Here is a 72,089-nt window from a genome sequence, read left to right as displayed (position 1 = left end):
GAGAAAGACAAAAAAACCCTCACGGCTCCCAACAAGGAGTCGGCTCGCGTCGTTCACTTCAAAGACTCGGCTCTAAGAGCCATTTCGTTCGCGAACGACCCATCACTAACCCTAAACCATAAACCCTAACCCTATCCAAAACCCTAACCCTAACCCTAACCCTATCCATAACCCTAACCCTAACCCTATCCATAACCCTAACCCTAACCCTAACCCCCTAACCCTAACCCCCTAACCCTAACCCTAACCCTAACCCTATCCATAACCCTAACCCTAACCCTAACCCTAACCCTATCCATAACCCTAACCCTAACCCCTGTCCAATTCATCCCTGACCCTAACCCTAACCCTATCCATAACCCTAACCCTAACCCTAACCCTAACCCTATCCATAACCCTAACCATAACCCTAACCCTAACCCTATCCATAACCCTAACCCTAACCCTAACCCTTGTCCAATTCATCCCTAACCCTAACCCTAACCCTCGTCACTAATAAAAAGTTTGTTTTGGATGATTTTTGTCCAATTCATCCCTAACCCTAACCCTAAACCATAAACCCTAACCCTATCAATAACCCTAACCCTAACCCTATCCATAACCCTAACCCTAACCCTATCCATAACCCTAACCCTAACCCTAACCCTATCCATAACCCTAACCCTAACCCTAACCCTAATTCATCCCTAACCCTAACCCTAAACCATAAACCCTAACCCTATCCATAACCCTAACCCTAACCCTAACCATAACCCTAACCCTATCCATAACCCTAACCCTAACCCTAACCCTAACCCATAAACCCTAACCCTATCCATAACCCTAACCCTAACCCTAACCATAACCCTAACCCTATCCATAACCCTAACCATAACCCTAACCCTAACCCTATCCATAACCCTAACCCTAACCCTTGTCCAATTCATCCCTAACCCTAACCCTAACCCTAACCCTCGTCACTAATAAAAAGTTTGTTTTGGATGATTTTTGTCCAATTCATCCCTAACCCTAACCCTAAACCATAAACCCTAACCCTATCCATAACCCTAACCCTAACCCTATCCATAACCCTAACCCTAACCCTAACCATATCCATAACCCTAACCCTAACCCTTGTCCAATTCATCCCTAACCCTAACCCTAACCCTCGACACTAATAAAAAGTTTGTTTTGGATGATTTTTGTCCAATTCATCCCTAACCCTAACACTAAACCATAAACCCTAACCCTATCCATAACCCTAACCCTATCCATAACCCTAACCCTAACCCTAACCCTAATTCATCCCTAACCCTAACCCTAAACCATAAACCCTAACCCTATCCATAACCCCAACCCTAACCCCAACCATAACCCTAACCCTATCCCTAACCCTAACCCTAACCCTAACCCTATCCATAACCCTAACCCTAACCCTTGTCCAATTCATCCCTAACCCTAACCCTAATCCTAACCCTAACCCTATCCCTAACCCTAACCCTAACCCTAAACCATAAACCCTAACCCTATCCATAACCCTAACCCTAACCCTATCCATAACCCTAACCCTAACCCTAACCCTAACCATAACCCTAACCCTATCCATAACCCTAACCCTAACCCTAACCCTATCCATAACCCTAACCCTAACCCTTGTCCAATTCATCCCTAACCCTAACCCTAATCCTAACCCTAACCCTATCCCTAACCCTAACCCTAACCCTAAACCATAAACCCTAACCCTATCCATAACCCTAACCCTAACCCTATCCATAACCCTAACCCTAACCCTAACCCTAACCATAACCCTAACCCTATCCATAACCCTAACCCTAACCCTAACCCTATCCATAACCCTAACCCTAACCCTTGTCCAATTCATCCCTAACCCTAACCCTAACCCTAACCCTCGACACTAATAAAAAGTTTGTTTTGGATGATTTTTGTCCAATTCATCCCTAACCCTAAACCTAAACCATAAACCCTAACCCTATCCATAACCCTAACCCTAACCCTATCCATAACCCTAACCCTAACCCTATCCATAACCCTAACCCTAACCCTTGTCCAATTCATCCCTAACCCTAACCCTAACCCTCGACACTAATAAAAAGTTTGTTTTGGATGATTTTTGTCCATTTCATCCCTAACCCTAAACATAAACCATAAACCCTAACCCTATCCATAACCCTAACCCTAACCCTATCCATAACCCTAACCCTAACCCTAACCCTAATTCATCCCTAACCCTAACCCTAAACCATAAACCCTAACCCTATCCATAACCCTAACCCTAACCCTATCCATAACCCTAACCCTAACCCTAACCCTATCCATAACCCTAATCCTAAGCCTATCCATAACCCTAAACCCTAACCCTAACCCTAACCCTAAAGCTTCAGCCAGAAGAACAACAGGCTGTGGTGTGGCAAAGATGGCAGCTTCCTCCTAAGTATAGTTACAACTCTATGCAATTGTCCTACGGAGGAAAGACTCACTGCTCACCACTCAAACAGTCGACACTGATAAAAAGTTTGTTTTGGATGATTTTTGTCCAATTCATCCCTAACCCTAACCCTAAACCATAAACCCTAACCCTATCCATAACCCTAACCCTAACCCTAACCCTATCCATAACCCTAACCCTAACCCTAATTCATACCTAACCCTAACCCTAAACCATAAACCCTAACCCTATCCATAACCCTAACCCTAACCCTAACCATAACCCTAACCCTAACCCTAACCCTAACCCTAATTCATCCCTAACCCTAACCCTAAACCATAAACCCTAACCCTATCCATAACCCCAACCCTAACCCTAACCCCAACCATAACCCTAACCCTATCCCTAACCCTAACCCTAACCCTAACCCTATCCATAACCCTAACCCTAACCCTTGTCCAATTCATCCCTAACCCTAACCCTAATCCTAACCCTAACCCTATCCCTAACCCTAACCCTAAACCATAAACCCTAACCCTATCCATAACCCTAACCCTAACCCTATCCATAACCCTAACCCTAACCCTAACCCTAACCATAACCCTAACCCTATCCATAACCCTAACCCTAACCCTAACCCTATCCATAACCCTAACCCTAACCCTTGTCCAATTCATCCCTAACCCTAACCCTAACGCTAACCCTCGACACTAATAAAAAGTTTGTTTTGGATGATTTTTGTCCAATTCATCCCTAACCCTAAACCTAAACCATAAACCCTAACCCTATCCATAACCCTAACCCTAACCCTATCCATAACCCTAACCCTAACCCTATCCATAACCCTAACCCTAACCCTTGTCCAATTCATCCCTAACCCTAACCCTAACCCTAACCCTCGACACTAATAAAAAGTTTGTTTTGGATGATTTTTGTCCATTTCATCCCTAACCCTAAACATAAACCATAAACCCTAACCCTATCCATAACCCTAACCCTAACCCTATCCATAACCCTAACCCTAACCCTTGTCCAATTCATCCCTAACCCTAACCCTAATCCTAACCCTAACCCTATCCCTATCCCTAACCCTAACCCTAAACCATAAACCCTAACCCTATCCATAACCCTAACCCTAACCCTAACCCTAACCCTAAACCATAAACCCTAACCCTATCCATAACCCTAACCCTAACCCTATCCATAACCCTAACCCTAACCCTAACCCTATCCATAACCCTAATCCTAAGCCTATCCATAACCCTAAACCCTAACCCTAACCCTAACCCTAAAGCTTCAGCCAGAAGAACAACAGGCTGTGGTGTGGCAAAGATGGCAGCTTCCTCCTGCGTATAGTTACAACTCTATGCAATTGTCCTACGGAGGAAAGACTCACTGCTCACCACTCAAACAGTCGACACTGATAAAAAGTTTGTTTTGGATGATTTTTGTCCAATTCATCCCTAACCCTAACCCTAAACCATAAACCCTAACCCTATCCATAACCCTAACCCTAACCCTAACCCTATCCATAACCCTAACCCTAACCCTAATTCATACCTAACCCTAACCCTAAACCATAAACCCTAACCCTATCCATAACCCTAACCCTAACCCTAACCCTAACCCTAACCATAACCCTAACCCTATCCATAACCCTAACCCTAACCCTAACCCTATCCATAACCCTAACCCTAACCCTTGTCCAATTCATCCCTAACCCTAACCCTAACCCTAACCCTCGACACTAATAAAAAGTTTGATTTGGATGATTTTTGTCCAATTCATCCCTAACCCTAAACCTAAACCATAAACCCTAACCCTATCCATAACCCTAACCCTAACCCTATCCATAACCCTAACCCTAACCCTATCCATAACCCTAACCCTAACCCTAACCCTAACCCTAATTCATCCCTAACCCTAACCCTAAACCATAAACCCTACCCCTATCCATAACCCTAACCCTAACCCTAACCATAACCCTAACCCTATCCATAACCCTAACCCTAACCCTAACCCTATCCATAACCCTAACCCTAACCCTTGTCCAATTCATCCCTAACCCTAACCCTAACCCTAACCCTCGACACTAATAAAAAGTTTATTTTGGATGATTTTTGTCCAATTCATCCCTAATCCTAACCCTAAACCATAAACCCTAACCCTATCCATAACCCTAACCCTAACCCTATCCATAACCCTAACCCTAACCCTATCCATAACCCTAACCCTAACCCTTGTCCAATTCATCCCTAACCCTAACCCTAACCCTCGACACTAATAAAAAGTTTGTTTTGGATGATTTTTGTCCAATTCATCCCTAACCCTAACACTAAACCATAAACCCTAACCCTATCCATAACCCTAACCCTATCCATAACCCTAACCCTAACCCTAACCCTAATTCATCCCTAACCCTAACCCTAAACCATAAACCCTAAGCCTATCCATAACCCCAACCCTAACCCTAACCCTAACCATAACCCTATCCATAACCCTAACCCTAACCCTTGTCCAATTCATCCCTAACCCTAACCCTAATCCTAACCCTAACCCTATCCCTAACCCTAACCCTAAACCATAAACCCTAACCCTATCCATAACCCTAACCCTAACCCTATCCATAACCCTAACCCTAACCCTAACCATAACCCTAACCCTATCCATAACCCTAACCCTAACCCTAACCCTATCCATAACCCTAAACCTAACCCTTGTCCAATTCATCCCTAACCCTAACCCTAACCCTAACCCTCGACACTAATAAAAAGTTTGTTTTGGATGATTTTTGTCCAATTCATCCCTAACCCTAAACCTAAACCATAAACCCTAACCCTATCCATAACCCTAACCCTAACCCTATCCATAACCCTAACCCTAACCCTTGTCCAATTCATCCCTAACCCTAACCCTAACCCTCGACACTAATAAAAAGTTTGTTTTGGATGATTTTTGTCCATTTCATCCCTAACCCTAAACATAAACCATAAACCCTAACCCTATCCATAACCCTAACCCTAACCCTATCCATAACCCTAACCCTAACCCTTGTCCAATTCATCCCTAACCCTAACCCTAATCCTAACCCTAACCCTATCCCTAACCCTAACCCTAAACCATAAACCCTAACCCTATCCATAACCCTAACCCTAACCCTAACCCTAACCCTAATTCATCCCTAACCCTAACCCTAAACCATAAACCCTAACCCTATCCATAACCCTAACCCTAACCCTATCCATAACCCTAACCCTAACCCTATCCATAACCCTAATCCTAAGCCTATCCATAACCCTAATCCCTAACCCTAACCCTAACCCTAAAGCTTCAGCCAGAAGAACAACAGGCTGTGGTGTGGCAAAGATGGCAGCTTCCTCCTGCGTATAGTTACAACTCTATGCAATTGTCCTACGGAGGAAAGACTCACTGCTCACCACTCAAACAGTCGACACTGATAAAAAGTTTGTTTTGGATGATTTTTGTCCAATTCATCCCTAACCCTAACCCTAAACCATAAACCCTAACCCTATCCATAACCCTAACCCTAACCCTATCCATAACCCTAACCCTAACCCTATCCATAACCCTAACCCTAACCCTAATTCATACCTAACCCTAAACCCTAAACCATAAACCCTAACCCTATCCATAACCCTAACCCTAACCCTAACCCTAACCATAACCCTAACCCTATCCATAACCCTAACCCTAACCCTAACCCTATCCATAACCCTAACCCTAACCCTTGTCCAATTCATCCCTAACCCTAACCCTAACCCTCGACACTGATAAAAAGTTTGTTTTGGATGATTTTTGTCCAATTCATCCCTAACCCTAAACCTAAACCATAAACCCTAACCCTATCCATAACCCTAACCCTAACCCTATCCATAACCCTAACCCTAACCCTAACCCTAATTCATCCCTAACCCTAACCCTAAACCATAAACCCTACCCCTATCCATAACCCTAACCCTAACCCTAACTCTAACCATAACCCTAACCCTATCCATAACCCTAACCCTAACCCTAACCCTATCCATAACCCTAACCCTAACCCTTGTCCAATTCATCCCTAACCCTAACCCTAACCCTCGACACTAATAAAAAGTTTGTTTTGGATGATTTTTGTCCAATTCATCCCTAACCCTAACCCTAAACCATAAACCCTAACCCTATCCATAACCCTAACCCTAACCCTATCCATAACCCTAACCCTAACCCTTGTCCAATTCATCCCTAACCCTAACCCTAACCCTCGACACTAATAAAAAGTTTGTTTTGGATGATTTTTGTCCATTTCATCCCTAACCCTAAACATAAACCATAAACCCTAACCCTATCCATAACCCTAACCCTAACCCTATCCATAACCCTAACCCTAACCCTAACCCTAACCCTAATTCATCCCTAACCCTAACCCTAAACCATAAACCCTAACCCTATCCATAACCCTAACCCTAACCCTAACCATAACCCTAACCCTATCCATAACCCTAACCCTAACCCTAACCCTATCCATAACCCTAACCCTAACCCTTGTCCAATTCATCCCTAACCCTAACCCTAACCCTAACCCTCGACACTAATAAAAAGTTTGTTTTGGATGATTTTTGTCCAATTCATCCCTAACCCTAACCCTAAACCATAAACCCTAACCCTATCCATAACCCTAACCCTAACCCTAACCCTATCCATAACCCTAACCCTAACCCTAACCCTATCCATAACCCTAACCCTAACCCTATCCATAACCCTAACCCTAACCCTTGTCCAATTCATCCCTAACCCTAACCCTAACCCTCGACACTAATAAAAAGTTTGTTTTGGATGATTTTTGTCCAATTCATCCCAAACCCTAACCCTAAACCATAAACCCTAACCCTATCCATAACCCTAACCCTAACCCTATCCATAACCCTAACCCTAACCCTTGTCCAATTTATCCCTAACCCTAACCCTAACCCTAACCCTCGACACTAATAAAAAGTTTGTTTTGGATGATTTTTGTCCAATTCATCCCTAACCCTAACCCTAAACCATAAACCCTAACCCTATCCATAACCCTAACCCTAACCCTAACCCTATCCATAACCCTAACCCTAACCCTATCCATAACCCTAACCCTAACCCTAACCCTAACCCTAATTCATCCCTAACCCTAACCCTAAACCATAAACCCTAACCCTATCTATAACCCTAACCCTAACCCTAACCCTAACCATAACCCTAACCCTATCCATAACCCTAACCCTAACCCTAACCCTATCCATAACCCTAACCCTAACCCGTGTCCAATTCATCCCTAACCCTAACCCTAACCCTAACCATAAACCATAAACCCTAACCCTAACCCTATCCATAACCCTAACCCTAACCCTATCCATAACCCTAACCCTAACCCTAACCCTAACCCTATCCATAACCCTAACCCTAACCCTTGTCCAATTCATCCCTAACCCTAACCCTAACCCTAACCCTCGACACTAATAAAAAGTTTGTTTTGGATGATTTTTGTCCAATTCATCCCTAACCCTAACCCTAAACCATAAACCCTAACCCTATCCATAACCCTAACCCTAACCCTATCCATAACCCTAACCCTAACCCTATCCATAACCCTAACCCTAATTCATCCCTAACCCTAAACCTAAACCATAAACCCTAACCCTATCCATAACCCTAACCCTAACCCTAACCATAACCCTAACCCTATCCATAACCCTAACCCTAACCCTAACCCTATCCATAAACCTAACCCTATCCATAACCCTTACCCTAACCCTTGTCCAATTCATCCCTAACCCTAACCCTAAACCATAAACCCTAACCCTATCCATAACCCTAACCCTAACCCTAACCCTAACCATAACCCTAACCCTATCCATAACCCTAACCCTAACCCTAACCCTATCCATAACCCTCGACACTAATAAAAAGTTTGTTTTGGATGATTTTTGTCCAATTCATCCCTAACCCTAACCCTAAACCATAAACCCTAACCCTATCCATAACCCTAACCCTAACCCTAACCCTATCCATAACCCTAACCCTAACCCTATCCATAACCCTAACCCTAATTCATCCCTAACCCTAACCCTAAACCATAAACCCTAACCCTATCCATAACCCTAACCCTAACCCTAACCATAACCCTAACCCTATCCATAACCCTAACCCTAACCCTAACCCTAACCCTATCCATAACCCTAACCCTAACCCTTGTCCAATTCATCCCTAACCCTAACCCTAACCCTAACCCTCGACACTAATAAAAAGTTTGTTTTGGATGATTTTTGTCCGATTCATCCCTAACCCTATCCATAACCCTAACCCTAACCCTAACCATAACCCTAACCCTAACCCTATCCATAACCCTAACCCTAAGCCTATCCATAACCCTAAACCCTAACCCTAACCCTAACCCTAAGGCTTCAGCCAGAAGAACAACAGGCTGTGGTGTGGCAAAGATGGCAGCTTCCTCCTGCGCATAGTTACAACTCTATGCAACTGTCCTACGGAGGAAAGACTCACTGCTCACCACTCAAACAGTCGACACTAATAAAAAGTTTGTTTTTGATGATTTTTGTCCAATTCATCCCTAACCCTAGACCATAAACCCTAACCCTATCCATAACCCTAACCCTAACCCTATCCATAACCCTAACCCTAACCCTAACCCGAACCCTAATTCATCCCTAACCCTAACCCTAAACCATAAACCCTAACCCTATCCATAACCCTAACCCTAACCCTAACCATAACCCTAACCCTATCCATAACCCTAACCCTAACCCTAACCCTATCCATAACCCTAACCCTAACCCTTGTCCAATTCATCCCTAACCCTAACCCTAACCCTATCCCTAACCCTAACCCTAAACCATAAACCCTAACCCTATCCATAACCCTAACCCTAACCCTATCCATAACCCTAACCCTAACCCTAACCCTAATTCATCCCTAACCCTAACCCTAAACCATAAACCCTAACCCTATCCATAACCCTAACCTTAACCCTAACCCTAACCATAACCCTAACCCTATCCATAACCCTAACCCTAACCCTAACCCTTGTCCAATTAATCCCTAACCCTAACCCTAACCCTCGACACCAATAAAAAGTTTGTTTTGGATGATCTTTGTCCAATTCATCCCTAACCCTAACACTAAACCATAAACCCTAACCCTATCCATAACCCTAACCCTATCCATAACCCTAACCCTAACCCTATCCATAACCCTAACCCTAACCCTATCCATAACCCTAACCCTAACCCTAATTCATCCCTAACCCTAACCCTAAGCCATAAACCCTAACCCTATCCATAACCCTAACCCTAACCCTAACCCTAACCATAACCCTAAACCTATCCATAACCCTAACCCTAACCCTATCCATAACCCTAACCCTAACCCTTGTCCAATTCATCCCTAACCCTAACCCTAACCCTCGACACTAATAAAAAGTTTGTTTTGGATGATTTTTGTCCAATTCATCCCTAACCCTAAACCTAAACCATAAACCCTAACCCTATCCATGACCCTAACCCTAACCCTATCCATAACCCTAACCCTAACCCTATCCATAACCCTAATTCATCCCTAACCCTAACCCTAAACCATAAACCCTAACCCTATCCATAACCCTAACCCTAACCCTATCCATAACCCTAACCGTAACCCTTGTCCAATTCATCCCTAACCCTAACCCTATCCCTCGACACTAATAAAAAGTTTGTTTTGGATGATTTTTGTCCATTTCATCCCTAACCCTAAACATAAACCATAAACCCTAACCTTATCCATAACCCTAACCCTAACCCTATCCATAACCCTAACCCTAACCCTAACCCTAACCCTAATTCATCCCTAACCCTAACCCTAAACCATAAACCCTAACCCTATCATTAACCCTAACCCTAACCCTGACCCTAACCATAACCCTAACCCTATCCATAACCCTAACCCTAACCCTAACCCTATCCATAACCCTAACCCTAACCCTTGTCCAATTCATCCCTAACCCTAACCCTAACCCTCGACACTAATAAAAAGTTTGTTTTGGATGATTTTTGTCCAATTCATCCCTAACCCTAACCCTAAACCATAAACCCTAACCCTATCCATAACCCTAACCCTAACCCTATCCATAACCTTAACCCTAACCCTAACCCTAACCCTAACCCTATCCATAACCCTAACCCTAAGCCTATCCATAACCCTAAACCCTAACCCTAACCCTAACCCTAAGGCTTCAGCCAGAAGAACAACAGGCTGTGGTGTGGCAAAGATGGCAGCTTCCTCCTGCGTATAGTTACAACTCTATGCAATTGTCCTACGGAGGAAAGACTCACTGCTCACCACTCAAACAGTCGACACTGATAAAAAATTTGTTTTGGATGATTTTTGTCCAATTCATCCCTAACCCTAACCCTAAACCATAAACCCTAACCCTATCCATAACCCTAACCCTAACCCTATCCATAACCCTAACCCTAACCCTAACCCTAACCCTAATTCTTCCCTAACCCTAACCCTAAACCATAAACCCTAACCCTATCCATAACCCTAACCCTAACCCTAACCATAACCCTAACCCTATCCATAACCCTAACCCTAACCCTAACCCTATCCATAACCCTAACCCTAACCCTTGTCCAATTCATCCCTAACCCTAACCCTAACCCTATCCCTAACCCTAACCCTAAACCATAAACCCTAACCCTATCCATAACCCTAACCCTAACCCTAACCCTAACCCTATCCATAACCCTAACCCTAACCCTAACCCTAATTCATCCCTAACCCTAAACCTAAACCATAAACCCTAACCCTATCCATAACCCTAACCCTAACCCTAACCATAACCCTAACCCTAACCGTATCCATAACCCTAACCATAACCCTAACCCTAACCCTATCCATAACCCTAACCCTAACCCTTGTCCAATTCATCCCTAACCCTAACCCTAAACCATAAACCCTAACCCTATCCATAACCCTAACCCTAACCCTATCCATAACACTAACCCTAACCCTATCCATAACCCTAACCCTAACCCTAACCCTAATTCATCCCTAACCCTAACCCTAAACCATAAACCCTAACCCTATCCATAACCCTAACCCTAACCCTAACCATAACCCTAACCCTATCCATAACCCTAACCCTAACCCTAACCCTAACCCATAAACCCTAACCCTATCCATAACCCTAACCCTAACCCTAACCATAACCCTAACCCTATCCATAACCCTAACCATAACCCTAACCCTAACCCTATCCATAACCCTAACCCTAACCCTTGTCCAATTCATCCCTAACCCTATCCATAACCCTAACCCTAACCCTAACCCTAACCCTATCCATAACCCTAACCCTAACCCTTGTCCAATTCATCCCTAACCCTAACCCTATCCCTAACCCTAACCCTAAACCATAAACCCTAACCCTATCCATAACCCTAACCCTAACCCTAACCCTATCCATAACCCTTACCCTAACCCTAACCCTAATTCATCCCTAACCCTAACCCTAAACCATAAACCCTAACCCTATCCATAACCCTAACCCTAACCCTAACCATAACCCTAACCCTATCCATAACCCTAACCCTATCCATAACCCTAACCCTAACCCTAACCATAACCCTAACCCTATCCATAACCCTAACCATAACCCTAACCCTAACCTTATCCATAACCCTAACCCTAACCCTATCCATAACCCTAACCCTAACCCTAACCCTAACCATAACCCTAACCCTATCCATAACCCTAACCCTAACCCTAACCCTAACCCTATCCATAACCCTAACCCTAACCCTTGTCCAATTCATCCCTAACCCTAACCCTAACCCTAACCCTCGACACTAATAAAAAGTTTGTTTTGGATGATTTTTGTCCAATTCATCCCTAACCCTAAACCTAAACCATAAACCCTAACCCTATCCATAACCCTAACCCTAACCCTATCCATAACCCTAACCCTAACCCTTGTCCAATTCATCCCTAACCCTAACCCTAACCCTCGACACTAATAAAAAGTTTGTTTTGGATGATTTTTGTCCATTTCATCCCTAACCCTAAACATAAACCATAAACCCTAACCCTATCCATAACCCTAACCCTAACCCTATCCATAACCCTAACCCTAACCCTTGTCCAATTCATCCCTAACCCTAACCCTAATCCTAACCCTAACCCTATCCCTAACCCTAATCCTAAACCATAAACCCTAACCCTATCCATAACCCTAACCCTAACCCTAACCCTAACCCTAATTCATCCCTAACCCTAACCCTAAACCATAAACCCTAATCCTATCCATAACCCTAACCCTAACCCTATCCATAACCCTAACCCTAACCCTAACCCTAACCCTATCCATAACCCTAATCCTAAGCCTATCCATAACCCTAATCCCTAACCCTAACCCTAACCCTAAAGCTTCAGCCAGAAGAACAACAGGCTGTGGTGTGGCAAAGATGGCAGCTTCCTCCTGCGTATAGTTACAACTCTATGCAATTGTCCTACGGAGGAAAGACTCACTGCTCACCACTCAAACAGTCGACACTGATAAAAAGTTTGTTTTAGATGATTTTTGTCCAATTCATCCCTAACCCTAACGCTAAACCATAAACCCTAACCCTATCCATAACCCTAACCCTAACCCTATCCATAACCCTAACCCTAACCCTATCCATAACCCTAACCCTAACCCTAACCCTAATTCATACCTAACCCTAACCCTAAACCATAAAACCTAACCCTATCCATAACCCTAACCCTAACCCTAACCCTAACCCTAACCATAACCCTAACCCTATCCATAACCCTAACCCTAACCCTAACCCTATCCATAACCCTAACCCTAACCCTTGTCCAATTCATCCCTAACCCTAACCCTAACCCTCGACACTGATAAAAAGTTTGTTTTGGATGATTTTTTTCCAATTCATCCCTAACCCTAAACCTAAACCATAAACCCTAACCCTATCCATAACCCTAACCCTAACCCTATCCATAACCCTAACCCTAACCCTATCCATAACCCTAACCCTAACCCTAACCCTAATTCATCCCTAACCCTAACCCTAAACCATAAACCCTACCCCTATCCATAACCCTAACCCTAACCCTAACCCTAACCATAACCCTAACCCTAACCCTGACCCTATCCATAACCCTAACCCTAACCCTTGTCCAATTCATCCCTAACCCTAACCCTAACCCTCGACACTAATAAAAAGTTTGTTTTGGATGATTTTTGTCCAATTCATCCCTAACCCTAACCCTAAACCATAAACCCTAACCCTATCCATAACCCTAACCCTAACCCTATCCATAACCCTAACCCTAACCCTTGTCCAATTCATCCCTAACCCTAACCCTAACCCTCGACACTAATAAAAAGTTTGTTTTGGATGATTTTTGTCCATTTCATCCCTAACCCTAAACATAAACCATAAACCCTATCCATAACCCTAACCCTAACCCTATCCATAACCCTAACCCTAACCCTAACCCTAACCCTAATTCATCCCTAACCCTAACCCTAAACCATAAACCCTAACCCTATCCATAACCCTAACCCTAACCCTAACCATAACCCTAACCCTATCCATAACCCTAACCCTAACCCTAACCCTATCCATAACCCTAACCCTAACCCTTGTCCAATTCATCCCTAACCCTAACCCTAACCCTAACCCTCGACACTAATAAAAAGTTTGTTTTGGATGATTTTTGTCCAATTCATCCCTAACCCTAACCCTAAACCATAAACCCTAACCCTATCCATAACCCTAACCCTAACCCTATCCATAACCCTAACCCTAACCCTTGTCCAATTCATCCCTAACCCTAACCCTAACCCTAACCCTCGACACTAATAAAAAGTTTGTTTTGGATGATTTTTGTCCAATTCATCCCTAACCCTAACCCTAAACCATAAACCCTAACCCTATCCATAACCCTAACCCTAACCCTATCTATAACCCTAACCCTAACCCTTGTCCAATTTATCCCTAACCCTAACCCTAACCCTAACCCTCGACACTAATAAAAAGTTTGTTTTGGATGATTTTTGTCCAATTCATCCCTAACCCTAACCCTAAACCATAAACCCTAACCCTATCCATAACCCTAACCCTAACCCTATCCATAACCCTAACCCTAACCCTAACCCTAATTCATACCTAACCCTAACCCTAAACCATAAACCCTAACCTATCCATAACCCTAACCCTAACCCTAACCCTAACCATAACCCTAACCCTATCCATAACCCTAACCCTAACCCTAACCCTAACCCTATCCATAACCCTAACCCTAACCCGTGTCCAATTCATCCCTAACCCTAACCCTAACCCTACTAATAAAAAGTTTGTTTTGGATGATTTTTGTCCAATTCATCCCTAACCCTAACCCTAAACCATAAACCCTAACCCTATCCATAACCCTAACCCTATCCATAACCCTAACCCTAACCCTTGTCCAATTCATCCCTAACCCTAACCCTAACCCTAACCCTCGACACTAATAAAAAGTTTGTTTTGGATGATTTTTGTCCATTTCATCCCTAACCCTAAACATAAACCATAAACCCTAACCCTATCCATAACCCTAACCCTAACCCTATCCATAACCCTAACCCTAACCCTAATTCATCCCTAACCCTAACCCTAAACCATAAACCCTAACCCTATCCATAACCCTAACCCTAACCCTAACCATAACCCTAACCCTATCCATAACCCTAACCCTAACCCTAACCCTAACCCTATCCATAACCCTAACCCTAACCCTTGTCCAATTCATCCCTAACCCTAACCCTAACCCTAACCCTAACCCTCGACACTAATAAAAAGTTTGTTTTGGATGATTTTTGTCCAATTCATCCCTAACCCTAACCCTAAACCATAAACCCTAACCCTATCCATAACCCTAACCCTAACCCTAACCCTATCCATAACCCTAACCCTAACCCTAACCCTATCCATAACCCTAACCCTAACCCTATCCATAACCCTAACCCTAACCCTTGTCCAATTCATCCCTAACCCTAACCCTAACCCTAACCCTCGACACTAATAAAAAGTTTGTTTTGGATGATTTTTGTCCAATTCATCCCTAACCCTAACCCTAAACCATAAACCCTAACCCTATCCATAACCCTAACCCTAACCCTAACCCTATCCATAACCCTAACCCTAACCCTTGTCCAATTTATCCCTAACCCTAACCCTAACCCTAACCCTCGACACTAATAAAAAGTTTGTTTTGGATGATTTTTGTCCAATTCATCCCTAACCCTAACCCTAAACCATAAACCCTAACCCTATCCATAACCCTAACCCTAACCCTAACCCTATCCATAACCCTAACCCTAACCCTATCCATAACCCTAACCCTAACCCTAACCTTAACCCTAATTCATACCTAACCCTAACCCTAAACCATAAACCCTAACCCTATCCATAACCCTAACCCTAACCCTAACCATAACCCTAACCCTATCCATAACCCTAACCCTAACCCTAACCCTAACCCTATCCATAACCCTAACCCTAACCCGTGTCCAATTCATCCCTAACCCTAACCCTAACCCTAACCATAAACCATAAACCCTAACCCTATCCATAACCCTAACCCTAACCCTATCCATAACCCTAACCCTAACCCTAACCCTATCCATAACCCTAACCCTAACCCTTGTCCAATTCATCCCTAACCCTAACCCTAACCCTAACCCTCGACACTAATAAAAAGTTTGTTTTGGATGATTTTTGTCCAATTCATCCCTAACCCTAACCCTAAACCATAAACCCTAACCCTATCCATAACCCTAACCCTAACCCTATCCATAACCCTAACCCTAACCCTATCCATAACCCTAACCCTAATTCATCCATAACCCTAACCCTAAACCATAAACCCTAACCCTATCCATAACCCTAACCCTAACCCTAACCATAACCCTAACCCTATCCATAACCCTAACCCTAACCCTAACCCTATCCATAAACCTAACCCTATCCATAACCCTAACCCTAACCCTTGTCCATTTCATCCCTAACCCTAACCCTAACCCTCGACACTAATAAAAAGTTTGTTTTGGATGATTTTTGTCCGATTCATCCCTAACCCTAACCCTAAACCATAAACCCTAACCCTATCCATAACCCTAACCCTAACCCTATCCATAACCCTAACCCTAACCCTAACCCTATCCATAACCTTAACCCTAACCCTTGTCAAATTCATCCCTAACCCTAACCCTAACCCTAACCCTCGACACTAAGAAAAAGTTTGTTTTGGATGATTTTTGTCCAATTCATCCCTAACCCTAACCCTAAACCATAAACCCTAACCCTATCCATAACCCTAACCCTAACCCTATCCATAACCCTAACCCTAACCCTAACCATAACCCTAACCCTAACCCTATCCATAACCCTAACCCTAAGCCTATCCATAACCCTAAACCCTAACCCTAACCCTAACCCTAAGGCTTCAGCCAGAAGAACAACAGGCTGTGGTGTTGCAAAGATGGCAGCTTCCTCCTGCGCATAGTTACAACTCTATGCAACTGTCCTACGGAGGAAAGAGTCACTGCTCACCACTCAAACAGTCGACACTAATAAAAAGTTTGTTTTGGATGATTTTTGTCCAATTCATCCCTAACCCTAAACCATAAACCCTAACCCTATCCATAACCCTAACCCTAACCCTATCCATAACCCTAACCCTAACCCTAACCCTAACCCGAACCCTAATTCATCCCTAACCCTAACCCTAAACCATAAACTCTAACCCTATCCATAACCCTAACCCTAACCCTAACCATAACCCTAACCCTATCCATAACCCTAACCCTAACCCTAACCCTAACCCTAACCCTATCCATAACCCTAACCCTAACCCTTGTCCAATTCATCCCTAACCCTAACCCTAACCCTATCCCTAACCCTAACCCTAAACCATAAACCCTAACCCTATCCATAACCCTAACCCTAACCCTATCCATAACCCTAACCCTAACCCTAACCCTAATTCATCCCTAACCCTAACCATAAACCATAAACCCTAACCCTATCCATAACCCTAACCCTAACCCTAACCATAACCCTAACCCTATCCATAACCCTAACCCTAACCCTAACCCTTGTCCAATTCATCCCTAACCCTAACCCTAACCCTCGACACCAATAAAAAGTTTGTTTTGGATGATCTTTGTCCAATTCATCCCTAACCCTAACACTAAACCATAAACCCTAACCCTATCCATAACCCTAACCCTAACCCTATCCATAACCCTAACCCTAACCCTATCCATAACCCTAACCCTAACCCTAACCCTAATTCATCCCTAACCCTAACCCTAAACCATAAACCCTAACCCTATCCATAACCCTAACCCTAACCCTAACCCTAACCCTAACCCTAACCATAACCCTAACCCTATCCATAACCCTAACCCTAACCCTAACCCTATCCATAACCCTAACCCTAACCCTTGTCCAATTCATCCCTAACCCTAACCCTAACCCTCGACACTAATAAAAAGTTTGTTTTGGATGATTTTTGTCCAATTCATCCCTAACCCTAAACCTAAACCATAAACCCTAACCCTATCCATAACCCTAACCCTAACTCTATCCATAACCCTAACCCTAACCCTATCCATAACCCTAATTCATCCCTAACCCTAACCCTAAACCATAAACCCTAACCCTATCCATAACCCTAACCCTAACCCTATCCATAACCCTAACCCTAACCCTATCCATAACCCTAACCCTAACCCTTGTCCAATTCATCCCTAACCCTAACCCTAACCCTAACCCTCGACACTAATAAAAAGTTTGTTTTGGATGATTTTTGTCCAATTCATCCCTAACCCTAACCCTAAACCATAAACCCTAACCCTATCCATAACCCTAACCCTAACCCTATCCATAACCCTAACCCTAACCCTATCCATAACCCTAACCCTAACCCTTGTCCAATTCATCCCTAACCCTAACCCTATCCCTCGACACTAATAAAAAGTTTGTTTTGGATGATTTTTGTCCATTTCATCCCTAACCCTAAACATAAACCATAAACCCTAACCTTATCCATAACCCTAACCCTAACCCTATCCATAACCCTAACCCTAACCCTAACCCTAACCCTAATTCATCCCTAACCCTAACCCTAAACCATAAACCCTAACCCTATCATTAACCCTAACCCTAACCCTAACCATAACCCTAACCCTATCCATAACCCTAACCCTAACCCTAACCCTATCCATAACCCTAACCCTAACCCTTGTCCAATTCATCCCTAACCCTAAACCTAACCCTAACCCTCGAAACTAATAAAAAGTTTGTTTTGGATGATTTTTGTCCAATTCATCCCTAACCCTAACCCTAACCCTAAACCATAAACCCTAACCCTATCCATAACCCTAACCCTAACCCTATCCATAACCCTAACCCTAACCCTAACCCTAACCCTATCCATAACCCTAACCCTAAGCCTATCCATAACCCTAAACCCTAACCCTAACCCTAACCCTAAGGCTTCAGCCAGAAGAACAACAGGCTGTGGTGTGGCAAAGATGGCAGCTTCCTCCTGCGTATAGTTACAACTCTATGCAATGATCCTACGGAGGAAAGACTCACTGCTCACCACTCAAACAGTCGACACTGATAAAAAATTTGTTTTGGATGATTTTTGTCCAATTCATCCCTAACCCTAACCCTAAACCATAAACCCTAACCCTATCCATAACCCTAACCCTAACCCTATCCATAACCCTAACCCTAACCCTAACCCTAATTCTTCCCTAACCCTAACCCTAAACCATAAACCCTAACCCTATCCATAACCCTAACCCTAACCCTAACCATAACCCTAACCCTATCCATAACCCTAACCCTAACCCTAACCCTATCCATAACCCTAACCCTAACCCTTGTCCAATTCATCCCTAACCCTAACCCTAACCCTATCCCTAACCCTAACCCTAAACCATAAACCCTAACCCTATCCATAACCCTAACCCTAACCCTAACCCTAACCCTATCCATAACCCTAACCCTAACCCTAACCCTAATTCATCCCTAACCCTAACCCTAAACCATAAACCCTAACCCTATCCATAACCCTAACCCTAACCCTAACCATAACCCTAACCCTATCCATAACCCTAACCATAACCCTAACCCTAACCCTATCCATAACCCTAACCCTAACCCTTGTCCAATTCATCCCTAACCCTAACCCTAAACCATAAACCCTAACCCTATCCATAACCCTAACCCTAACCCTATCCATAACCCTAACCCTAACCCTATCCATAACTCTAACCCTAACCCTAACCCTAATTCATCCCTAACCCTAACCCTAAACCATAAACCCTAACCCTATCCATAACCCTAACCCTAACCCTAACCATAACCCTAACCCTATCCATAACCCTAACCCTAACCCTAACCCATAAACCCTAACCCTATCCATAACCCTAACCCTAACCCTAACCATAACCCTAACCCTATCCATAACCCTAACCATAACCCTAACCTTAACCCTATCCATAACCCTAACCCTAACCCTTGTCCAATTCATCCCTAACCCTATCCATAACCCTAACCCTAACCCTAACCCTAACCCTAACCCTATCCATAACCCTAACCCTAACCCTTGTCCAATTCATCCCTAACCCTAACCCTAACCCTATCCCTAACCCTAACCCTAAACCATAAACCCTAACCCTATCCATAACCCTAACCCTAACCCTAACCCTATCCATAACCCTAACCCTAACCCTAACCCTAATTCATCCCTAACCCTAACCCTAAACCATAAACCCTAACCCTATCCATAACCCTAACCCTAACCATAACCCTAACCCTATCCATAACCCTAACCCTATCCATAACCCTAACCCTAACCCTAACCATAACCCTAACCCTATCCATAACCCTAACCATAACCCTAACCCTAACCCTATCCATAACCCTAACCCTAACCCTTGTCCAATTCATCCCTAACCCTAACCCTAACCCTCGTCACTAATAAAAAGTTTTTTTTGGATGATTTTTGTCCAATTCATCCCTAACCCTAACCCTAAACCATAAACCCTAACCCTATCCATAACCCTAACCCTAACCCTATCCATAACCCTAACCCTAACCCTATCCATAACCCTAACCCTAACCCTAACCCTAATTCATCCCTAACCCTAACCCTAAACCATAAACCCTAACCCTATCCATAACCCTAACCCTAACCGTAACCATAAATCTAACCCTATCCATAACCCTAACCCTAACCCTAACCCTAACCCATAAACCCTAACCCTATCCATAACCCTAACCCTAACCCTAACCATAACCCTAACCCTATCCATAACCCTAACCATAACCCTAACCCTAACCCTATCCATAACCCTAACCCTAACCCTAACCCTTGTCCAATTCATCCCTAACCCTAACCCTAACCCTAACCCTCGTCACTAATAAAAAGTTTGTTTTGGATGATTTTTGTCCAATTCATCCCTAACCCTAACCCTAAACCATAAACCCTAACCCTATCCATAACCCTAACCCTAACCCTATCCATAACCCTAACCCTAACCCTAACCATATCCATAACCCTAACCCTAACCCTTGTCCAATTCATCCCTAACCCTAACCCTAACCCTCGACACTAATAAAAAGTTTGTTTTGGATGATTTTTGTCCAATTCATCCCTAACCCTAACACTAAACCATAAACCCTAACCCTATCCATAACCCTAACCCTATCCATAACCCTAACCCTAACCCTAACCCTAATTCATCCCTAACCCTAACCCTAAACCATAAACCCTAAGCCTATCCATAACCCCAACCCTAACCCTAACCCTAACCATAACCCTAACCCTATCCATAACCCTAACCCTAACCCTAACCCTAACCAGATCCATAACCCTAACCCTAACCCTTGTCCAATTGATCCCTAACCCTAACCCTAATCCTAACCCTAACCCTATCCCTAACCCTAACCCTAACCCTAAACCATAAACCCTAACCCTATCCATAACCCTAACCCTAACCCTATCCATAACCCTAACCCTAACCCTAACCCTAACCATAACCCTAACCCTAACCCTATCCATAACCCTAACCATAACCCTAACCCTATCCATAACCCTAACCCTAACCCTAACCCTTGTCCAATTCATCCCTAACCCTAACCCTAACCCTCGACACTAATAAAAAGTTTGTATTGGATGATTTTTGTCCAATTCATCCCTAACCCTAAACCTAAACCATAAACCCTAACCCTATCCATAACCCTAACCCTAACCCTATCCATAACCCTAACCCTAACCCTATCCATAACCCTAACCCTAACCCTTGTCCAATTCATCCCTAACCCTAACCCTAACCCTAACCCTCGACACTAATAAAAAGTTTGTTTTGGATGATTTTTGTCCATTTCATCCCTAACCCTAAACATAAACCATAAACCCTAACCCTATCCATAACCCTAACCCTAACCCTATCCATAACCCTAACCCTAACCCTTGTCCAATTCATCCCTAACCCTAACCCTAATCCTAACCCTAACCCTATCCCTAACCCTAACCCTAAACCATAAACCCTAACCCTATCCATAACCCTAACCCTAACCCTAACCCTAACCCTAATTCATCCCTAACCCTAACCCTAAACCATAAACCCTAACCCTATCCATAACCCTAACCCTAACCCTAACCCTATCCATAACCCTAACCCTAACCCTAACCCTATCCATAACCCTAATCCTAAGCCTATCCATAACCCTAAACCCTAACCCTAACCCTAACCCTAAAGCTTCAGCCAGAAGAACAACAGGCTGTGGTGTGGCAAAGATGGCAGCTTCCTCCTGCGTATAGTTACAACTCTATGCAATTGTCCTACAGAGGAAAGACTCACTGCTCACCACTCAAACAGTCGACACTGATAAAAAGTTTGTTTTGGATGATTTTTGTCCAATTCATCCCTAACCCTAACCCTAAACCATAAACCCTAACCCTATCCATAACCCTAACCCTAACCCTATCCATAACCCTAACCCTAACCCTATCCATAACCCTAACCCTATCCATAACCCTAACCCTAACCCTAACCATAACCCTAACCCTATCCATAACCCTAACCCTAACCCTAACCCTATCCATAACCCTAACCCTAACCCTTGTCCAATTCATCCCTAACCCTAACCCTAACCCTATCCCTAACCCTAACCCTAAACCATAAACCCTAACCCTATCCATAACCCTAACCCTAACCCTATCCATAACCCTAACCCTAACCCTAACCCTAATTCATCCCTAACCCTAACCCTAAACCATAAACCCTAACCCTAACCCTAACCCTAACCCCTAACCCTAACCCTAACCCTATCCATAACCCTAACCCTAACCCTATCCATAACCCTAACCCTAATTCATCCCTAACCCTAACCCTAAACCATAAACCCTAACCCTATCCATAACCCTAACCCTAACCCTAACCATAACCCTAACCCTATCCATAACCCTAACCCTAACCCTAACCCTATCCATAAACCTAACCCTATCCATAACCCTAACCCTAACCCTTGTCCAATTAATCCCTAACCCTAACCCTAACCCTAACCCTCGTCACTAATAAAAAGTTTGTTTTGGATGATTTTTGTCCAATTCATCCCTAACCCTAACCCTAAACCATAAACCCTAACCCTATCCATAACCCTAACCCTAACCCTATCCATAACCCTAACCCTAACCCTAACCATATCCATAACCCTAACCCTAACCCTTGTCCAATTCATCCCTAACCCTAACCCTAACCCTCGACACTAATAAAAAGTTTGTTTTGGATGATTTTTGTCCAATTCATCCCTAACCCTAACACTAAACCATAAACCCTAACCCTATCCATAACCCTAACCCTATCCATAACCCTAACCCTAACCCTAACCCTAATTCATCCCTAACCCTAACCCTAAACCATAAACCCTAAGCCTATCCATAACCCCAACCCTAACCCTAACCCTAACCATAACCCTAACCCTATCCATAACCCTAACCCTAACCCTAACCCTAACCCTATCCATAACCCTAACCCTAACCCTTGTCCAATTCATCGCTAACCCTAACCCTAATCCTAACCCTAACCCTATCCCTAACCCTAACCCTAACCCTAAACCATAAACCCTAACCCTATCCATAACCCTAACCCTAACCCTATCCATAACCCTAACCCTAATCCTAACCCTAACCCTAACCCTAACCATAACCCTAACCCTATCCATAACCCTAACCATAACCCTAACCCTATCCATAACCCTAACCCTAACCCTAACCCTTGTCCAATTCATCCCTAACCCTAACCCTAACCCTAACCCTCGACACTAATAAAAAGTTTGTATTGGATGATTTTTGTCCAATTCATCCCTAACCCTAAACCTAAACCATAAACCCTAACCCTATCCATAACCCTAACCCTAACCCTATCCATAACCCTAACCCTAACCCTTGTCCAATTCATCCCTAACCCTAACCCTAACCCTAACCCTCGACACTAATAAAAAGTTTGTTTTGGATGATTTTTGTCCATTTCATCCCTAACCCTAAACATAAACCATAAACCCTAACCCTATCCATAACCCTAACCCTAACCCTATCCATAACCCTAACCCTAACCCTTGTCCAATTCATCCCTAACCCTAACCCTAATCCTAACCCTAACCCTATCCCTAACCCTAACCCTAAACCATAAACCCTAACCCTATCCATAACCCTAACCCTAACCCTAACCCTAACCCTAACCCTAATTCATCCCTAACCCTAACCCTAAACCATAAACCCTAACCCTATCCATAACCCTAACCCTAACCCTATCCATAACCCTAACCCTAACCCTAACCCTATCCATAACCCTAATCCTAAGCCTATCCATAACCCTAAACCCTAACCCTAACCCTAACCCTAAAGCTTCAGCCAGAAGAACAACAGGCTGTGGTGTGGCAAAGATGGCAGCTTCCTCCTGCGTATAGTTACAACTCTATGCAATTGTCCTACAGAGGAAAGACTCACTGCTCACCACTCAAACAGTCGACACTGATAAAAAGTTTGTTTTGGATGATTTTTGTCCAATTCATCCCTAACCCTAACCCTAAACCATAAACCCTAACCCTATCCATAACCCTAACCCTAACCCTATCCATAACCCTAACCCTAACCCTATCCATAACCCTAACCCTAACCCTAACCCTAATTCATACCTAACCCTAACCCTAAACCATAAACCCTAACCCTATCCATAACCCTAACCCTAACCCTATCCATAACCCTAACCCTAATCCTAACCCTAACCCTAACCCTAACCATAACCCTAACCCTATCCATAACCCTAACCATAACCCTAACCCTATCCATAACCCTAACCCTAACCCTAACCCTTGTCCAATTCATCCCTAACCCTAACCCTAACCCTAACCCTCGACACTAATAAAAAGTTTGTATTGGATGATTTTTGTCCAATTCATCCCTAACCCTAAACCTAAACCATAAACCCTAACCCTATCCATAACCCTAACCCTAACCCTATCCATAACCCTAACCCTAACCCTTGTCCAATTCATCCCTAACCCTAACCCTAACCCTAACCCTCGACACTAATAAAAAGTTTGTTTTGGATGATTTTTGTCCATTTCATCCCTAACCCTAAACATAAACCATAAACCCTAACCCTATCCATAACCCTAACCCTAACCCTATCCATAACCCTAACCCTAACCCTTGTCCAATTCATCCCTAACCCTAACCCTAATCCTAACCCTAACCCTATCCCTAACCCTAACCCTAAACCATAAACCCTAACCCTATCCATAACCCTAACCCTAACCCTAACCCTAACCCTAACCCTAATTCATCCCTAACCCTAACCCTAAACCATAAACCCTAACCCTATCCATAACCCTAACCCTAACCCTATCCATAACCCTAACCCTAACCCTAACCCTATCCATAACCCTAATCCTAAGCCTATCCATAACCCTAAACCCTAACCCTAACCCTAACCCTAAAGCTTCAGCCAGAAGAACAACAGGCTGTGGTGTGGCAAAGATGGCAGCTTCCTCCTGCGTATAGTTACAACTCTATGCAATTGTCCTACAGAGGAAAGACTCACTGCTCACCACTCAAACAGTCGACACTGATAAAAAGTTTGTTTTGGATGATTTTTGTCCAATTCATCCCTAACCCTAACCCTAAACCATAAACCCTAACCCTATCCATAACCCTAACCCTAACCCTATCCATAACCCTAACCCTAACCCTATCCATAACCCTAACCCTAACCCTAACCCTAATTCATACCTAACCCTAACCCTAAACCATAAACCCTAACCCTATCCATAACCCTAACCCTAACCCTAACCATAACCCTAACCCTATCCATAACCCTAACCCTAACCCTAACCCTATCCATAACCCTAACCCTAACCCTTGTCCAATTCATCCCTAACCCTAACCCTAACCCTAACCCTCGACACTAATAAAAAGTTTGTTTTGGATGATTTTTGTCCAATTCATCCCTAACCCTAAACCTAAACCATAAACCCTAACCCTAAACCCTAACCCTAACCCTAACCCTAAGGCTTCAGCCAGAAGAACAACAGGCTGTGGTGTTGCAAAGATGGCAGCTTCCTCCTGCGCATAGTTACAACTCTATGCAACTGTCCTACGGAGGAAAGAGTCACTGCTCACCACTCAAACAGTCGACACTAATAAAAAGTTTGTTTTGGATGATTTTTGTCCAATTCATCCCTAACCCTAAACCATAAACCCTAACCCTATCCATAACCCTAACCCTAACCCTATCCATAACCCTAACCCTAACCCTAACCCTAACCCGAACCCTAATTCATCCCTAACCCTAACCCTAAACCATAAACTCTAACCCTATCCATAACCCTAACCCTAACCCTAACCATAACCCTAACCCTATCCATAACCCTAACCCTAACCCTAACCCTAACCCTATCCATAACCCTAACCCTAACCCTTGTCCAATTCATCCCTAACCCTAACCCTAACCCTATCCCTAACCCTAACCCTAAACCATAAACCCTAACCCTATCCATAACCCTAACCCTAACCCTATCCATAACCCTAACCCTAACCCTAATTCATCCCTAACCCTAACCATAAACCATAAACCCTAACCCTATCCATAACCCTAACCCTAACCCTAACCATAACCCTAACCCTATCCATAACCCTAACCCTAACCCTAACCCTAACCCTTGTCCAATTCATCCCTAACCCTAACCCTAACCCTCGACACCAATAAAAAGTTTGTTTTGGATGATCTTTGTCCAATTCATCCCTAACCCTAACACTAAACCATAAACCCTAACCCTATCCATAACCCTAACCCTAACCCTATCCATAACCCTAACCCTAACCCTATCCATAACCCTAACCCTAACCCTAACCCTAATTCATCCCTAACCCTAACCCTAAACCATAAACCCTAACCCTATCCATAACCCTAACCCTAACCCTAACCCTAACCCTAACCATAACCCTAACCCTATCCATAACCCTAACCCTAACCCTAACCCTATCCATAACCCTAACCCTAACCCTTGTCCAATTCATCCCTAACCCTAACCCTAACCCTCGACACTAATAAAAAGTTTGTTTTGGATGATTTTTGTCCAATTCATCCCTAACCCTAAACCTAAACCATAAACCCTAACCCTATCCATAACCCTAACCCTAACTCTATCCATAACCCTAACCCTAACCCTATCCATAACCCTAATTCATCCCTAACCCTAACCCTAAACCATAAACCCTAACCCTATCCATAACCCTAACCCTAACCCTATCCATAACCCTAACCCTAACCCTATCCATAACCCTAACCCTAACCCTTGTCCAATTCATCCCTAACCCTAACCCTAACCCTAACCCTCGACACTAATAAAAAGTTTGTTTTGGATGATTTTTGTCCAATTCATCCCTAACCCTAACCCTAAACCATAAACCCTAACCCTATCCATAACCCTAACCCTAACCCTATCCATAACCCTAACCCTAACCCTATCCATAACCCTAACCCTAACCCTTGTCCAATTCATCCCTAACCCTAACCCTATCCCTCGACACTAATAAAAAGTTTGTTTTGGATGATTTTTGTCCATTTCATCCCTAACCCTAAACATAAACCATAAACCCTAACCTTATCCATAACCCTAACCCTAACCCTATCCATAACCCTAACCCTAACCCTAACCCTAACCCTAATTCATCCCTAACCCTAACCCTAAACCATAAACCCTAACCCTATCATTAACCCTAACCCTAACCCTAACCCTAACCATAACCCTAACCCTATCCATAACCCTAACCCTAACCCTAACCCTATCCATAACCCTAACCCTAACCCTTGTCCAATTCATCCCTAACCCTAAACCTAACCCTAACCCTCGACACTAATAAAAAGTTTGTTTTGGATGATTTTTGTCCAATTCATCCCTAACCCTAAACCTAACCCTAAACCATAAACCCTAACCCTATCCATAACCCTAACCTTAACCCTATCCATAACCCTAACCCTAACCCTAACCCTAACCCTATCCATAACCCTAACCCTAAGCCTATCCATAACCCTAAACCCTAACCCTAACCCTAACCCTAAGGCTTCAGCCAGAAGAACAACAGGCTGTGGTGTGGCAAAGATGGCAGCTTCCTCCTGCGTATAGTTACAACTCTATGCAATGATCCTACGGAGGAAAGACTCACTGCTCACCACTCAAACAGTCGACACTGATAAAAAATTTGTTTTGGATGATTTTTGTCCAATTCATCCCTAACCCTAACCCTAAACCATAAACCCTAACCCTATCCATAACCCTAACCCTAACCCTATCCATAACCCTAACCCTAACCCTAACCCTAATTCTTCCCTAACCCTAACCCTAAACCATAAACCCTAACCCTATCCATAACCCTAACCCTAACCCTAACCATAACCCTAACCCTATCCATAACCCTAACCCTAACCCTAACCCTATCCATAACCCTAACCCTAACCCTTGTCCAATTCATCCCTAACCCTAACCCTAACCCTATCCCTAACCCTAACCCTAAACCATAAACCCTAACCCTATCCATAACCCTAACCCTAACCCTAACCCTAACCCTATCCATAACCCTAACCCTAACCCTAACCCTAATTCATCCCTAACCCTAACCCTAAACCATAAACCCTAACCCTATCCATAACCCTAACCCTAACCATAACCCTAACCCTATCCATAACCCTAACCATAACCCTAACCCTAACCCTATCCATAACCCTAACCCTAACCCTTGTCCAATTCATCCCTAACCCTAACCCTAAACCATAAACCCTAACCCTATCCATAACCCTAACCCTAACCCTATCCATAACCCTAACCCTAACCCTATCCATAACTCTAACCCTAACCCTAACCCTAATTCATCCCTAACCCTAACCCTAAACCATAAACCCTAACCCTATCCATAACCCTAACCCTAACCCTAACCATAACCCTAACCCTATCCATAACCCTAACCCTAACCCTAACCCATAAACCCTAACCCTATCCATAACCCTAACCCTAACCCTAACCATAACCCTAACCCTATCCATAACCCTAACCATAACCCTAACCTTAACCCTATCCATAACCCTAACCCTAACCCTTGTCCAATTCATCCCTAACCCTATCCATAACCCTAACCCTAACCCTAACCCTAACCCTAACCCTATCCATAACCCTAACCCTAACCCTTGTCCAATTCATCCCTAACCCTAACCCTAACCCTATCCCTAACCCTAACCCTAAACCATAAACCCTAACCCTATCCATAACCCTAACCCTAACCCTAACCCTATCCATAACCCTAACCCTAACCCTAACCCTAATTCATCCCTAACCCTAACCCTAAACCATAAACCCTAACCCTATCCATAACCCTAACCCTAACCATAACCCTAACCCTATCCATAACCCTAACCCTATCCATAACCCTAACCCTAACCCTAACCATAACCCTAACCCTATCCATAACCCTAACCATAACCCTAACCCTAACCCTATCCATAACCCTAACCCTAACCCTTGTCCAATTCATCCCTAACCCTAACCCTAACCCTCGTCACTAATAAAAAGTTTTTTTTGGATGATTTTTGTCCAATTCATCCCTAACCCTAACCCTAAACCATAAACCCTAACCCTATCCATAACCCTAACCCTAACCCTATCCATAACCCTAACCCTAACCCTATCCATAACCCTAACCCTAACCCTAACCCTAATTCATCCCTAACCCTAACCCTAAACCATAAACCCTAACCCTATCCATAACCCTAACCCTAACCGTAACCCTAACCCTAACCCTAACCCATAAACCCTAACCCTATCCATAACCCTAACCCTAACCCTAACCATAACCCTAACCCTATCCATAACCCTAACCATAACCCTAACCCTAACCCTATCCATAACCCTAACCCTAACCCTAACCCTTGTCCAATTCATCCCTAACCCTAACCCTAACCCTAACCCTCGTCACTAATAAAAAGTTTGTTTTGGATGATTTTTGTCCAATTCATCCCTAACCCTAACCCTAAACCATAAACCCTAACCCTATCCATAACCCTAACCCTAACCCTATCCATAACCCTAACCCTAACCCTAACCATATCCATAACCCTAACCCTAACCCTTGTCCAATTCATCCCTAACCCTAACCCTAACCCTCGACACTAATAAAAAGTTTGTTTTGGATGATTTTTGTCCAATTCATCCCTAACCCTAACACTAAACCATAAACCCTAACCCTATCCATAACCCTAACCCTATCCATAACCCTAACCCTAACCCTAACCCTAATTCATCCCTAACCCTAACCCTAAACCATAAACCCTAAGCCTATCCATAACCCCAACCCTAACCCTAACCCTAACCATAACCCTAACCCTATCCATAACCCTAACCCTAACCCTAACCCTAACCCTAACCCTATCCATAACCCTAACCCTAACCCTTGTCCAATTGATCCCTAACCCTAACCCTAATCCTAACCCTAACCCTATCCCTAACCCTAACCCTAACCCTAAACCATAAACCCTAACCCTATCCATAACCCTAACCCTAACCCTATCCATAACCCTAACCCTAACCCTAACCCTAACCATAACCCTAACCCTAACCCTATCCATAACCCTAACCATAACCCTAACCCTATCCATAACCCTAACCCTAACCCTAACCCTTGTCCAATTCATCCCTAACCCTAACCCTAACCCTCGACACTAATAAAAAGTTTGTATTGGATGATTTTTGTCCAATTCATCCCTAACCCTAAACCTAAACCATAAACCCTAACCCTATCCATAACCCTAACCCTAACCCTATCCATAACCCTAACCCTAACCCTATCCATAACCCTAACCCTAACCCTTGTCCAATTCATCCCTAACCCTAACCCTAACCCTAACCCTCGACACTAATAAAAAGTTTGTTTTGGATGATTTTTGTCCATTTCATCCCTAACCCTAAACATAAACCATAAACCCTAACCCTATCCATAACCCTAACCCTAACCCTATCCATAACCCTAACCCTAACCCTTGTCCAATTCATCCCTAACCCTAACCCTAATCCTAACCCTAACCCTATCCCTAACCCTAACCCTAAACCATAAACCCTAACCCTATCCATAACCCTAACCCTAACCCTAACCCTAACCCTAATTCATCCCTAACCCTAACCCTAAACCATAAACCCTAACCCTATCCATAACCCTAACCCTAACCCTATCCATAACCCTAACCCTAACCCTAACCCTATCCATAACCCTAATCCTAAGCCTATCCATAACCCTAAACCCTAACCCTAACCCTAACCCTAAAGCTTCAGCCAGAAGAACAACAGGCTGTGGTGTGGCAAAGATGGCAGCTTCCTCCTGCGTATAGTTACAACTGTATGCAATTGTCCTACAGAGGAAAGACTCACTGCTCACCACTCAAACAGTCGACACTGATAAAAAGTTTGTTTTGGATGATTTTTGTCCAATTCATCCCTAACCCTAACCCTAAACCATAAACCCTAACCCTATCCATAACCCTAACCCTAACCCTATCCATAACCCTAACCCTAACCCTATCCATAACCCTAACCCTATCCATAACCCTAACCCTAACCCTAACCATAACCCTAACCCTATCCATAACCCTAACCCTAACCCTAACCCTATCCATAACCCTAACCCTAACCCTTGTCCAATTCATCCCTAACCCTAACCCTAACCCTATCCCTAACCCTAACCCTAAACCATAAACCCTAACCCTATCCATAACCCTAACCCTAACCCTATCCATAACCCTAACCCTAACCCTAACCCTAATTCATCCCTAACCCTAACCCTAAACCATAAACCCTAACCCTAACCCTAACCCTAACCCCTAACCCTAACCCTAACCCTATCCATAACCCTAACCCTAACCCTATCCATAACCCTAACCCTAATTCATCCCTAACCCTAACCCTAAACCATAAACCCTAACCCTATCCATAACCCTAACCCTAACCCTAACCATAACCCTAACCCTATCCATAACCCTAACCCTAACCCTAACCCTATCCATAAACCTAACCCTATCCATAACCCTAACCCTAACCCTTGTCCAATTAATCCCTAACCCTAACCCTAACCCTAACCCTCGTCACTAATAAAAAGTTTGTTTTGGATGATTTTTGTCCAATTCATCCCTAACCCTAACCCTAAACCATAAACCCTAACCCTATCCATAACCCTAACCCTAACCCTATCCATAACCCTAACCCTAACCCTAACCATATCCATAACCCTAACCCTAACCCTTGTCCAATTCATCCCTAACCCTAACCCTAACCCTCGACACTAATAAAAAGTTTGTTTTGGATGATTTTTGTCCAATTCATCCCTAACCCTAACACTAAACCATAAACCCTAACCCTATCCATAACCCTAACCCTATCCATAACCCTAACCCTAACCCTAACCCTAATTCATCCCTAACCCTAACCCTAAACCATAAACCCTAAGCCTATCCATAACCCCAACCCTAACCCTAACCCTAACCATAACCCTAACCCTATCCATAACCCTAACCCTAACCCTAACCCTAACCCTAACCCTATCCATAACCCTAACCCTAACCCTTGTCCAATTCATCCCTAACCCTAACCCTAATCCTAACCCTAACCCTATCCCTAACCCTAACCCTAACCCTAAACCATAAACCCTAACCCTATCCATAACCCTAACCCTAACCCTATCCATAACCCTAACCCTAATCCTAACCCTAACCCTAACCCTAACCATAACCCTAACCCTATCCATAACCCTAACCATAACCCTAACCCTATCCATAACCCTAACCCTAACCCTAACCCTTGTCCAATTCATCCCTAACCCTAACCCTAACCCTAACCCTCGACACTAATAAAAAGTTTGTATTGGATGATTTTTGTCCAATTCATCCCTAACCCTAAACCTAAACCATAAACCCTAACCCTATCCATAACCCTAACCCTAACCCTATCCATAACCCTAACCCTAACCCTTGTCCAATTCATCCCTAACCCTAACCCTAACCCTAACCCTCGACACTAATAAAAAGTTTGTTTTGGATGATTTTTGTCCATTTCATCCCTAACCCTAAACATAAACCATAAACCCTAACCCTATCCATAACCCTAACCCTAACCCTATCCATAACCCTAACCCTAACCCTTGTCCAATTCATCCCTAACCCTAACCCTAATCCTAACCCTAACCCTATCCCTAACCCTAACCCTAAACCATAAACCCTAACCCTATCCATAACCCTAACCCTAACCCTAACCCTAACCCTAATTCATCCCTAACCCTAACCCTAAACCATAAACCCTAACCCTATCCATAACCCTAACCCTAACCCTATCCATAACCCTAACCCTAACCCTAACCCTATCCATAACCCTAATCCTAAGCCTATCCATAACCCTAAACCCTAACCCTAACCCTAACCCTAAAGCTTCAGCCAGAAGAACAACAGGCTGTGGTGTGGCAAAGATGGCAGCTTCCTCCTGCGTATAGTTACAACTCTATGCAATTGTCCTACAGAGGAAAGACTCACTGCTCACCACTCAAACAGTCGACACTGATAAAAAGTTTGTTTTGGATGATTTTTGTCCAATTCATCCCTAACCCTAACCCTAAACCATAAACCCTAACCCTATCGATAACCCTAACCCTAACCCTATCCATAACCCTAACCCTAACCCTATCCATAACCCTAACCCTAACCCTAACCCTAATTCATACCTAACCCTAACCCTAAACCATAAACCCTAACCCTATCCATAACCCTAACCCTAACCCTAACCATAACCCTAACCCTATCCATAACCCTAACCCTAACCCTAACCCTATCCATAACCCTAACCCTAACCCTTGTCCAATTCATCCCTAACCCTAACCCTAACCCTAACCCTCGACACTAATAAAAAGTTTGTTTTGGATGATTTTTGTCCAATTCATCCCTAACCCTAAACCTAAACCATAAACCCTAACCCTATCCATAACCCTAACCCTAACCCTATCCATAACCCTAACCCTAACCCTATCCATAACCCTAACCCTAACCCTAACCCTAACCCTAATTCATCCCTAACCCTAACCCTAAACCATAAACCCTACCCCTATCCATAACCCTAACCCTAACCCTAACCATAACCCTAAACCTATCCATAACCCTAACCCTAACCCTAACCCTATCCATAACCCTAACCCTAACCCTTGTCCAATTCATCCCTAACCCTAACCCTAACCCTAACCCTCGACACTAATAAAAAGTTTGTTTTGGATGATTTTTGTCCAATTCATCCCTAACCCTAACCCTAAACCATAAACCCTAACCCTATCCATAACCCTAACCCTAACCCTATCCATAACCCTAACCCTAACCCTATCCATAACCCTAACCCTAACCCTTGTCCAATTCATCCCTAACCCTAACCCTAACCCTAACCCTCGACACTAATAAAAAGTTTGTTTTGGATGATTTTTGTCCAATTCATCCCTAACCCTAACACTAAACCATAAACCCTAACCCTATCCATAACCCTAACCCTATCCATAACCCTAACCCTAAACCTAACCCTAACCCTAATTCATCCCTAACCCTAACCCTAAACCATAAACCCTAAGCCTATCCATAACCCCAACCCTAACCCTAACCCTAACCATAACCCTAACCCTATCCATAACCCTAACCCTAACCCTAACCCTAACCCGATCCATAACCCTAACCCTAACCCTTGTCCAATTCATCCCTAACCCTAACCCTAATCCTAACCCTAACCCTATCCCTAACCCTAACCCTAAACCATAAACCCTAACCCTATCCATAACCCTAACCCTAACCCTATCCATAACCCTAACCCTAACCCTAACCATAACCCTAACCCTATCCATAACCCTAACCCTAACCCTAACCCTATCCATAACCCTAACCCTAACCCTTGTCCAATTCATCCCTAACCCTAACCCTAACCCTAACCCTCGACACTAATAAAAAGTTTGTTTTGGATGATTTTTGTCCAATTCATCCCTAACCCTAAACCTAAACCATAAACCCTAACCCTATCCATAACCCTAACCCTAACCCTATCCATAACCCTAACCCTAACCCTTGTCCAATTCATCCCTAACCCTAACCCTAACCCTAACCCTCGACACTAATAAAAAGTTTGTTTTGGATGATTTTTGTCCATTTCATCCCTAACCCTAAACATAAACCATAAACCCTAACCCTATCCATAACCCTAACCCTAACCCTATCCATAACCCTAACCCTAACCCTTGTCCAATTCATCCCTAACCCTAACCCTAATCCTAACCCTAACCCTATCCCTAACCCTAACCCTAAACCATAAACCCTAACCCTATCCATAACCCTAACCCTAACCCTAACCCTAACCCTAACCCTAATTCATCCCTATCCCTAACCCTAAACCATAAACCCTAACCCTATCCATAACCCTAACCCTAACCCTATCCATAACCCTAATCCTAACCCTAACCCTAACCCTATCCATAACCCTAAACCATAAACCCTAACCCTATCCATAACCCTAACCCTAACCCTATCCATAACCCTAATCCTAACCCTAACCCTAACCCTATCCATAACCCTAATCCTAAGCCTATCCATAACCCTAATCCCTAACCCTAACCCTAACCCTAAAGCTTCAGCCAGAAGAACAAAAGGCTGTGGTGTGGCAAAGATGGCAGCTTCCTCCTGCGTATAGTTACAACTCTATGCAATTGTCCTACGGAGGAAAGACTCACTGCTCACCACTCAAACAGTCGACACTGATAAAAAGTTTCTTTTGGATGATTTTTGTCCAATTCATCCCTAACCCTAACCCTAAACCATAAACCCTAACCCTATCCATAACCCTAACCCTAACCCTATCCATAACCCTAACCCTAACCCTAACCCTATCCATAACCCTAACCCTACCCCTAACCCTAATTCATACCTAACCCTAACCCTAAACCATAAACCCTAACCCTATCCATAACCCTAACCCTAACCCTAACCATAACCCTAACCCTATCCATAACCCTAACCCTAACCCTAACCCTATCCATAACCCTAACCCTAACCCTTGTCCAATTCATCCCTAACCCTAACCCTAACCCTCGACACTGATAAAAAGTTTGTTTTGGATGATTTTTGTCCAATTCATCCCTAACCCTAAACCTAAACCATAAACCCTAACCCTATCCATAACCCTAACCCTAACCCTATCCATAACCCTAACCCTAACCCTATCCATAACCCTAACCCTAACCCTAACCCTAACCCTAATTCATCCCTAACCCTAACCCTAAACCATAAACCCTACCCCTATCCATAACCCTAACCCTAACCCTAACCATAACCCTAACCCTATCCATAACCCTAACCCTAACCCTAACCCTATCCATAACCCTAACCCTAACCCTTGTCCAATTCATCCCTAACCCTAACCCTAACCCTCGACACTAATAAAAAGTTTGTTTTGGATGATTTTTGTCCGATTCATCCCTAACCCTAACCCTAAACCATAAACCCTAACCCTATCCATAACCCTAACCCTAACCCTATCCATAACCCTAACCCTAACCCTTGTCCAATTCATCCCTAACCCTAACCCTAACCCTAACCCTTGACACTAATAAAATGTTTGTTTTGGATGATTTTTGTCCATTTCATCCCTAACCCTAAACATAAACCATAAACCCTAACCCTATCCATAACCCTAACCCTAACCCTATCCATAACCCTAACCCTAACCCTAACCCTAACCCTAATTCATCCCTAACCCTAACCCTAAACCATAAACCCTAACCCTATCCATAACCCTAACCCTAACCATAACCCTAACCCTATCCATAACCCTAACCCTAACCCTAACCCTATCCATAACCCTAACCCTAACCCTTGTCCAATTCATCCCTAACCCTAACCCTAACCCTAACCCTCGACACTAATAAAAAGTTTGTTTTGGACTATTTTTGTCCAATTCATCCCTAACCCTAACCCTAAACCATAAACCCTAACCCTATCCATAACCCTAACCCTACCCCTATCCATAACCCTAACCCTAACCCTAACCCTATCCATAACCCTAACCCTAACCCTTGTCCAATTCATCCCTAACCCTAACCCTAACCCTAACCCTCGACACTAATAAAAAGTTTGTTTTGGATGATTTTTGTCCAATTCATCCCTAACCCTAAACCATAAACCCTAACCCTATCCATAACCCTAACCCTAACCCTATCCATAACGCTAACCCTAACCCTTGTCCAATTTATCCCTAACCCTAACCCTAACCCTAACCCTCGACACTAATAAAAAGTTTGTTTTGGATGATTTTTGTCCAATTCATCCCTAACCCTAACCCTAAACCATAAACCCTAACCCTATCCATAACCCTAACCCTAACCCTAACCCTATCCATAACCCTAACCCTAACCCTATCCATAACCCTAACCCTAACCCTAACCCTATCCATAACCCTAACCCTAACCCTATCCATAACCCTAACCCTAACCCTAACCCTAACCCTAATTCATCCCTAACCCTAACCCTAAACCATAAACCCTAACCCTATCCATAACCCTAACCCTAACCCTAACCATAACCCTAACCCTATCCATAACCCTAACCCTAACCCTAACCCTATCCATAACCCTAACCCTAACCCGTGTCCAATTCATCCCTAACCCTAACCCTAACCCTAACCCTAACCATAAACCATAAACCCTAACCCTATCCATAACCCTAACCCTAACCCTATCCATAACCCTAACCCTAACCCTAACCCTATCCATAACCCTAACCCTAACCCTTGTCCAATTCATCCCTAACCCTAACCCTAACCCTAACCCTCGACACTAATAAAAAGTTTGTTTTGGATGATTTTTGTCCAATTCATCCCTAACCCTAACCCTAAACCATAAACCCTAACCCTATCCATAACCCTAACCCTAACCCTATCCATAACCCTAACCCTAACCCTAACCCTAACCCTATCCATAACCCTAAACCTAACCCTTGTCCAATTCATCCCTAACCCTAACCCTAACCCTAACCCTCGACACTGATAAAAAGTTTGTTTTGGATGATTTTTGTCCAATTCATCCCTAACCCTAAACCTAAACCATAAACCCTAACCCTATCCATAACCCTAACCCTAACCCTATCCATAACCCTAACCCTAACCCTATCCATAACCCTAACCCTAACCCTAACCCTAACCCTAATTCATCCCTAACCCTAACCCTAAACCATAAACCCTACCCCTATCCATAACCCTAACCCTAACCCTAACCATAACCCTAACCCTATCCATAACCCTAACCCTAACCCTAACCCTATCCATAACCCTAACCCTAACCCTTGTCCAATTCATCCCTAACCCTAACCCTAACCCTCGACACTAATAAAAAGTTTGTTTTGGATGATTTTTGTCCGATTCATCCCTAACCCTAACCCTAAACCATAAACCCTAACCCTATCCATAACCCTAACCCTAACCCTATCCATAACCCTAACCCTTGTCCAATTCATCCCTAACCCTAACCCTAACCCTAACCCTTGACACTAATAAAATGTTTGTTTTGGATGATTTTTGTCCATTTCATCCCTAACCCTAAACATAAACCATAAACCCTAACCCTATCCATAACCCTAACCCTAACCCTATCCATAACCCTAACCCTAACCCTAACCCTAACCCTAATTCATCCCTAACCCTAACCCTAAACCATAAACCCTAACCCTATCCATAACCCTAACCCTAACCCTAACCATAACCCTAACCCTATCCATAACCCTAACCCTAACCCTAACCCTATCCATAACCCTAACCCTAACCCTTGTCCAATTCATCCCTAACCCTAACCCTAACCCTAACCCTCGACACTAATAAAAAGTTTGTTTTGGATGATTTTTGTCCAATTCATCCCTAACCCTAACCCTAAACCATAAACCCTAACCCTATCCATAACCCTAACCCTACCCCTATCCATAACCCTAACCCTAACCCTAACCCTATCCATAACCCTAACCCTAACCCTTGTCCAATTCATCCCTAACCCTAACCCTAACCCTAACCCTCGACACTAATAAAAAGTTTGTTTTGGATGATTTTTGTCCAATTCATCCCTAACCCTAACCCTAAACCATAAACCCTAACCCTATCCATAACCCTAACCCTAACCCTATCCATAACGCTAACCCTAACCCTTGTCCAATTTATCCCTAACCCTAACCCTAACCCTAACCCTCGACACTAATAAAAAGTTTGTTTTGGATGATTTTTGTCCAATTCATCCATAACCCTAACCCTAAACCATAAACCCTAACCCTATCCATAACCCTAACCCTAACCCTAACCCTATCCATAACCCTAACCCTAACCCTAACCCTATCCATAACCCTAACCCTAACCCTATCCATAACCCTAACCCTAACCCTAACCCTAATTCATCCCTAACCCTAACCCTAAACCATAAACCCTAACCCTATCCATAACCCTAACCCTAACCCTAACCATAACCCTAACCCTATCCATAACCCTAACCCTAACCCTAACCCTAACCCTATCCATAACCCTAACCCTAACCCGTGTCCAATTCATCCCTAACCCTAACCCTAACCCTAACCCTAACCATAAACCATAAACCCTAACCCTATCCATAACCCTAACCCTAACCCTATCCATAACCCTAACCCTAACCCTAACCCTATCCATAACCCTAACCCTAACCCTTGTCCAATTCATCCCTAACCCTAACCCTAACCCTAACCCTCGACACTAATAAAAAGTTTGTTTTGGATGATTTTTGTCCAATTCATCCCTAACCCTAACCCTAAACCATAAACCCTAACCCTATCCATAACCCTAACCCTAACCCTATCCATAACCCTAACCCTAACCCTAACCCTAACCCTATCCATAACCCTAAACCTAACCCTTGTCCAATTCATCCCTAACCCTAACCCTAACCCTAACCCTCGACACTAATAAAAAGTTTGTTTTGGATGATTTTTGTCCAATTCATCCCTAACCCTAACCCTAAACCATAAACCCTAACCCTATCCATAACCTTAACCCTAACCCTATCCATAACCCTAAGCCTAACCCTAACCCTAACCCTATCCATAACCCTAACCCTAAGCCTATCCATAACCCTAAACCCTAACCCTAACCCTAACCCTAAGGCTTCAGCCAGAAGAACAACAGGCTGTGGTGTGGCAAAGATGGCAGCTTCCTCCTGCGTATAGTTACAACTCTATGCAACTGTCCTACGGAGGAAAGACTCACTGCTCACCACTCAAACAGTCGACACTAATAAAAAGTTTGTTTTGGATGATTTTTGTCCAATTCATCCCTAACCCTAACCCTAAACCATAAACCCTAACCCTAACCCTAACCCTAACCCTAACCCATAAACCCTAACCCTATCCATAACCCTAACCCTAACCCTAACCATAACCCTAACCCTATCCATAACCCTAACCATAACCCTAACCCTAACCCTATCCATAACCCTAACCCTAACCCTTGTCCAATTCATCCCTAACCCTATCCATAACCCTAACCCTAACCCTAACCCTAACCCTATCCATAACCCTAACCCTAACCCTTGTCCAATTCATCCCTAACCCTAACCCTATCCCTAACCCTAACCCTAAACCATAAACCCTAACCCTATCCATAACCCTAACCCTAACCCTAACCCTAACCCTATCCATAACCCTTACCCTAACCCTAACCCTAATTCATCCCTAACCCTAACCCTAAACCATAAACCCTAACCCTATCCATAACCCTAACCCTAACCCTAACCATAACCCTAACCCTATCCATAACCCTAACCCTATCCATAACCCTAACCCTAACCCTAACCATAACCCTAACCCTATCCATAACCCTAACCATAACCCTAACCCTAACCCTATCCATAACCCTAACCCTAACCCTATCCATAACCCTAACCCTAACCCTAACCCTAACCATAACCCTAACCCTATCCATAACCCTAACCCTAACCCTAACCCTAACCCTATCCATAACCCTAACCCTAACCCTTGTCCAATTCATCCCTAACCCTAACCCTAACCCTCGACACTAATAAAAAGTTTGTTTTGGATGATTTTTGTCCAATTCATCCCTAACCCTAAACCTAAACCATAAACCCTAACCCTATCCATAACCCTAACCCTAACCCTATCCATAACCCTAACCCTAACCCTTGTCCAATTCATCCCTAACCCTAACCCTAACCCTCGACACTAATAAAAAGTTTGTTTTGGATGATTTTTGTCCATTTCATCCCTAACCCTAAACATAAACCATAAACCCTAACCCTATCCATAACCCTAACCCTAACCCTATCCATAACCCTAACCCTAACCCTTGTCCAATTCATCCCTAACCCTAACCCTAATCCTAACCCTAACCCTATCCCTAACCCTAATCCTAAACCATAAACCCTAACCCTATCCATAACCCTAACCCTAACCCTAACCCTAACCCTAATTCATCCCTAACCCTAACCCTAAACCATAAACCCTAATCCTATCCATAACCCTAACCCTAACCCTATCCATAACCCTAACCCTAACCCTAACCCTAACCCTATCCATAACCCTAATCCTAAGCCTATCCATAACCCTAATCCCTAACCCTAACCCTAACCCTAAAGCTTCAGCCAGAAGAACAACAGGCTGTGGTGTGGCAAAGATGGCAGCTTCCTCCTGCGTATAGTTACAACTCTATGCAATTGTCCTACGGAGGAAAGACTCACTGCTCACCACTCAAACAGTCGACACTGATAAAAAGTTTGTTTTAGATGATTTTTGTCCAATTCATCCCTAACCCTAACCCTAAACCATAAACCCTAACCCTATCCATAACCCTAACCCTAACCCTATCCATAACCCTAACCCTAACCCTATCCATAACCCTAACCCTAACCCTAACCCTAACCCTAATTCATACCTAACCCTAACCCTAAACCATAAAACCTAACCCTATCCATAACCCTAACCCTAACCCTAACCCTAACCCTAACCATAACCCTAACCCTATCCATAACCCTAACCCTAACCCTAACCCTATCCATAACCCTAACCCTAACCCTTGTCCAATTCATCCCTAACCCTAACCCTAACCCTCGACACTGATAAAAAGTTTGTTTTGGATGATTTTTTTCCAATTCATCCCTAACCCTAAACCTAAACCATAAACCCTAACCCTATCCATAACCCTAACCCTAACCCTAACCATAACCCTAACCCTAACCCTATCCATAACCCTAACCCTAACCCTAACCCTAATTCATCCCTAACCCTAACCCTAAACCATAAACCCTACCCCTATCCATAACCCTAACCCTAACCCTAACCCTAACCATAACCCTAACCCTAACCCTATCTATAACCCTAACCCTAACCCTTGTCCAATTTATCCCTAACCCTAACCCTAACCCTAACCCTCGACACTAATAAAAAGTTTGTTTTGGATGATTTTTGTCCAATTCATCCCTAACCCTAACCCTAAACCATAAACCCTAACCCTATCCATAACCCTAACCCTAACCCTATCCATAACCCTAACCCTAACCCTATCCATAACCCTAACCCTAACCCTAACCCTAATTCATACCTAACCCTAACCCTAAACCATAAACCCTAACCCTATCCATAACCCTAACCCTAACCCTAACCCTAACCATAACCCTAACCCTATCCATAACCCTAACCCTAACCCTAACCCTAACCCTATCCATAACCCTAACCCTAACCCGTGTCCAATTCATCCCTAACCCTAACCCTAACCCTACTAATAAAAAGTTTGTTTTGGATGATTTTTGTCCAATTCATCCCTAACCCTAACCCTAAACCATAAACCCTAACCCTATCCATAACCCTAACCCTATCCATAACCCTAACCCTAACCCTTGTCCAATTCATCCCTAACCCTAACCCTAACCCTAACCCTCGACACTAATAAAAAGTTTGTTTTGGATGATTTTTGTCCATTTCATCCCTAACCCTAAACATAAACCATAAACCCTAACCCTATCCATAACCCTAACCCTAACCCTATCCATAACCCTAACCCTAACCCTAATTCATCCCTAACCCTAACCCTAAACCATAAACCCTAACCCTATCCATAACCCTAACCCTAACCCTAACCATAACCCTAACCCTATCCATAACCCTAACCCTAACCCTAACCCTAACCCTAACCCTATCCATAACCCTAACCCTAACCCTTGTCCAATTCATCCCTAACCCTAACCCTAACCCTAACCCTAACCCTCGACACTAATAAAAAGTTTGTTTTGGATGATTTTTGTCCAATTCATCCCTAACCCTAACCCTAAACCATAAACCCTAACCCTATCCATAACCCTAACCCTAACCCTAACCCTATCCATAACCCTAACCCTAACCCTAACCCTATCCATAACCCTAACCCTAACCCTATCCATAACCCTAACCCTAACCCTTGTCCAATTCATCCCTAACCCTAACCCTAACCCTAACCCTCGACACTAATAAAAAGTTTGTTTTGGATGATTTTTGTCCAATTCATCCCTAACCCTAACCCTAAACCATAAACCCTAACCCTATCCATAACCCTAACCCTAACCCTAACCCTATCCATAACCCTAACCCTAACCCTTGTCCAATTTATCCCTAACCCTAACCCTAACCCTAACCCTCGACACTAATAAAAAGTTTGTTTTGGATGATTTTTGTCCAATTCATCCCTAACCCTAACCCTAAACCATAAACCCTAACCCTATCCATAACCCTAACCCTAACCCTAACCCTATCCATAACCCTAACCCTAACCCTATCCATAACCCTAACCCTAACCCTAACCTTAACCCTAATTCATACCTAACCCTAACCCTAAACCATAAACCCTAACCCTATCCATAACCCTAACCCTAACCCTAACCATAACCCTAACCCTATCCATAACCCTAACCCTAACCCTAACCCTATCCATAACCCTAACCCTAACCCTTGTCCAATTCATCCCTAACCCTAACCCTAACCCTCGACACTAATAAAAAGTTTGTTTTGGATGATTTTTGTCCATTTCATCCCTAACCCTAAACATAAACCATAAACCCTATCCATAACCCTAACCCTAACCCTATCCATAACCCTAACCCTAACCCTAACCCTAACCCTAATTCATCCCTAACCCTAACCCTAAACCATAAACCCTAACCCTATCCATAACCCTAACCCTAACCCTAACCCTAACCATAACCCTAACCCTATCCATAACCCTAACCCTAACCCTAACCCTATCCATAACCCTAACCCTAACCCTTGTCCAATTCATCCCTAACCCTAACCCTAACCCTAACCCTCGACACTAATAAAAAGTTTGTTTTGGATGATTTTTGTCCAATTCATCCCTAACCCTAACCCTAAACCATAAACCCTAACCCTATCCATAACCCTAACCCTAACCCTATCCATAACCCTAACCCTAACCCTAACCCTATCCATAACCCTAACCCTAACCCTAACCCTATCCATAACCCTAACCCTAACCCTTGTCCAATTCATCCCTAACCCTAACCCTAACCCTAACCCTCGACACTAATAAAAAGTTTGTTTTGGATGATTTTTGTCCAATTCATCCCTAACCCTAACCCTAAACCATAAACCCTAACCCTATCCATAACCCTAACCCTAACCCTATCTATAACCCTAACCCTAACCCTTGTCCAATTTATCCCTAACCCTAACCCTAACCCTAACCCTCGACACTAATAAAAAGTTTGTTTTGGATGATTTTTGTCCAATTCATCCCTAACCCTAACCCTAAACCATAAACCCTAACCCTATCCATAACCCTAACCCTAACCCTATCCATAACCCTAACCCTAACCCTATCCATAACCCTAACCCTAACCCTAACCCTAATTCATACCTAACCCTAACCCTAAACCATAAACCCTAACCCTATCCATAACCCTAACCCTAACCCTAACCCTAACCATAACCCTAACCCTATCCATAACCCTAACCCTAACCCTAACCCTAACCCTATCCATAACCCTAACCCTAACCCGTGTCCAATTCATCCCTAACCCTAACCCTAACCCTACTAATAAAAAGTTTGTTTTGGATGATTTTTGTCCAATTCATCCCTAACCCTAACCCTAAACCATAAACCCTAACCCTATCCATAACCCTAACCCTATCCATAACCCTAACCCTAACCCTTGTCCAATTCATCCCTAACCCTAACCCTAACCCTAACCCTCGACACTAATAAAAAGTTTGTTTTGGATGATTTTTGTCCATTTCATCCCTAACCCTAAACATAAACCATAAACCCTAACCCTATCCATAACCCTAACCCTAACCCTATCCATAACCCTAACCCTAACCCTAATTCATCCCTAACCCTAACCCTAAACCATAAACCCTAACCCTATCCATAACCCTAACCCTAACCCTAACCATAACCCTAACCCTATCCATAACCCTAACCCTAACCCTAACCCTAACCCTAACCCTATCCATAACCCTAACCCTAACCCTTGTCCAATTCATCCCTAACCCTAACCCTAACCCTAACCCTAACCCTCGACACTAATAAAAAGTTTGTTTTGGATGATTTTTGTCCAATTCATCCCTAACCCTAACCCTAAACCATAAACCCTAACCCTATCCATAACCCTAACCCTAACCCTAACCCTATCCATAACCCTAACCCTAACCCTAACCCTATCCATAACCCTAACCCTAACCCTATCCATAACCCTAACCCTAACCCTTGTCCAATTCATCCCTAACCCTAACCCTAACCCTAACCCTCGACACTAATAAAAAGTTTGTTTTGGATGATTTTTGTCCAATTCATCCCTAACCCTAACCCTAAACCATAAACCCTAACCCTATCCATAACCCTAACCCTAACCCTAACCCTATCCATAACCCTAACCCTAACCCTTGTCCAATTTATCCCTAACCCTAACCCTAACCCTAACCCTCGACACTAATAAAAAGTTTGTTTTGGATGATTTTTGTCCAATTCATCCCTAACCCTAACCCTAAACCATAAACCCTAACCCTATCCATAACCCTAACCCTAACCCTAACCCTATCCATAACCCTAACCCTAACCCTATCCATAACCCTAACCCTAACCCTAACCTTAACCCTAATTCATACCTAACCCTAACCCTAAACCATAAACCCTAACCCTATCCATAACCCTAACCCTAACCCTAACCATAACCCTAACCCTATCCATAACCCTAACCCTAACCCTAACCCTATCCATAACCCTAACCCTAACCCGTGTCCAATTCATCCCTAACCCTAACCCTAACCCTAACCATAAACCATAAACCCTAACCCTATCCATAACCCTAACCCTAACCCTATCCATAACCCTAACCCTAACCCTAACCCTATCCATAACCCTAACCCTAACCCTTGTCCAATTCATCCCTAACCCTAACCCTAACCCTAACCCTCGACACTAATAAAAAGTTTGTTTTGGATGATTTTTGTCCAATTCATCCCTAACCCTAACCCTAAACCATAAACCCTAACCCTATCCATAACCCTAACCCTAACCCTATCCATAACCCTAACCCTAACCCTATCCATAACCCTAACCCTAATTCATCCCTAACCCTAACCCTAAACCATAAACCCTAACCCTATCCATAACCCTAACCCTAACCCTAACCATAACCCTAACCCTATCCATAACCCTAACCCTAACCCTAACCCTATCCATAAACCTAACCCTATCCATAACCCTAACCCTAACCCTTGTCCATTTCATCCCTAACCCTAACCCTAACCCTCGACACTAATAAAAAGTTTGTTTTGGATGATTTTTGTCCGATTCATCCCTAACCCTAACCCTAAACCATAAACCCTAACCCTATCCATAACCCTAACCCTAACCCTATCCATAACCCTAACCCTAACCCTAACCCTATCCATAACCTTAACCCTAACCCTTGTCAAATTCATCCCTAACCCTAACCCTAACCCTAACCCTCGACACTAAGAAAAAGTTTGTTTTGGATGATTTTTGTCCAATTCATCCCTAACCCTAACCCTAAACCATAAACCCTAACCCTATCCATAACCCTAACCCTAACCCTATACATAACCCTAACCCTAACCCTAACCATAACCCTAACCCTAACCCTATCCATAACCCTAACCCTAAGCCTATCCATAACCCTAAACCCTAACCCTAACCCTAACCCTAAGGCTTCAGCCAGAAGAACAACAGGCTGTGGTGTTGCAAAGATGGCAGCTTCCTCCTGCGCATAGTTACAACTCTATGCAACTGTCCTACGGAGGAAAGAGTCACTGCTCACCACTCAAACAGTCGACACTAATAAAAAGTTTGTTTTGGATGATTTTTGTCCAATTCATCCCTAACCCTAAACCATAAACCCTAACCCTATCCATAACCCTAACCCTAACCCTATCCATAACCCTAACCCTAACCCTAACCCTAACCCGAACCCTAATTCATCCCTAACCCTAACCCTAAACCATAAACTCTAACCCTATCCATAACCCTAACCCTAACCCTAACCATAACCCTAACCCTATCCATAACCCTAACCCTAACCCTAACCCTAACCCTATCCATAACCCTAACCCTAACCCTTGTCCAATTCATCCCTAACCCTAACCCTAACCCTATCCCTAACCCTAACCCTAAACCATAAACCCTAACCCTATCCATAACCCTAACCCTAACCCTATCCATAACCCTAACCCTAACCCTAACCCTAATTCATCCCTAACCCTAACCATAAACCATAAACCCTAACCCTATCCATAACCCTAACCCTAACCCTAACCATAACCCTAACCCTATCCATAACCCTAACCCTAACCCTAACCCTAACCCTTGTCCAATTCATCCCTAACCCTAACCCTAACCCTCGACACCAATAAAAAGTTTGTTTTGGATGATCTTTGTCCAATTCATCCCTAACCCTAACACTAAACCATAAACCCTAACCCTATCCATAACCCTAACCCTAACCCTATCCATAACCCTAACCCTAACCCTATCCATAACCCTAACCCTAACCCTTGTCCAATTCATCCCTAACCCTAACCCTAACCCTCGACACTAATAAAAAGTTTGTTTTGGATGATTTTTGTCCAATTCATCCCTAACCCTAAACCTAAACCATAAACCCTAACCCTATCCATAACCCTAACCCTAACTCTATCCATAACCCTAACCCTAACCCTATCCATAACCCTAATTCATCCCTAACCCTAACCCTAAACCATAAACCCTAACCCTATCCATAACCCTAACCCTAACCCTATCCATAACCCTAACCCTAACCCTATCCATAACCCTAACCCTAACCCTTGTCCAATTCATCCCTAACCCTAACCCTAACCCTAACCCTCGACACTAATAAAAAGTTTGTTTTGGATGATTTTTGTCCAATTCATCCCTAACCCTAACCCTAAACCATAAACCCTAACCCTATCCATAACCCTAACCCTAACCCTATCCATAACCCTAACCCTAACCCTATCCATAACCCTAACCCTAACCCTTGTCCAATTCATCCCTAACCCTAACCCTATCCCTCGACACTAATAAAAAGTTTGTTTTGGATGATTTTTGTCCATTTCATCCCTAACCCTAAACATAAACCATAAACCCTAACCTTATCCATAACCCTAACCCTAACCCTATCCATAACCCTAACCCTAACCCTAACCCTAACCCTAATTCATCCCTAACCCTAACCCTAAACCATAAACCCTAACCCTATCATTAACCCTAACCCTAACCCTAACCCTAACCCTAACCATAACCCTAACCCTATCCATAACCCTAACCCTAACCCTAACCCTATCCATAACCCTAACCCTGACCCTTGTCCAATTCATCCCTAACCCTAAACCTAACCCTAACCCTCGACACTAATAAAAAGTTTGTTTTGGATGATTTTTGTCCAATTCATCCCTAACCCTAACCCTAACCCTAAACCATAAACCCTAACCCTATCCATAACCCTAACCCTAACCCTATCCATAACCCTAACCCTAACCCTAACCCTATCCATAACCCTAACCCTAAGCCTATCCATAACCCTAAACCCTAACCCTAACCCTAACCCTAAGGCTTCAGCCAGAAGAACAACAGGCTGTGGTGTGGCAAAGATGGCAGCTTCCTCCTGCGTATAGTTACAACTCTATGCAATGATCCTACGGAGGAAAGACTCACTGCTCACCACTCAAACAGTCGACACTGATAAAAAATTTGTTTTGGATGATTTTTGTCCAATTCATCCCTAACCCTAACCCTAAACCATAAACCCTAACCCTATCCATAACCCTAACCCTAACCCTATCCATAACCCTAACCCTAACCCTAACCCTAATTCTTCCCTAACCCTAACCCTAAACCATAAACCCTAACCCTATCCATAACCCTAACCCTAACCCTAACCATAACCCTAACCCTATCCATAACCCTAACCCTAACCCTAACCCTATCCATAACCCTAACCCTAACCCTTGTCCAATTCATCCCTAACCCTAACCCTAACCCTATCCCTAACCCTAACCCTAAACCATAAACCCTAACCCTATCCATAACCCTAACCCTAACCCTAACCCTAACCCTATCCATAACCCTAACCCTAACCCTAACCCTAATTCATCCCTAACCCTAACCCTAAACCATAAACCCTAACCCTATCCATAACCCTAACCCTAACCCTAACCATAACCCTAACCCTATCCATAACCCTAACCATAACCCTAACCCTAACCCTATCCATAACCCTAACCCTAACCCTTGTCCAATTCATCCCTAACCCTAACCCTAAACCATAAACCCTAACCCTATCCATAACCCTAACCCTAACCCTATCCATAACCCTAACCCTAACCCTATCCATAACTCTAACCCTAACCCTAACCCTAATTCATCCCTAACCCTAACCCTAAACCATAAACCCTAACCCTATCCATAACCCTAACCCTAACCCTAACCATAACCCTAACCCTATCCATAACCCTAACCCTAACCCTAACCCATAAACCCTAACCCTATCCATAACCCTAACCCTAACCCTAACCATAACCCTAACCCTATCCATAACCCTAACCATAACCCTAACCTTAACCCTATCCATAACCCTAACCCTAACCCTTGTCCAATTCATCCCTAACCCTATCCATAACCCTAACCCTAACCCTAACCCTAACCCTAACCCTATCCATAACCCTAACCCTAACCCTTGTCCAATTCATCCCTAACCCTAACCCTAACCCTATCCCTAACCCTAACCCTAAACCATAAACCCTAACCCTATCCATAACCCTAACCCTAACCCTAACCCTATCCATAACCCTAACCCTAACCCTAACCCTAATTCATCCCTAACCCTAACCCTAAACCATAAACCCTAACCCTATCCATAACCCTAACCCTAACCATAACCCTAACCCTATCCATAACCCTAACCCTATCCATAACCCTAACCCTAACCCTAACCATAACCCTAACCCTATCCATAACCCTAACCATAACCCTAACCCTAACCCTATCCATAACCCTAACCCTAACCCTTGTCCAATTCATCCCTAACCCTAACCCTAACCCTCGTCACTAATAAAAAGTTTTTTTTGGATGATTTTTGTCCAATTCATCCCTAACCCTAACCCTAAACCATAAACCCTAACCCTATCCATAACCCTAACCCTAACCCTATCCATAACCCTAACCCTAACCCTATCCATAACCCTAACCCTAACCCTAACCCTAATTCATCCCTAACCCTAACCCTAAACCATAAACCCTAACCCTATCCATAACCCTAACCCTAACCGTAACCATAACCCTAACCCTATCCATAACCCTAACCCTAACCCTAACCCATAAACCCTAACCCTATCCATAACCCTAACCCTAACCCTAACCATAACCCTAACCCTATCCATAACCCTAACCATAACCCTAACCCTAACCCTATCCATAACCCTAACCCTAACCCTAACCCTTGTCCAATTCATCCCTAACCCTAACCCTAACCCTAACCCTCGTCACTAATAAAAAGTTTGTTTTGGATGATTTTTGTCCAATTCATCCCTAACCCTAACCCTAAACCATAAACCCTAACCCTATCCATAACCCTAACCCTAACCCTATCCATAACCCTAACCCTAACCCTAACCATATCCATAACCCTAACCCTAACCCTTGTCCAATTCATCCCTAACCCTAACCCTAACCCTCGACACTAATAAAAAGTTTGTTTTGGATGATTTTTGTCCAATTCATCCCTAACCCTAACACTAAACCATAAACCCTAACCCTATCCATAACCCTAACCCTATCCATAACCCTAACCCTAACCCTAACCCTAATTCATCCCTAACCCTAACCCTAAACCATAAACCCTAAGCCTATCCATAACCCCAACCCTAACCCTAACCCTAACCATAACCCTAACCCTATCCATAACCCTAACCCTAACCCTAACCCTAACCCTATCCATAACCCTAACCCTAACCCTTGTCCAATTGATCCCTAACCCTAACCCTAATCCTAACCCTAACCCTATCCCTAACCCTAACCCTAACCCTAAACCATAAACCCTAACCCTATCCATAACCCTAACCCTAACCCTATCCATAACCCTAACCCTAACCCTAACCCTAACCATAACCCTAACCCTAACCCTATCCATAACCCTAACCATAACCCTAACCCTATCCATAACCCTAACCCTAACCCTAACCCTTGTCCAATTCATCCCTAACCCTAACCCTAACCCTCGACACTAATAAAAAGTTTGTATTGGATGATTTTTGTCCAATTCATCCCTAACCCTAAACCTAAACCATAAACCCTAACCCTATCCATAACCCTAACCCTAACCCTATCCATAACCCTAACCCTAACCCTATCCATAACCCTAACCCTAACCCTTGTCCAATTCATCCCTAACCCTAACCCTAACCCTAACCCTCGACACTAATAAAAAGTTTGTTTTGGATGATTTTTGTCCATTTCATCCCTAACCCTAAACATAAACCATAAACCCTAACCCTATCCATAACCCTAACCCTAACCCTATCCATAACCCTAACCCTAACCCTTGTCCAATTCATCCCTAACCCTAACCCTAATCCTAACCCTAACCCTATCCCTAACCCTAACCCTAAACCATAAACCCTAACCCTATCCATAACCCTAACCCTAACCCTAACCCTAACCCTAATTCATCCCTAACCCTAACCCTAAACCATAAACCCTAACCCTATCCATAACCCTAACCCTAACCCTATCCATAACCCTAACCCTAACCCTAACCCTATCCATAACCCTAATCCTAAGCCTATCCATAACCCTAAACCCTAACCCTAACCCTAACCCTAAAGCTTCAGCCAGAAGAACAACAGGCTGTGGTGTGGCAAAGATGGCAGCTTCCTCCTGCGTATAGTTACAACTCTATGCAATTGTCCTACAGAGGAAAGACTCACTGCTCACCACTCAAACAGTCGACACTGATAAAAAGTTTGTTTTGGATGATTTTTGTCCAATTCATCCCTAACCCTAACCCTAAACCATAAACCCTAACCCTATCCATAACCCTAACCCTAACCCTATCCATAACCCTAACCCTAACCCTATCCATAACCCTAACCCTATCCATAACCCTAACCCTAACCCTAACCATAACCCTAACCCTATCCATAACCCTAACCCTAACCCTAACCCTATCCATAACCCTAACCCTAACCCTTGTCCAATTCATCCCTAACCCTAACCCTAACCCTATCCCTAACCCTAACCCTAAACCATAAACCCTAACCCTATCCATAACCCTAACCCTAACCCTATCCATAACCCTAACCCTAACCCTAACCCTAATTCATCCCTAACCCTAACCCTAAACCATAAACCCTAACCCTAACCCTAACCCTAACCCCTAACCCTAACCCTAACCCTAACCCTATCCATAACCCTAACCCTAACCCTATCCATAACCCTAACCCTAATTCATCCCTAACCCTAACCCTAAACCATAAACCCTAACCCTATCCATAACCCTAACCCTAACCCTAACCATAACCCTAACCCTATCCATAACCCTAACCCTAACCCTAACCCTATCCATAAACCTAACCCTATCCATAACCCTAACCCTAACCCTTGTCCAATTAATCCCTAACCCTAACCCTAACCCTAACCCTCGTCACTAATAAAAAGTTTGTTTTGGATGATTTTTGTCCAATTCATCCCTAACCCTAACCCTAAACCATAAACCCTAACCCTATCCACAACCCTAACCCTAACCCTATCCATAACCCTAACCCTAACCCTAACCATATCCATAACCCTAACCCTAACCCTTGTCCAATTCATCCCTAACCCTAACCCTAACCCTCGACACTAATAAAAAGTTTGTTTTGGATGATTTTTGTCCAATTCATCCCTAACCCTAACACTAAACCATAAACCCTAACCCTATCCATAACCCTAACCCTATCCATAACCCTAACCCTAACCCTAACCCTAATTCATCCCTAACCCTAACCCTAAACCATAAACCCTAAGCCTATCCATAACCCCAACCCTAACCCTAACCCTAACCATAACCCTAACCCTATCCATAACCCTAACCCTAACCCTAACCCTAACCCTAACCCTATCCATAACCCTAACCCTAACCCTTGTCCAATTCATCCCTAACCCTAACCCTAATCCTAACCCTAACCCTATCCCTAACCCTAACCCTAACCCTAACCCTAAACCATAAACCCTAACCCTATCCATAACCCTAACCCTAACCCTATCCATAACCCTAACCCTAATCCTAACCCTAACCCTAACCCTAACCATAACCCTAACCCTATCCATAACCCTAACCATAACCCTAACCCTATCCATAACCCTAACCCTAACCCTAACCCTTGTCCAATTCATCCCTAACCCTAACCCTAACCCTAACCCTCGACACTAATAAAAAGTTTGTATTGGATGATTTTTGTCCAATTCATCCCTAACCCTAAACCTAAACCATAAACCCTAACCCTATCCATAACCCTAACCCTAACCCTATCCATAACCCTAACCCTAACCCTTGTCCAATTCATCCCTAACCCTAACCCTAACCCTAACCCTCGACACTAATAAAAAGTTTGTTTTGGATGATTTTTGTCCATTTCATCCCTAACCCTAAACATAAACCATAAACCCTAACCCTATCCATAACCCTAACCCTAACCCTATCCATAACCCTAACCCTAACCCTTGTCCAATTCATCCCTAACCCTAACCCTAATCCTAACCCTAACCCTATCCCTAACCCTAACCCTAAACCATAAACCCTAACCCTATCCATAACCCTAACCCTAACCCTAACCCTAACCCTAACCCTAATTCATCCCTAACCCTAACCCTAAACCATAAACCCTAACCCTATCCATAACCCTAACCCTAACCCTATCCATAACCCTAACCCTAACCCTAACCCTATCCATAACCCTAATCCTAAGCCTATCCATAACCCTAAACCCTAACCCTAACCCTAACCCTAAAGCTTCAGCCAGAAGAACAACAGGCTGTGGTGTGGCAAAGATGGCAGCTTCCTCCTGCGTATAGTTACAACTCTATGCAATTGTCCTACAGAGGAAAGACTCACTGCTCACCACTCAAACAGTCGACACTGATAAAAAGTTTGTTTTGGATGATTTTTGTCCAATTCATCCCTAACCCTAACCCTAAACCATAAACCCTAACCCTATCCATAACCCTAACCCTAACCCTATCCATAACCCTAACCCTAACCCTATCCATAACCCTAACCCTAACCCTAACCCTAATTCATACCTAACCCTAACCCTAAACCATAAACCCTAACCCTATCCATAACCCTAACCCTAACCCTAACCCTAACCATAACCCTAACCCTATCCATAACCCTAACCCTAACCCTAACCCTAACCCTATCCATAACCCTAACCCTAACCCTTGTCCAATTCATCCCTAACCCTAACCCTAACCCTCGACACTAATAAAAAGTTTGTTTTGGATGATTTTTGTCCAATTCATCCCTAACCCTAAACCTAAACCATAAACCCTAACCCTATCCATAACCCTAACCCTAACCCTATCCATAACCCTAACCCTAACCCTATCCATAACCCTAACCCTAACCCTAACCCTAATTCATCCCTAACCCTAACCCTAAACCATAAACCCTACCCCTATCCATAACCCTAACCCTAACCCTAACCATAACCCTAACCCTATCCATAACCCTAACCCTAACCCTAACCCTATCCATAACCCTAACCCTAACCCTTGTCCAATTCATCCCTAACCCTAACCCTAACCCTAACCCTCGACACTAATAAAAAGTTTGTTTTGGATGATTTTTGTCCAATTCATCCCTAACCCTAACCCTAAACCATAAACCCTAACCCTATCCATAACCCTAACCCTAACCCTATCCATAACCCTAACCCTAACCCTATCCATAACCCTAACCCTAACCCTTGTCCAATTCATCCCTAACCCTAACCCTAACCCTAACCCTCGACACTAATAAAAAGTTTGTTTTGGATGATTTTTGTCCAATTCATCCCTAACCCTAACACTAAACCATAAACCCTAACCCTATCCATAACCCTAACCCTATCCATAACCCTAACCCTAAACCTAACCCTAACCCTAATTCATCCCTAACCCTAACCCTAAACCATAAACCCTAAGCCTATCCATAACCCCAACCCTAACCCTAACCCTAACCATAACCCTAACCCTATCCATAACCCTAACCCTAACCCTAACCCTAACCCGATCCATAACCCTAACCCTAACCCTTGTCCAATTCATCCCTAACCCTAACCCTAATCCTAACCCTAACCCTATCCCTAACCCTAACCCTAAACCATAAACCCTAACCCTATCCATAACCCTAACCCTAACCCTATCCATAACCCTAACCCTAACCCTAACCATAACCCTAACCCTATCCATAACCCTAACCCTAACCCTAACCCTAACCCTATCCATAACCCTAACCCTAACCCTTGTCCAATTCATCCCTAACCCTAACCCTAACCCTAACCCTCGACACTAATAAAAAGTTTGTTTTGGATGATTTTTGTCCAATTCATCCCTAACCCTAAACCTAAACCATAAACCCTAACCCTATCCATAACCCTAACCCTAACCCTATCCATAACCCTAACCCTAACCCTTGTCCAATTCATCCCTAACCCTAACCCTAACCCTAACCCTCGACACTAATAAAAAGTTTGTTTTGGATGATTTTTGTCCATTTCATCCCTAACCCTAAACATAAACCATAAACCCTAACCCTATCCATAACCCTAACCCTAACCCTATCCATAACCCTAACCCTAACCCTTGTCCAATTCATCCCTAACCCTAACCCTAATCCTAACCCTAACCCTATCCCTAACCCTAACCCTAAACCATAAACCCTAACCCTATCCATAACCCTAACCCTAACCCTAACCCTAACCCTAATTCATCCCTATCCCTAACCCTAAACCATAAACCCTAACCCTATCCATAACCCTAACCCTAACCCTATCCATAACCCTAATCCTAACCCTAACCCTAACCCTATCCATAACCCTAAACCATAAACCCTAACCCTATCCATAACCCTAACCCTAACCCTATCCATAACCCTAATCCTAACCCTAACCCTAACCCTATCCATAACCCTAATCCTAAGCCTATCCATAACCCTAATCCCTAACCCTAACCCTAACCCTAAAGCTTCAGCCAGAAGAACAAAAGGCTGTGGTGTGGCAAAGATGGCAGCTTCCTCCTGCGTATAGTTACAACTCTATGCAATTGTCCTACGGAGGAAAGACTCACTGCTCACCACTCAAACAGTCGACACTGATAAAAAGTTTGTTTTGGATGATTTTTGTCCAATTCATCCCTAACCCTAACCCTAAACCATAAACCCTAACCCTATCCATAACCCTAACCCTAACCCTATCCATAACCCTAACCCTAACCCTATCCATAACCCTAACCCTACCCCTAACCCTAATTCATACCTAACCCTAACCCTAAACCATAAACCCTAACCCTATCCATAACCCTAACCCTAACCCTAACCATAACCCTAACCCTATCCATAACCCTAACCCTAACCCTAACCCTATCCATAACCCTAACCCTAACCCTTGTCCAATTCATCCCTAACCCTAACCCTAACCCTCGACACTGATAAAAAGTTTGTTTTGGATGATTTTTGTCCAATTCATCCCTAACCCTAAACCTAAACCATAAACCCTAACCCTATCCATAACCCTAACCCTAACCCTATCCATAACCCTAACCCTAACCCTATCCATAACCCTAACCCTAACCCTAACCCTAACCCTAATTCATCCCTAACCCTAACCCTAAACCATAAACCCTACCCCTATCCATAACCCTAACCCTAACCCTAACCATAACCCTAACCCTATCCATAACCCTAACCCTAACCCTAACCCTATCCATAACCCTAACCCTAACCCTTGTCCAATTCATCCCTAACCCTAACCCTAACCCTCGACACTAATAAAAAGTTTGTTTTGGATGATTTTTGTCCGATTCATCCCTAACCCTAACCCTAAACCATAAACCCTAACCCTATCCATAACCCTAACCCTAACCCTATCCATAACCCTAACCCTAACCCTTGTCCAATTCATCCCTAACCCTAACCCTAACCCTAACCCTTGACACTAATAAAATGTTTGTTTTGGATGATTTTTGTCCATTTCATCCCTAACCCTAAACATAAACCATAAACCCTAACCCTATCCATAACCCTAACCCTAACCCTATCCATAACCCTAACCCTAACCCTAACCCTAACCCTAATTCATCCCTAACCCTAACCCTAAACCATAAACCCTAACCCTATCCATAACCCTAACCCTAACCCTAACCATAACCCTAACCCTATCCATAACCCTAACCCTAACCCTAACCCTATCCATAACCCTAACCCTAACCCTTGTCCAATTCATCCCTAACCCTAACCCTAACCCTAACCCTCGACACTAATAAAAAGTTTGTTTTGGACTATTTTTGTCCAATTCATCCCTAACCCTAACCCTAAACCATAAACCCTAACCCTATCCATAACCCTAACCCTACCCCTATCCATAACCCTAACCCTAACCCTAACCCTATCCATAACCCTAACCCTAACCCTTGTCCAATTCATCCCTAACCCTAACCCTAACCCTAACCCTCGACACTAATAAAAAGTTTGTTTTGGATGATTTTTGTCCAATTCATCCCTAACCCTAAACCATAAACCCTAACCCTATCCATAACCCTAACCCTAACCCTATCCATAACGCTAACCCTAACCCTTGTCCAATTTATCCCTAACCCTAACCCTAACCCTAACCCTCGACACTAATAAAAAGTTTGTTTTGGATGATTTTTGTCCAATTCATCCCTAACCCTAACCCTAAACCATAAACCCTAACCCTATCCATAACCCTAACCCTAACCCTAACCCTATCCATAACCCTAACCCTAACCCTATCCATAACCCTAACCCTAACCCTAACCCTATCCATAACCCTAACCCTAACCCTATCCATAACCCTAACCCTAACCCTAACCCTAACCCTAATTCATCCCTAACCCTAACCCTAAACCATAAACCCTAACCCTATCCATAACCCTAACCCTAACCCTAACCATAACCCTAACCCTATCCATAACCCTAACCCTAACCCTAACCCTATCCATAACCCTAACCCTAACCCGTGTCCAATTCATCCCTAACCCTAACCCTAACCCTAACCATAAACCATAAACCCTAACCCTATCCATAACCCTAACCCTAACCCTATCCATAACCCTAACCCTAACCCTAACCCTATCCATAACCCTAACCCTAACCCTTGTCCAATTCATCCCTAACCCTAACCCTAACCCTAACCCTCGACACTAATAAAAAGTTTGTTTTGGATGATTTTTGTCCAATTCATCCCTAACCCTAACCCTAAACCATAAACCCTAACCCTATCCATAACCCTAACCCTAACCCTATCCATAACCCTAACCCTAACCCTAACCCTAACCCTATCCATAACCCTAAACCTAACCCTTGTCCAATTCATCCCTAACCCTAACCCTAACCCTCGACACTAATAAAAAGTTTGTTTTGGATGATTTTTGTCCAATTCATCCCTAACCCTAAACCTAAACCATAAACCCTAACCCTATCCATAACCCTAACCCTAACCCTATCCATAACCCTAACCCTAACCCTATCCATAACCCTAACCCTAACCCTAACCCTAATTCATCCCTAACCCTAACCCTAAACCATAAACCCTACCCCTATCCATAACCCTAACCCTAACCCTAACCATAACCCTAACCCTATCCATAACCCTAACCCTAACCCTAACCCTATCCATAACCCTAACCCTAACCCTTGTCCAATTCATCCCTAACCCTAACCCTAACCCTAACCCTCGACACTAATAAAAAGTTTGTTTTGGATGATTTTTGTCCAATTCATCCCTAACCCTAACCCTAAACCATAAACCCTAACCCTATCCATAACCCTAACCCTAACCCTATCCATAACCCTAACCCTAACCCTATCCATAACCCTAACCCTAACCCTTGTCCAATTCATCCCTAACCCTAACCCTAACCCTAACCCTCGACACTAATAAAAAGTTTGTTTTGGATGATTTTTGTCCAATTCATCCCTAACCCTAACACTAAACCATAAACCCTAACCCTATCCATAACCCTAACCCTATCCATAACCCTAACCCTAAACCTAACCCTAACCCTAATTCATCCCTAACCCTAACCCTAAACCATAAACCCTAAGCCTATCCATAACCCCAACCCTAACCCTAACCCTAACCATAACCCTAACCCTATCCATAACCCTAACCCTAACCCTAACCCTAACCCGATCCATAACCCTAACCCTAACCCTTGTCCAATTCATCCCTAACCCTAACCCTAATCCTAACCCTAACCCTATCCCTAACCCTAACCCTAAACCATAAACCCTAACCCTATCCATAACCCTAACCCTAACCCTATCCATAACCCTAACCCTAACCCTAACCATAACCCTAACCCTATCCATAACCCTAACCCTAACCCTAACCCTAACCCTATCCATAACCCTAACCCTAACCCTTGTCCAATTCATCCCTAACCCTAACCCTAACCCTAACCCTCGACACTAATAAAAAGTTTGTTTTGGATGATTTTTGTCCAATTCATCCCTAACCCTAAACCTAAACCATAAACCCTAACCCTATCCATAACCCTAACCCTAACCCTATCCATAACCCTAACCCTAACCCTTGTCCAATTCATCCCTAACCCTAACCCTAACCCTAACCCTCGACACTAATAAAAAGTTTGTTTTGGATGATTTTTGTCCATTTCATCCCTAACCCTAAACATAAACCATAAACCCTAACCCTATCCATAACCCTAACCCTAACCCTATCCATAACCCTAACCCTAACCCTTGTCCAATTCATCCCTAACCCTAACCCTAATCCTAACCCTAACCCTATCCCTAACCCTAACCCTAAACCATAAACCCTAACCCTATCCATAACCCTAACCCTAACCCTAACCCTAACCCTAATTCATCCCTATCCCTAACCCTAAACCATAAACCCTAACCCTATCCATAACCCTAACCCTAACCCTATCCATAACCCTAATCCTAACCCTAACCCTAACCCTATCCATAACCCTAAACCATAAACCCTAACCCTATCCATAACCCTAACCCTAACCCTATCCATAACCCTAATCCTAACCCTAACCCTAACCCTATCCATAACCCTAATCCTAAGCCTATCCATAACCCTAATCCCTAACCCTAACCCTAACCCTAAAGCTTCAGCCAGAAGAACAAAAGGCTGTGGTGTGGCAAAGATGGCAGCTTCCTCCTGCGTATAGTTACAACTCTATGCAATTGTCCTACGGAGGAAAGACTCACTGCTCACCACTCAAACAGTCGACACTGATAAAAAGTTTGTTTTGGATGATTTTTGTCCAATTCATCCCTAACCCTAACCCTAAACCATAAACCCTAACCCTATCCATAACCCTAACCCTAACCCTATCCATAACCCTAACCCTAACCCTATCCATAACCCTAACCCTACCCCTAACCCTAATTCATACCTAACCCTAACCCTAAACCATAAACCCTAACCCTATCCATAACCCTAACCCTAACCCTAACCATAACCCTAACCCTATCCATAACCCTAACCCTAACCCTAACCCTATCCATAACCCTAACCCTAACCCTTGTCCAATTCATCCCTAACCCTAACCCTAACCCTCGACACTGATAAAAAGTTTGTTTTGGATGATTTTTGTCCAATTCATCCCTAACCCTAAACCTAAACCATAAACCCTAACCCTATCCATAACCCTAACCCTAACCCTATCCATAACCCTAACCCTAACCCTATCCATAACCCTAACCCTAACCCTAACCCTAACCCTAATTCATCCCTAACCCTAACCCTAAACCATAAACCCTACCCCTATCCATAACCCTAACCCTAACCCTAACCATAACCCTAACCCTATCCATAACCCTAACCCTAACCCTAACCCTATCCATAACCCTAACCCTAACCCTTGTCCAATTCATCCCTAACCCTAACCCTAACCCTCGACACTAATAAAAAGTTTGTTTTGGATGATTTTTGTCCGATTCATCCCTAACCCTAACCCTAAACCATAAACCCTAACCCTATCCATAACCCTAACCCTAACCCTATCCATAACCCTAACCCTAACCCTTGTCCAATTCATCCCTAACCCTAACCCTAACCCTAACCCTTGACACTAATAAAATGTTTGTTTTGGATGATTTTTGTCCATTTCATCCCTAACCCTAAACATAAACCATAAACCCTAACCCTATCCATAACCCTAACCCTAACCCTATCCATAACCCTAACCCTAACCCTAACCCTAACCCTAATTCATCCCTAACCCTAACCCTAAACCATAAACCCTAACCCTATCCATAACCCTAACCCTAACCCTAACCATAACCCTAACCCTATCCATAACCCTAACCCTAACCCTAACCCTATCCATAACCCTAACCCTAACCCTTGTCCAATTCATCCCTAACCCTAACCCTAACCCTAACCCTCGACACTAATAAAAAGTTTGTTTTGGACTATTTTTGTCCAATTCATCCCTAACCCTAACCCTAAACCATAAACCCTAACCCTATCCATAACCCTAACCCTACCCCTATCCATAACCCTAACCCTAACCCTAACCCTTTCCATAACCCTAACCCTAACCCTTGTCCAATTCATCCCTAACCCTAACCCTAACCCTAACCCTCGACACTAATAAAAAGTTTGTTTTGGATGATTTTTGTCCAATTCATCCCTAACCCTAAACCATAAACCCTAACCCTATCCATAACCCTAACCCTAACCCTATCCATAACGCTAACCCTAACCCTTGTCCAATTTATCCCTAACCCTAACCCTAACCCTAACCCTCGACACTAATAAAAAGTTTGTTTTGGATGATTTTTGTCCAATTCATCCCTAACCCTAACCCTAAACCATAAACCCTAACCCTATCCATAACCCTAACCCTAACCCTAACCCTATCCATAACCCTAACCCTAACCCTATCCATAACCCTAACCCTAACCCTAACCCTATCCATAACCCTAACCCTAACCCTATCCATAACCCTAACCCTAACCCTAACCCTAACCCTAATTCATCCCTAACCCTAACCCTAAACCATAAACCCTAACCCTATCCATAACCCTAACCCTAACCCTAACCATAACCCTAACCCTATCCATAACCCTAACCCTAACCCTAACCCTATCCATAACCCTAACCCTAACCCGTGTCCAATTCATCCCTAACCCTAACCCTAACCCTAACCATAAACCATAAACCCTAACCCTATCCATAACCCTAACCCTAACCCTATCCATAACCCTAACCCTAACCCTAACCCTATCCATAACCCTAACCCTAACCCTTGTCCAATTCATCCCTAACCCTAACCCTAACCCTAACCCTCGACACTAATAAAAAGTTTGTTTTGGATGATTTTTGTCCAATTCATCCCTAACCCTAACCCTAAACCATAAACCCTAACCCTATCCATAACCCTAACCCTAACCCTATCCATAACCCTAACCCTAACCCTAACCCTAACCCTATCCATAACCCTAAACCTAACCCTTGTCCAATTCATCCCTAACCCTAACCCTAACCCTAACCCTCGACACTGATAAAAAGTTTGTTTTGGATGATTTTTGTCCAATTCATCCCTAACCCTAAACCTAAACCATAAACCCTAACCCTATCCATAACCCTAACCCTAACCCTATCCATAACCCTAACCCTAACCCTATCCATAACCCTAACCCTAACCCTAACCCTAATTCATCCCTAACCCTAACCCTAAACCATAAACCCTACCCCTATCCATAACCCTAACCCTAACCCTAACCATAACCCTAACCCTATCCATAACCCTAACCCTAACCCTAACCCTATCCATAACCCTAACCCTAACCCTTGTCCAATTCATCCCTAACCCTAACCCTAACCCTCGACACTAATAAAAAGTTTGTTTTGGATGATTTTTGTCCGATTCATCCCTAACCCTAACCCTAAACCATAAACCCTAACCCTATCCATAACCCTAACCCTAACCCTATCCATAACCCTAACCCTTGTCCAATTCATCCCTAACCCTAACCCTAACCCTAACCCTTGACACTAATAAAATGTTTGTTTTGGATGATTTTTGTCCATTTCATCCCTAACCCTAAACATAAACCATAAACCCTAACCCTATCCATAACCCTAACCCTAACCCTATCCATAACCCTAACCCTAACCCTAACCCTAACCCTAATTCATCCCTAACCCTAACCCTAAACCATAAACCCTAACCCTATCCATAACCCTAACCCTAACCCTAACCATAACCCTAACCCTATCCATAACCCTAACCCTAACCCTAACCCTATCCATAACCCTAACCCTAACCCTTGTCCAATTCATCCCTAACCCTAACCCTAACCCTAACCCTCGACACTAATAAAAAGTTTGTTTTGGATGATTTTTGTCCAACTCATCCCTAACCCTAACCCTAAACCATAAACCCTAACCCTATCCATAACCCTAACCCTACCCCTATCCATAACCCTAACCCTAACCCTAACCCTATCCATAACCCTAACCCTAACCCTTGTCCAATTCATCCCTAACCCTAACCCTAACCCTAACCCTCGACACTAATAAAAAGTTTGTTTTGGATGATTTTTGTCCAATTCATCCCTAACCCTAACCCTAAACCATAAACCCTAACCCTATCCATAACCCTAACCCTAACCCTATCCATAACGCTAACCCTAACCCTTGTCCAATTTATCCCTAACCCTAACCCTAACCCTCGACACTAATAAAAAGTTTGTTTTGGATGATTTTTGTCCAATTCATCCCTAACCCTAACCCTAAACCATAAACCCTAACCCTATCCATAACCCTAACCCTAACCCTAACCCTATCCATAACCCTAACCCTAACCCTATCCATAACCCTAACCCTAACCCTAACCCTATCCATAACCCTAACCCTAACCCTATCCATAACCCTAACCCTAACCCTAACCCTAATTCATCCCTAACCCTAACCCTAAACCATAAACCCTAACCCTATCCATAACCCTAACCCTAACCCTAACCATAACCCTAACCCTATCCATAACCCTAACCCTAACCCTAACCCTAACCCTATCCATAACCCTAACCCTAACCCGTGTCCAATTCATCCCTAACCCTAACCCTAACCCTAACCCTAACCATAAACCATAAACCCTAACCCTATCCATAACCCTAACCCTAACCCTATCCATAACCCTAACCCTAACCCTAACCCTATCCATAACCCTAACCCTAACCCTTGTCCAATTCATCCCTAACCCTAACCCTAACCCTAACCCTCGACACTAATAAAAAGTTTGTTTTGGATAATTTTTGTCCAATTCATCCCTAACCCTAACCCTAAACCATAAACCCTAACCCTATCCATAACCCTAACCCTAACCCTATCCATAACCCTAACCCTAACCCTAACCCTAACCCTATCCATAACCCTAAACCTAACCCTTGTCCAATTCATCCCTAACCCTAACCCTAACCCTAACCCTCGACACTAATAAAAAGTTTGTTTTGGATGATTTTTGTCCAATTCATCCCTAACCCTAACCCTAAACCATAAACCCTAACCCTATCCATAACCTTAACCCTAACCCTATCCATAACCCTAAGCCTAACCCTAACCCTAACCCTATCCATAACCCTAAACCTAAGCCTATCCATAACCCTAAACCCTAACCCTTACCCTAACCCTAAGGCTTCAGCCAGAAGAACAACAGGCTGTGGTGTGGCAAAGATGGCAGCTTCCTCCTGCGTATAGTTACAACTCTATGCAACTGTCCTACGGAGGAAAGACTCACTGCTCACCACTCAAACAGTCGACACTAATAAAAAGTTTGTTTTGGATGATTTTTGTCCAATTCATCCCTAACCCTAACCCTAAACCATAAACCCTAACCCTAACCCTAACCCTAACCCTAACCCATAAACCCTAACCCTATCCATAACCCTAACCCTAACCCTAACCATAACCCTAACCCTATCCATAACCCTAACCATAACCCTAACCCTAACCCTATCCATAACCCTAACCCTAACCCTTGTCCAATTCATCCCTAACCCTATCCATAACCCTAACCCTAACCCTAACCCTAACCCTATCCATAACCCTAACCCTAACCCTTGTCCAATTCATCCCTAACCCTAACCCTATCCCTAACCCTAACCCTAAACCATAAACCCTAACCCTATCCATAACCCTAACCCTAACCCTAACCCTATCCATAACCCTTACCCTAACCCTAACCCTAATTCATCCCTAACCCTAACCCTAAACCATAAACCCTAACCCTATCCATAACCCTAACCCTAACCCTAACCATAACCCTAACCCTATCCATAACCCTAACCCTATCCATAACCCTAACCCTAACCCTAACCATAACCCTAACCCTATCCATAACCCTAACCATAACCCTAACCCTAACCCTATCCATAACCCTAACCCTAACCCTATCCATAACCCTAACCCTAACCCTAACCCTAACCATAACCCTAACCCTATCCATAACCCTAACCCTAACCCTAACCCTAACCCTATCCATAACCCTAACCCTAACCCTTGTCCAATTCATCCCTAACCCTAACCCTAACCCTAACCCTCGACACTAATAAAAAGTTTGTTTTGGATGATTTTTGTCCAATTCATCCCTAACCCTAAACCTAAACCATAAACCCTAACCCTATCCATAACCCTAACCCTAACCCTATCCATAACCCTAACCCTAACCCTTGTCCAATTCATCCCTAACCCTAACCCTAACCCTCGACACTAATAAAAAGTTTGTTTTGGATGATTTTTGTCCATTTCATCCCTAACCCTAAACATAAACCATAAACCCTAACCCTATCCATAACCCTAACCCTAACCCTATCCATAACCCTAACCCTAACCCTTGTCCAATTCATCCCTAACCCTAACCCTAATCCTAACCCTAACCCTATCCCTAACCCTAATCCTAAACCATAAACCCTAACCCTATCCATAACCCTAACCCTAACCCTAACCCTAACCCTAATTCATCCCTAACCCTAACCCTAAACCATAAACCCTAATCCTATCCATAACCCTAACCCTAACCCTATCCATAACCCTAACCCTAACCCTAACCCTAACCCTATCCATAACCCTAATCCTAAGCCTATCCATAACCCTAATCCCTAACCCTAACCCTAACCCTAAAGCTTCAGCCAGAAGAACAACAGGCTGTGGTGTGGCAAAGATGGCAGCTTCCTCCTGCGTATAGTTACAACTCTATGCAATTGTCCTACGGAGGAAAGACTCACTGCTCACCACTCAAACAGTCGACACTGATAAAAAGTTTGTTTTAGATGATTTTTGTCCAATTCATCCCTAACCCTAACCCTAAACCATAAACCCTAACCCTATCCATAACCCTAACCCTAACCCTATCCATAACCCTAACCCTAACCCTATCCATAACCCTAACCCTAACCCTAACCCTAATTCATACCTAACCCTAACCCTAAACCATAAAACCTAACCCTATCCATAACCCTAACCCTAACCCTAACCCTAACCCTAACCATAACCCTAACCCTATCCATAACCCTAACCCTAACCCTAACCCTATCCATAACCCTAACCCTAACCCTTGTCCAATTCATCCCTAACCCTAACCCTAACCCTCGACACTGATAAAAAGTTTGTTTTGGATGATTTTTTTCCAATTCATCCCTAACCCTAAACCTAAACCATAAACCCTAACCCTATCCATAACCCTAACCCTAACCCTATCCATAACCCTAACCCTAACCCTATCCATAACCCTAACCCTAACCCTAACCCTAATTCATCCCTAACCCTAACCCTAAACCATAAACCCTACCCCTATCCATAACCCTAACCCTAACCCTAACCCTAACCATAACCCTAACCCTAACCCTGACCCTATCCATAACCCTAACCCTAACCCTTGTCCAATTCATCCCTAACCCTAACCCTAACCCTCGACACTAATAAAAAGTTTGTTTTGGATGATTTTTTTCCAATTCATCCCTAACCCTAACCCTAAACCATAAACCCTAACCCTATCCATAACCCTAACCCTAACCCTATCCATAACCCTAACCCTAACCCTTGTCCAATTCATCCCTAACCCTAACCCTAACCCTCGACACTAATAAAAAGTTTGTTTTGGATGATTTTTGTCCATTTCATCCCTAACCCTAAACATAAACCATAAACCCTATCCATAACCCTAACCCTAACCCTATCCATAACCCTAACCCTAACCCTAACCCTAACCCTAATTCATCCCTAACCCTAACCCTAAACCATAAACCCTAACCCTATCCATAACCCTAACCCTAACCCTAACCCTAACCATAACCCTAACCCTATCCATAACCCTAACCCTAACCCTAACCCTATCCATAACCCTAACCCTAACCCCTGTCCAATTCATCCCTAACCCTAACCCTAACCCTAACCCTCGACACTAATAAAAAGTTTGTTTTGGATGATTTTTGTCCAATTCATCCCTAACCCTAACCCTAAACCATAAACCCTAACCCTATCCATAACCCTAACCCTAACCCTATCCATAACCCTAACCCTAACCCTAACCCTATCCATAACCCTAACCCTAACCCTAACCCTATCCATAACCCTAACCCTAACCCTTGTCCAATTCATCCCTAACCCTAACCCTAACCCTAACCCTCGACACTAATAAAAAGTTTGTTTTGGATGATTTTTGTCCAATTCATCCCTAACCCTAACCCTAAACCATAAACCCTAACCCTATCCATAACCCTAACCCTAACCCTATCTATAACCCTAACCCTAACCCTAACCCTATCCATAACCCTAACCCTAACCCTTGTCCAATTCATCCCTAACCCTAACCCTAACCCTCGACACTAATAAAAAGTTTGTTTTGGATGATTTTTGTCCAATTCATCCCTAACCCTAACCCTAAACCATAAACCCTAACCCTATCCATAACCCTAACCCTAACCCTATCCATAACCCTAACCCTAACCCTATCCATAACCCTAACCCTAACCCTAACCCTAATTCATACCTAACCCTAACCCTAAACCATAAACCCTAACCCTATCCATAACCCTAACCCTAACCCTAACCCTAACCATAACCCTAACCCTATCCATAACCCTAACCCTAACCCTAACCCTAACCCTATCCATAACCCTAACCCTAACCCGTGTCCAATTCATCCCTAACCCTAACCCTAACCCTACTAATAAAAAGTTTGTTTTGGATGATTTTTGTCCAATTCATCCCTAACCCTAACCCTAAACCATAAACCCTAACCCTATCCATAACCCTAACCCTATCCATAACCCTAACCCTAACCCTTGTCCAATTCATCCCTAACCCTAACCCTAACCCTAACCCTCGACACTAATAAAAAGTTTGTTTTGGATGATTTTTGTCCATTTCATCCCTAACCCTAAACATAAACCATAAACCCTAACCCTATCCATAACCCTAACCCTAACCCTATCCATAACCCTAACCCTAACCCTAATTCATCCCTAACCCTAACCCTAAACCATAAACCCTAACCCTATCCATAACCCTAACCCTAACCCTAACCATAACCCTAACCCTATCCATAACCCTAACCCTAACCCTAACCCTAACCCTATCCATAACCCTAACCCTAACCCTTGTCCAATTCATCCCTAACCCTAACCCTAACCCTAACCCTAACCCTCGACACTAATAAAAAGTTTGTTTTGGATGATTTTTGTCCAATTCATCCCTAACCCTAACCCTAAACCATAAACCCTAACCCTATCCATAACCCTAACCCTAACCCTAACCCTATACATAACCCTAACCCTAACCCTAACCCTATCCATAACCCTAACCCTAACCCTATCCATAACCCTAACCCTAACCCTTGTCCAATTCATCCCTAACCCTAACCCTAACCCTAACCCTCGACACTAATAAAAAGTTTGTTTTGGATGATTTTTGTCCAATTCATCCCTAACCCTAACCCTAAACCATAAACCCTAACCCTATCCATAACCCTAACCCTAACCCTAACCCTATCCATAACCCTAACCCTAACCCTTGTCCAATTTATCCCTAACCCTAACCCTAACCCTAACCCTCGACACTAATAAAAAGTTTGTTTTGGATGATTTTTGTCCAATTCATCCCTAACCCTAACCCTAAACCATAAACCCTAACCCTATCCATAACCCTAACCCTAACCCTAACCCTATCCATAACCCTAACCCTAACCCTATCCATAACCCTAACCCTAACCCTAACCTTAACCCTAATTCATACCTAACCCTAACCCTAAACCATAAACCCTAACCCTATCCATAACCCTAACCCTAACCCTAACCATAACCCTAACCCTATCCATAACCCTAACCCTAACCCTAACCCTAACCCTATCCATAACCCTAACCCTAACCCGTGTCCAATTCATCCCTAACCCTAACCCTAACCCTAACCATAAACCATAAACCCTAACCCTATCCATAACCCTAACCCTAACCCTATCCATAACCCTAACCCTAACCCTAACCCTATCCATAACCCTAACCCTAACCCTTGTCCAATTCATCCCTAACCCTAACCCTAACCCTAACCCTCGACACTAATAAAAAGTTTGTTTTGGATGATTTTTGTCCAATTCATCCCTAACCCTAACCCTAAACCATAAACCCTAACCCTATCCATAACCCTAACCCTAACCCTATCCATAACCCTAACCCTAACCCTATCCATAACCCTAACCCTAATTCATCCCTAACCCTAACCCTAAACCATAAACCCTAACCCTATCCATAACCCTAACCCTAACCCTAACCATAACCCTAACCCTATCCATAACCCTAACCCTAACCCTAACCCTATCCATAAACCTAACCCTATCCATAACCCTAACCCTAACCCTTGTCCATTTCATCCCTAACCCTAACCCTAACCCTCGACACTAATAAAAAGTTTGTTTTGGATGATTTTTGTCCGATTCATCCCTAACCCTAACCCTAAACCATAAACCCTAACCCTATCCATAACCCTAACCCTAACCCTATCCATAACCCTAACCCTAACCCTAACCCTATCCATAACCTTAACCCTAACCCTTGTCAAATTCATCCCTAACCCTAACCCTAACCCTAACCCTCGACACTAAGAAAAAGTTTGTTTTGGATGATTTTTGTCCAATTCATCCCTAACCCTAACCCTAAACCATAAACCCTAACCCTATCCATAACCCTAACCCTAACCCTATCCATAACCCTAACCCTAACCCTAACCATAACCCTAACCCTAACCCTATCCATAACCCTAACCCTAAGCCTATCCATAACCCTAAACCCTAACCCTAACCCTAACCCTAAGGCTTCAGCCAGAAGAACAACAGGCTGTGGTGTTGCAAAGATGGCAGCTTCCTCCTGCGCATAGTTACAACTCTATGCAACTGTCCTACGGAGGAAAGAGTCACTGCTCACCACTCAAACAGTCGACACTAATAAAAAGTTTGTTTTGGATGATTTTTGTCCAATTCATCCCTAACCCTAAACCATAAACCCTGACCCTATCCATAACCCTAACCCTAACCCTATCCATAACCCTAACCCTAACCCTAACCCTAACCCGAACCCTAATTCATCCCTAACCCTAACCCTAAACCATAAACTCTAACCCTATCCATAACCCTAACCCTAACCCTAACCATAACCCTAACCCTATCCATAACCCTAACCCTAACCCTAACCCTAACCCTATCCATAACCCTAACCCTAACCCTTGTCCAATTCATCCCTAACCCTAACCCTAACCCTATCCCTAACCCTAACCCTAAACCATAAACCCTAACCCTATCCATAACCCTAACCCTAACCCTATCCATAACCCTAACCCTAACCCTAACCCTAATTCATCCCTAACCCTAACCATAAACCATAAACCCTAACCCTATCCATAACCCTAACCCTAACCCTAACCATAACCCTAACCCTATCCATAACCCTAACCCTAACCCTAACCCTAACCCTTGTCCAATTCATCCCTAACCCTAACCCTAACCCTCGACACCAATAAAAAGTTTGTTTTGGATGATCTTTGTCCAATTCATCCCTAACCCTAACACTAAACCATAAACCCTAACCCTATCCATAACCCTAACCCTAACCCTATCCATAACCCTAACCCTAACCCTATCCA

The sequence above is a fragment of the Neolamprologus brichardi genome, unplaced genomic scaffold (assembly GCF_056152115.1).
Source record: "Neolamprologus brichardi isolate AB-2024 unplaced genomic scaffold, ASM5615211v1 NODE_ptg000063l+_length_572389_cov_1, whole genome shotgun sequence".
Classification (NCBI taxonomy): domain Eukaryota; kingdom Metazoa; phylum Chordata; class Actinopteri; order Cichliformes; family Cichlidae; genus Neolamprologus; species Neolamprologus brichardi.
Note: the sequence above shows the minus strand (reverse complement) of the source record.